The sequence below is a fragment of the Panthera pardus genome, unplaced genomic scaffold (genome assembly GCF_024362965.1).
Source record: "Panthera pardus isolate Hobbes unplaced genomic scaffold, ASM2436296v1 HiC_scaffold_27, whole genome shotgun sequence".
NCBI lineage: Eukaryota > Metazoa > Chordata > Mammalia > Carnivora > Felidae > Panthera > Panthera pardus.
In genome coordinates this window covers 75,545,249-75,617,337 of record NW_026526843.1, presented here as the reverse complement: position 1 = coordinate 75,617,337, position 72,089 = coordinate 75,545,249, and positions in this window count along the sequence as shown.

Here is a 72,089-nt window from a genome sequence, read left to right as displayed (position 1 = left end):
AAATCTACTTACATCAAAGTTACAGAGATTTAATCCTGTTTTTTCCTACAAGGTTTTTAGTTTTAGCAGTGCGATCCATTTTGAACCATTTGTTTATATAAATATGAATGAAAGTATGTAATATTTACATAAATATATCAGTTTTATCCATCACTATTTTCCATAAAACTGTTTTTTCCACTGAATTACCTTTGAACCTTTATAAAAATAAGTTGTCCCTCTAGGTGTGTGTTTATTTCTGGACTATGTCTTATTTTTCATGTATCTATTTATCTATTTATCTGTCTTTAGGCAAATACCACACTGTTTTGATTACTGCAGCTTTATAATATGTCTTGAGATTTGGTACAGTTAGCCTTCTAACTCTGTTCTTGAAAATTGATTTGGCTGTTCCAGATCTTTGCACTTCCATATGAAATATATAATGATATATTTATTAACTATATAATAATCTAGTCAATTTCTACAAAATAATGTACCGGGATTTTTTTAAACAGTATTGCACTAAATTTATACATAAATTTAAAGAGAAATGACAACATCACAATAATGAGTCTTCTGAGTAATGAATAAATCATATTAATTGATTTAGGTCTTATTACATTTCTTTTAGCAATGCTTTATAGTTTTTACTGTATATGTCTCCCACATCTTTTGTCTTGTGTATGCCTTAGTATTTTATATTTTTATGCTGTTATAAATGGTATTGTTTTTTTAATTTCCATTTTCCATTTTTCATTGCTAGTATACAGAAATAAAATGGAATATTTTATATTGATCTTATTCTTACAACCTTGCAAAATTCATATTAATACTAATACTAATGTATTAAGAATTTTTTGTACATTCCCTTAGATTTTCTAATTAGTTGATTATGTTGTCTGGAAAGAAATTCAATTTTTACTTCTTCTTTTCAAATCCAGGGGCTTTTTATTTATTTTTATTGTCATATTTCAATGGCTAGAAATGCCAATTTAATGCTGAATAGAAGTCAAAAGAGCTATCTTACTATATTGCTCCTGATCTTAGGAATGAACATTCAGTATTCCATGGTCAAATATAATGTTAACTACCTGTTTTTTGTAGAGCTGTTTATCGGGATGAAGAAGTTCCCTTATGTTGGTATTATGCTGAGAAGTTTCATGAAGAACACATGAAGGATTTTGCCATATTTTTTCCAGTAACTATTGATATGATCATATGATGTTCCTATTTAAGTTATTAATACTTTCATTGATTTAAATGTTAACACAACCCTGCATTTTGGAACAAATTCAACTTGATCATAATTTCTTATCTTTTTAAACATATTGTTAGGTTGAATTTATAAGATTCATTTTATAATTTTACAACTATTATAAAGTTGTATTTTTATAATACAAGTTGTATTATAAAAGTTGTATTTCTTTTCCTGTAATGTCTTTGCTTGGTTTTGTTATCAGGATAACACTGACTTCAGAGAATGATTAAAGAAGTGTTTACACTATTTCAGTTGTTAGGACATGTAGAGTAGAATTGGTGTTACATATTTGGTAAAATTTACTAATGAAATAATTTGGGCATATAATTTTGCTTGTGGGAATGTTTTTCATTACATTTTCTATATATTTAATTACTTTTAGGTTATTAATATCATGTATATTTTTTCTTGAATAAGTTTTGGTATTTTCTATCTTTCAGGGAATTTGTCCATTTTATTTAAGTTGTCAAATTTATTGGCATAAAGTTGTTCATAGTTTTCTCTTTTAATTCCAGTTGGTTAACATACAGTGTAATATTAGATTCTGGTGTACAATATAGTTATTCAACATTTCCATACAACACCTGGTGCTCATTACAACAAGTGCACTCCTTAATCTCCATCACCTATTAAAAACTTAAAATAAATAAATACACATACAAAAAAAAAACATTTCTGTTAGTATTCTCTTAATAATTTTCCCAAACTGGAACTCTGCACCCATTTAGCAATAACTCCCTATTTATCCCTCTCTACCAGCCCTTGGGAACTACCTTTCTACATTCTGGATCCATAAATTGGTTTACTCTAAGAGCATCATATAAGTGAAATGATACATTATTTGTACTTTTGTGTCTGGATTGTTTCACTTAACATGATGTTTTCAAGGTTCATTCATGTACAATGTATCAGAACTTTGTTCCTTTTTTAAGGTTGAATGACATTATATTGTATGTATATACCACACTTGTTTATCCATTCATCATTGCACATTTGAACTGTTGTCACTTTTTGCTTATTCTGAATACTGCTGCTTTCAACATTGCTTTATAAATAATTGCTCAGGTTTCCGCTTTCAATTATTTTGGGTATATACCAGAAATGAAAATGCTAGTTCATATGATAATTCTGTGGTTAAGTTTTTGAGGAGTCACTATTCTGTTTTCCACAGTGGCTGCACCATTTCAAATTCCAGCCAGCAAAACACATGCATTCCAATTTCTCAACATCATCGCCAAAATTTATTATATGATTTAAAAAAAAAGAAATTATAATGGCTAACTAGAATGAATTGATATCTCATTTTGATTTTGATTTGCATTTCCCTAATGATTTCTTATGTTAAGCATTTTTTCCTGTGTTTATTTTTAACCTATAAGTATTTTTGAGAACTGCCTATTACAGTTCTTCATACATTTATAATCTTGGTTGTTTGTTGTTAAGTTTTAAGGATTCTTTATATATTCTTGGTATTAGTCCTTTATCATATATATGATTTTCAAATATTTTCTCAACAATACTTACATTGTGTGGGATGCATTTCACTTTATTTATATTGTCTTTGATACATAATAGTTTTAAATATTTTTAATACAAAATTTATTGTCAGATTGGTTTCCATACAATACCCAGTGCTCTTCCCAACAGGTGCCCTCTTCAATGCACATGACCCACTTTCCACTCACTCCCACCCCCCATTAGCCCTCAGTTTATTCTCAGTTTTTAAGAGTCTCATGTCTTATGATTTGGCTCCCTCCCTCTCTCTTTTTTTTCCTTCCCCTCCCCAATGTTCTTCTGTTAAGTTTCTCAGGATCCACTTAAGAGTGAAAACATATGGTATCTGTCTTTCTTTGTATGACTTACTTCACTTAGCATAACACTCTCCAGTTCCATCCACGTTGCTACAAAAGGCCATACTTCATTCTTTCTCATTGCCACATAGTATTCCATTGTGTATATAAACCACAATTCATTATCCATTCATCGGTTGATGGACATTTAGGCTCTTTCCATAATTTGGATATTGTTGAAAGCACTGGAAAACCTGTAAGAAATGAACAAATTCCTAAGCACCCACACACTTCCAAAACTCAAACAGGAAGAAATAGAAAACTTGAACAAACCCATAACCAGCAAAGAAATTGAATCAGTTATCAAAAATCTCCCAATAAATAAGAGTCCAGGACCAGATGGCTTCCCTGGGGAATTCTACCAGACTTTTAAAGCAGAAATAATACCTATCCTTCTCAAGCTGTTCCAAAAAATAGAAAGGGAAGGACAACTTCCAGAATCATTCTATGAAGCCAGGATTCCTTTGATTCTAGACAGACCCAGCAAAAAAAGAGAACTACAGGCCAATCCTTGATGACTATGGATACAAAAATTCTCAATAAGATACTAGCAAATCGAATTCAACAGCATATAAAAAGAATTATTCACCATGATCAAGCGGGATTCATTCCTGTGATGCAGGGCTGGTTCAACATTCACAGATCAATAAATGTGATACATCACATTAATAAAAGAAAGTATAAGAACCATATGATCCTGTCAATCGATGCAGAAAAAGCATTTGACAAAATTCGGCATCCTTTCGTAATAAAAACCCTTGAAAAAGTTGGGATAGAAGGAACACACTTCAACATCATAAAAGCCATTTATGAAAAACCCACAACTAATTTCATCCTCAATGGGGAAAAACTGAGAGCTTTCCCCCTGACACCAGGAACACGACAGGGATGTCCACTCTCACCGCTGTTGTTTAACATAGTGTTGGAAGTGCTAGCATCAGCAATCAGACAACAAAAGGAAATCAAAGGCATCAAAATTGGCAAAAATGAAGTCAAGCTTTCACTTTTTGCACATGACATGATATTATACATGGAAAACCTGATAGACTCCACCAAAGTCTGCTAGAATTGATACATGAATTCAGCAAAGTCACAGGATACAAAATGAATGCACAGAAATCAGTTGTATTCTTACACACTAATAATGAAGCAACAGAAAGACAAATAAATAAGCTGATCCCATTCACAATTGCACCAAGAAGCATAAAAAAACTAGGAATCAAACTAACCAAAGATGTAAAAGATCTGTATGCTGAAAACTATAGAAAGCTTATTAAGGAAATTGAAGAAGATACAAAGAAATGGAAAAACATTCCATGCTCATGGACTGGAAGAATAAATATTGTTAAAATATCAATACTACCCAAAGATATCTACACATTCAATGCAATCCCAATCAAAATTGCACCAGCATTCTTCTCAAAGCTAGAACAAGCAATCCTAAAATTTGTATGGAACCACAAAAGACCCTGGATAGCCAAAGTTATATTGAAGAAGAAGACCAAAGTGGGAGGCAGTACAATCCCAGACTTTAGCCTGTAATACAAAGCTGTAATTATCAAGACAGCATGCTATTGGCATACAAACAAACACATAGACCAACGGAATAGAATAGAGACTCCAGAATTGGACCCACCAATTTATGGTCAACTAATCTTTGACAAAGCAGGAAAAAATAACCAATGGGTAAAAGACAGTCTCTTTAACAAATGGTGCTGGGAGAACTGGACAGCAACATGCAGAAGGTTGAAACTAGACCACTTTCTCACACCATTCACAAAAATAAACTCAAAATGGATAAAGGACCTGAAAGTGAGACAGGAAACCATGAAAACCCTAGAGGAGAAAGCAGGAAAAAATGTCAGCGGCAGCAATTTCTTACTTGACACATCTCCAAAGGCAAGGGAATTAAAAGCAAAAATGAAGTATTGGGACCTCATGAAGATAAAAAGCTTCTGCACTGCAAAGGAAATGATCACCAAAAAAGGCAACCAACGGAATGGGAAAAGGTGTTTGCAAATGACATATTGGACAAAGGGCTAGTATCCAAAATCTGTAAAGAACTCACCAAACTCCACACCTGAAAAACAGTGAGGAAATTGGCAGAAGACATGAATAGACACTTCTGTAAAGAAGACATCCAGATGGCCAGCAAGCATATGAAAAGATGCTCAATGTCACTCCTCATCAGGGAAATACAAATCAAAACCACACTGAGATATCACCTCACGCCAGTCAGAGTGGCTAAAATGAACAAATCAGGAGACTATAGATGCTGGAGAGGATGTGGAGAAATGAGAACCCTCTTGCACTGTTGGTGGGAATGCAACCTGGTGCAGCCACTCTGGCAAACAGTGTGGAGGTTCCTCAAAAAATGAAAAATAGATCTACCCTGTGACCCAGCAATAGAACTGCAAGGGATTTACCCAAGGGCTATAGGAGTGCTGATGCATAGGGGCACTTGTATCCCAATGTTTATAAGTTTTAAATTTTGATAAATTACAATATATCTGTTATTTTATTGCCTATGCTTTGGGTGTCATATCCAAGGAAGTATTTCCAATTCCAATGTCATAAATCCTCTGTGTTCCTCTAAGAGATTTATAGTTTTAGAACTTGCATTTAGGTTTTCTGATGCAATTTGAGTTAAATATGTTTGTGTAAGGTAAGGGTCTACATTCATTCTTTTGCATGTGTATATTCAGTTTTTCCAGTAATATTTATTGAAAATACTGTCCTCTGCCCATTTAATGGCCTTCACATACAAGTTGAAAATCATTTGATAATATAGGTGAGTGTTTATTTATAGGCTCTGTATTGTAATCCATTGGGTTTTATGTCTGTTTTTATGCCAGAAACACCATTTGAGGGGGTGGGTGGGTAGTGAGCTTCTGCTCGGTGGTAAGAAGGTAGTTTGAGGGCTCCCAAAGACTGGGCTTTGCCAAAATACTGTTTCCACTTCTTGAGCTGGGGCCAGCCTCCCAAGCCGCATAAGGACATTGATCCTTGAAAGGAGGACACATGGACTTCTAAGGACTGGCCAAGTGGAGTGGGGGGTCCCAGAGCTGCCTGCTTCAAAGTGAAACAGGGGCTCCAGGGCACTGATGGGCAACCCCTCCTACTCATGACCAGGCCACTGTCCCTGGATGCATGTGAGCCTTGGAGCCCAGTTATTCCTTTCTGTCCCTTTTACCCCCTCTCCTAAGACATCCTGGCCTCCTGGGGTTATAGCTAGTCTCTGGTCTCCCAGCTACCTCCTGAGCTATGTCACACCTTTCTGTGTTCCAAGCTGCCCTGAAGATGCATCTTCCATGAGAATGTTAAAAAGTCCCCCTTGAGCTGATCACATCCCATATTGTACTCCATGCAGCAGATGCTGCTACCACATCTACACAATACCCCCTGCTTCTCCCTACCCCATCTCAGCAAGTGGCACCATCCCCCAACCAGTGCCCACACCAGGAATCTGGGAGTCACCTCTGACCCTTCCTATCCTAAATTCACTGTATCTGCTCCCCACACCATTTTATGTACTGTAGCTTTGGTAACTTTTAAAATCAGAAAAGATGAGAACTCCAATTTTGTTCTTATTTTTCAAGATCATTTTGGCAATTCAGAAACTCTTGAGATTCCATATGAAATTTAAAATGGCTTTTACCATTTCTGCAAAAATGTCATTGATAATAATAAGGATAACATTGAAAATATAAATCAATTTGGGCAGTATTGGCATCTTAGCAATATTAAAATTTTCAGCCCAGGAACTCTGTAATTTATTCTACTTATTTATGTCTCTAATTTTTAAATTATTTTTTTTTAATTTCTTTATTAAGTTTGCTTGCTTATTTAATTAATTAATTTATTTATTTATTTATTTTGAGAAACAAAGACAGCACGAGTCGGGGAAGGGCAGAAAGAGAGGAAGAGAGAGAATACAGCAGGCTCTGAGCTGCCAGTGCAGAGCCTGACACGGGGCTTGAAGTCAAGAAACCATGAGACCATGACCTGAATTGAAACCAAGAGTCAGATGCTTACCTGACTGAGTCACCGGCATCCCTTTAAATTTATTTTTAAAGCATTTTTAGGTTTATAACAAAATTGAGAAAAAGGTACAAAGATTTCCCATATAATGCTTATCCTCACAAAATTATCAACATTACTCAGAAGAATGGTACTCCCCCCTCCCAAATTTATATATCCTAATCATCCAAAGTGCATAGTTTATATTATGATTCACTCTTGGTGTTGTACATTCTATGGGTTTGAACAAATGTATAATAACATACCAACCATTATAAATTCAGACAGTATTTTCAATGCTGTAAAAATCCTCTGTGCTCTGCCTATTTATCCCAACCACTCCCACAATCCCTGGAAACCACTGATATTTTTTATTGTCTCCATAGTTTTACCACTTCCAGAATGTCATATAATTGGGAGCATATATTGTGTAGCCTTTTCAGTTTGCCTTCTTTCACTTATTAATATGAACTTAAGACTCCCCCATGTCTTTTCATGGCTTGATAGTTCACTTCTTTTTGACACTGAATAATATTCCATTGTGTAAATGCACCAGTTTATTTATTCATTCACTTACCTAAGGAAATCTTGGTTAGTTTCAAGTTTTAACAATTATGAATAATGATGCTATAAAATCCTCTGTACATGTTTTTGTGTGGACATGCTTTCAACTCTCATGTAAATATCATGGAGAATGATTGCTGGATCATATGGGGGAGGATGTTTATTTTTGTAAGAAACTGACAAACTGTCTTCCTTTTGTGTGTGTATATATATATATATATATGTATAACTTATTGTCAAATTGTCTAACATACAGTATGTAAAGTGTGCATGGTTTTTGGGGTAGATTCCCATGGTTCATCACTTACATACAAAACCCAGTGTTCATCCCAACAAGTGCACTCCTCAAGGCCCATCACCCATTTTCCCTGCTCCCCCGCCCCCTAGCCAACTTTCAGTTTGTTCTCTGTATTTAAGAGTCTCTTATGGATTGCCTCCTTCCCTCTCTGTTTGTAACTATTTTCCCCTTCCCTCCCCCCCACGTTCTTCTGTTAAGTTTCTCAAGATCCACATGAGTGAAAACATATGATATCTGTTTTTCTCTGACTGACTTATTTCACTCAACATAATACATTCCAGTTCCACCCTAGTTGCTGCAAATGTCATGATTTCATTCTTTCTCATTGCCAAGTAGTATTCCATTGTATATATAAACCACATCATCTTTACCCATCCATCAGTTGATGGACATGTAGGCTATTTCCATAATTTGGCTATTGTTGAAAGTGCTGCTATAAACATTGGGGTACATGTGCCCTATGAATCATCACTCTTGTATCCTTTGGATAAATTCCTACTAGTGCTATTGCTGGGTCGTAAGGTAGTTCTATTTTTAATTTTTTGAGGAATCTCCATACTGTTTTCCAGAGCAGCTGCACCAGTTTGCATTCCTACAAACAGTGCAAGAGGGTTCCTGTTTCTCCACATCCTTACCAGCATCGGGTTTTTCCTGAGTTGTTATTATTAGCTACCCTGACCGGTGTGAGGTGGTATCTGAGTGTGGTTTTGATTTGTATTGCCCTGATGATGGGTGTTGTTGAGCATCTTTTCATGTGTCTGTTGGCCATCTGGATGTCTTCTTTGGAAAAGTGTATATTCATGTCTACTGCCCATTTCTTCACTGGATTGTTTTTTGGGTGTTCAGTTTGGTAAGTTCTTTATAGACTTTGGATACTAACCCTTTATCCAATATGTCATTTTCAAATATCTTTTCCCTTTCAGTCGGTTGACTTTTAGTTTTCTTGACTGTTTCCCTTGCTGTGGAGAAGCTTTTTATCTTGATGATGTCCCAATAGTTCATTTTTGCTTTTAATTCCCTTGCCTTTGGAGGTGTGTCAAGTAAGAAATTGCTGCAGCTGAGGTCAAAGAGGTTTTTTGCCTGCTTTCTCCTCTAGAGTTGTGATGGTTTCTTGTCTCACATTTAGGTCTTTCATCCATTTTGAGTTTATTTTTGTGAATGGTGTAAGAAAGTGGTCTAGTTTCATTCTTCTGCATGTTGCTGTCCAGTTCTCCCAGCACCATTTGTTAAAGAGAGTGTCTTTCTTTTTTTCCATTGGATGTTCTTTCCTGCTTTGTCAAAGATTAGTTGGCCATACATTTGTGGGTCCAATTCTGGGTTCTCTCTTCTATTCCATTGGCTGATGTGTCTGTTTTTGTGCCCAGTCCCATACTGGGCACTTTTGATGATTAAAGCTTTGTAGTAGATGCCAAAATCTGGGATTGTGATGCCTCCCACTTGGGTTTTCTTTTCAATGTTACTTTGATATTCTGGGTCTTTTGTGGTTCCATACAAATTTTAGGATTGTTTATTCTAGCTTTTAGAAGTATGCTAGTGCAATTTTTATTGGGATTGCATTGAATGCAAAGAATTCTTTGGGTAGTTTGATATTTTAACAATATTTATTCTTCCAGTCCATGAGCATGGAATGCTTTCCCATTTCTTTGTGTCTTTTTCAATAGCCTTCATACGTTATCTATAGTTTTCAATATATATATATATATCTTTTATGTCTTTTGTTAGGATAATTCCTAGGTATTTTATGGTTCTTGGTGCAATTGTAAATGGGATCAATTTCTTGATTTCTCTTTCTTTTGATTCATTATTGATGTATAGAAATGGAACCGATTTCTGTGCATTGATTTTGTACCCTGTGATTTGCTGAATTCATGTATCAGTTCTAGCAGTCTTTTGTTTGAGTCTTTCAAATTTTCCATGTAGGGTATCATGTCATTTGAGAAAAGTGAAACTTTGTCTTCTTTGCAAATTTTGATGCCTTTTACTTCATTTTGTTGTCTGATTGCTGGTGCTAGGACTTCAAACACTATGTTAAACAGCAGTGAGGAGAGTGGACATCCTTGTCGTGTTCTTGATCTCAGCAGAAAGATCTCAGTTTTTCCCCATTGAGGATGATATTAGCTGTAGGTTTTTCACATATGGCTTTTATGTTTAGACATGTTCCTTCTATCCCAACAGTCTTGAGGGGTTTTAATAAGAAAGGATGCTATATTTTGTCAAATGTTTTTCTGCATCTATTGACAGGATCTTATTGTTCTTATCCTTTATTTTATTAATGTACCACATTGATTGATTTGTGAATATGGAAGCAGCCCTGCAGCTCAGGAATGAAACTCACTTGATCATGGTGAATAATTTGTTTTTTATGATGTTGATTTTGATTTGCTAGTATCTTGTTGAGAATTTTTTATCCATGTTTATCATAGGTTTTGACATGTAATGGGGTCTCTGTCTGGTTTAGGAATCACAGTAATTCTGGCTTCATAGAATGAGTCCAGAGTTTTCCTTCCGGTTCTATTTTTTGGAACAGCCTGAGAAGGATTGGTATTAAGTCTGCTTTCAATGGCTGGTCGAATTCCCTTGAAAAGCCATCTGGTCCAGGACTCTTATTTGTTGGGAGATTCTTGATAACTACTTCAATTTCTTCACTAGTTATGGGTCTGTTAAAATTATGTATTTCTTCCCATTTGAGTTTTGGTAGTGTGTGCGTGTCTAGGAATTTGTCCATTTCTTCCAGGTTGTCTAGTTTGTTGGTGTATAAGTTTTCATAGTATTCTCTAAAAAATTGCTTGTATTTCTGAGGGATTGGTTGTGATAAATCCATTTTATCTATTTGGGTCCTCTCTTTTTTCTTTTTGAGACATATGGCTAGGAGTTTATCAATTTTTTTTTCAAAAAAACTTCTCTTAGTTACATTGATCTTTTCTAATGTTTTGAGGGATTCTATATTATTTGTTTCTGCTCTGGTCTTTATTATTTTTCTTCTTCTGCTGGCCACGTGGTTTCTCTGTTGTTCTGCTTCACGTTCCTGTAAGAGTGCTGTTATATTTTGTATTTGGGATTTTTATTGTTTCTTAAGATAAGCCTGGATTGCAAAGTAATTTCTTCTTATGACTTCCTTTGCTGTATCCCAAAGTTTTTGGACTGTTGTGCTTTTATTTTCATTTGTTTTCATATATATATATATATATATATATATATATATATATAATTTCTTCTTTAATTGCCTGGTTGACGCATTCATTCTTTAGTGTGATGTTCTTTAACCTCCATGCCTTTGTACGTTTTCCAAACTTTTTCCTGTGGTTGATTTCAAGTTTCATAGCACTGCGTTCTAAAAGTGTACATGGTATGGTGTCAGTTCTTTTATATTTATTGAGGGATGTTTTGTGACCCAGTATGTGATCTATATTGAAGAATGTTTCATGTGCACTTGAGAAGAATATGTATTCTGCTCCTTTAGGATGAAAAGTTATGAATGTATCTGTCAAGTCCATCTTGTCCAGTGTATCTTTCAGGGCCATTGTTTCTTTATTGATTTTCTGTCTGGATGATCTGTCCACTGCTGTATGTGGACTGTTAAAGTCCCCTGCAATTACAACATTCCTACCAATAAGATTGCTTATGTTTATGATTATTTGTCTTATATTCTCTAAAAAATTGCTTGTATTTCTGAGGGATTGGGTGCATCCAAATTCAGTGCATAAACATTTATAATTGTTAGCTCTTTTTGATGGATGGCCCCATAATTATGTTATAATGCTCTTCTTCATCTCTTGTTACAGCCTTTAGTTTAAAATGTAATTTGATATCAGTATAGCTACTCCAGCTTTCTTTTGATTTCCAGTAGCATGATAGATGGCTCTCCATCCCCTCACTTTCAATCTGAAGGTGTCCTCAGGTCTAAAATGGGTCTCTTGTAGACAGCAAATAGATCAGTTTTTTTTTTTTAACCCATTCTGATACCCTATGTCTTTTGATTGGGGCATTTAGTCCATTTACATTCAGTGTTGTTATTGAAAGATATGGGTTTAGAGTCATTGTGTTATCTGTAGGTTTCATGCTTGTTGTAATGTCTCTGGTCCTTTGTGGTCTTTGCAACATTCCACTCACAGAGTCCCCCTTAGGTTGTCTTGTAGGGCTGATTTATTAGTGATAAAGTCCTTCATTTTTATTTGTCTGGGGAAACATTTATCTCTCCTTCTATTCTGAATGACAGACTTGCTGGATAAAGGATTCTTGGCTGCATATTTTTCCTATTTAGCACATTTAAAATTTTCTGCCTCTCCTTTCTGGCCTGCCAAGTTTCAGTAGTTAGGCCTGCTAATATGTTTATGTGTCTACCTTTGTAGTTTAAGGCCCATCTGTCCCTAGGTGCTTTCAGAATTCTCTCTTTATCTTTGTATTTTGCCAGTTTCACTATGATATGTCATACAGAAGATTGATTCAAGTTACATCTGAAGAAAGTTCTCTGTGCTTCCTGGATTTCAAAGTTTGTTTCCTTCCCCAGATTGGGTAATTTGTCAGCTATGATTTGTTCAAGTACACCTTCAGCTCCTTTCTCTCTCTTCTTCTTCTTCCAGAACTCCTATGATATGGATATTGTTCTGTTTTGTTAAATCACTTAGTTCTCTAATTCTCTTAGGTCCAGAATTATTTTTTTTATCTCTCCTTTTCTCAGCTTCATCTATTTACAAAATTTTATTCTCTATTTCACCTATTCTCCCCTCTGCCTCTTCAATCCTTGCTGTGGCCACTTCTATTTTATTTTGCACCTCATTTATAGCATTTTTAATTCATCATGACTACTTTTGTTTCTTCATCTCTGCAGCAATAGATTCTCTGCTGTCTTCCATGGTTTTTTTTTTCAAGCCCAGTGATTAATCTTATGACTAATATTCTAAATTCTTTTTCAAATATACTTTTTATATCTGTCTTGATCAATTCTTTAGCTGTCATTTCTTCCTGGAATTTCTTTTGAGGAGAATTCTTCAGTTTCATCATTTTGGCTAGTTTTCTGTTCCTTATGTGTTTTAAAAGCTTGTTATGTGTCCTGTACCTGCAAATACTAATATATTAAATAAGGGTCATACACTGTCCAGATCTTGGCCCTTCAGGAGGTTTTTTTTTTTTTTTTGAGTGTGTTACTTGCTCTCTGTTGTTGTGATTCTGGTTTCTTTATCTCTTCACTCATAGTGATATTTTAGAACTTCCTCCAACTATGCTTTGATTTGTTCATTGAAGTAGCCCTGGGAAAGAAAACAAACAAACAAGCAAAAAAAATACCACCTACAGCAAGCAATTGGGTGGTGGTGTTGTTTATGGAAGAAGTCTTATTCCATTCAAAGAGAGATATGACAGGGGCTGGAGGGAAAGAACAGAAAAGAAAATTGACCAGGCAGAGAAACTTTATGATTTAAGCCAGAAAGAGAGAGAGGGGAAAATAAAGGAGATATAGAACAGGTATAAAAAGAATAGATTAAATATGTCTGCATAAACAAACCAACAACCAAAATAACCAGACTAGAGGAGGGAGAAAAGAAGGAGAATGGAAGAGAAAAAAAATGTATATGTATATACATATATGTATATGTATATACATATACATTTTTTCATATGTATACATTATGTATACATATGAATACATATGAAATACATATACATTCATTTTTTCATATACATACATATACATATGTATATATACATTTTTTACATATACATATGTATATATAATAAGAATTGTCCAAGAATTAAATTATAAAATGCAAAAACGTTGGGTGCCTTGGAACTGGTGTCAGTGCTGTTCTGGAAGAGGGGCTGTCTGGTTCTTCAGCTATAATTCCGCTCCAGTAGATCCGCAGTTACCAGGTACAGAGGGGTGAGGTTTAATGTAGGTGGGATCTGCCTCCACTGTGGGCCCACAGTCCACTCCCTGAAGCCCCATCTTGTTGGTGATGGGGGAAAAAAATGTCGACACCCCAGTCTCTCCTCCCTGGATTGGGTGTTCCAAACCACTCTGTTTAGGCCATCCTCACAGTGCCATGCAGGCATGAGAAGGCTTTTTTTTTCCTCTCCACAGTCTCTCATGCTTCCCTTGTGCTCCACTGGGATTCAAACCCTCATGTCTTAAAGGATCCTGTTCCATATGCTCCAGTTCCAAGGAAGAGCCACCCCACCCCACTTCACAGTGCTGCATGTGTGGTTTGTCCTGCTTTGCCGACTCTCATGCCTCCCTGGCGCTTGGCTGGGACTTAAACCCCAATGTCTTAAAAGGCACTGCTCCATGTACCCAGGTACCAGGGGAGTCCCACTCCATGCTGCCAATATATTCCCTCTGGCTGTCATGCGCAGGCAGTCTTTGTCCTTTGAAAGGTTATATACCTTCTTCCCACAGCACTCCAGGGAGGTGATTGCTCCCTCCCACTATGGACTGTGCTTCTGAAATAGTTACTGAGCCAGGGGCTGGCTCCCCTCCTCCCCAGGTGCGGGAACTGGGCAGCTAACTCCAGTCCAGAGGAAACCCTGTTATAGGGTCCCCTCCCTAAGGAAAGAAAAAAAAAACCTCAAGTCAACCTTGCTTTTCATGTACTTGACAACATCCCTTCAGACCTTGTAACATGAGACCCCATAATCAGACTACATGTTTGTATGTTACCATATATGGGAGACAAAGAAGTTAAAAAAAAAAAAAAGCTATGCCACGTCGCATTCAGCGCTCAGTTCCTTGGGTGTGAACTCAACTGAGCAGTGCCAGCAGGAATAAAGTTGCTTCTTGGAAAGAAAATCCTCAGTGTCACAACTCTCTATGGGAGAATCCTGCTACAACCCTGCAGTTAGAGTTTGGATCTTTTTCTGTCCCGGTCCACGGATTTTCTCTTGTCCAGATATAGTTCTATGCTTCCTCGGCCTCTTTCTCTTCCCTTTGTGTCTCCGCTGAAGGGGATCCCTCCTGTCTGCCTATGTGACCCATATTATCTCTCCCAGTTCGCAATCATGCACCTATGGCCAGCCAGGTTGTCCCCCTGGTTCCCTGGAGATGCCTTTGTCACTCTGCAGTTCAGATTTTTGGAATTCAAAGTCCTTTGACCTCAACACTTCTGTGTTTGTGAGACTAGAAAACTTCAGGTCCCCCTACTTCTCCACCATGTTGGATCTTCAGTTCTGACAAACTGTCTTCCAAAGTGTCTGTACCATTTTGCATTCCCACCATAATGTGTGAGAGCCCTTGTTGCTCCATATCCTCCCCAACACTGGTGTTATCAGTGTTTTGGATATTGACTATTATAACAGGTATTTAGTGGTATCTCATAGTTGTCTTAATTTGCATTTCCTTGGTGACATTTGTTGCAGAGCACTTTTTAATATGCTTACTTGCCATCCATATAGCTTCTCTGGAGAGATGTTTATTATGGTATTTTGCCCATTTTTTAAAAAAATAATCTTTGGGGCGCCTGGGTGGCTCAGTCGGTTGAGTGTCCGACTTCAGCTCAGGTCACGATCTCACGGTTCGTGAGTTCGAGCCCCGCGTCAGGCTCTGGGCTGATGGCTCAGAGCCTGGAGCCTGCTTCTGATTCTGTGTCTCCCTCTCTTTCTGCCCCTCCCCCATTCATGCTCTGTCTCTCTCTGTCTCAAAAATAAATAAACATTAAACAAAATAATCTTTATTTATTTTTGAGAGAGAGAGAGAGAGAGAGAGACAGAGTGCAAGTGGGGGAGGAACAGAGAGAGATGGGCAGACAGTATCCAAAGCAGGCTCCAGGCTCTGAAGTGTCAGCACAGAGCATATTTTCTCTTTCTACAACTTCCAATATTGTTTTGAATTGAAATGACAAAAGTAAGCATCCTTGCTTTGATCCTGATCCAAGAGGAAAGAATTTTACTCCTTCACCCTAGACTGATGTTAGCTATGGGTTTTTATATATAACTTTATCATGTTGACATAGTTTTCTTCTATTCCTAGATTGCTGAGTATTTTTATCATGAAATGGCATTGAATTTTATAAAGTGTTTTTCTGCATTGATTGAGATGATCTTGTGTTTCACCCCTTTTATTCTGTTCATTTGGTATATTAACTTATTTTTATATGTTGGGCTATCCTTGCATTACAGGAATAAATCCCAATTAGTAGTGGTGTATACTACTTTTAGTACATTGCTGAATTCTATTTGTTAGTATTTTGTTGAAGATTTATGCATCAATATCTATAAGGGATATTGGTCTGTAGTTTTTTTTCTTGAAGTATTTTTGTCTGGCTTTGATATCATGGCAATGGTGACCCCTAGAATGTGTACAATTGTTCATAGTATTACCTTATATTCATTTTTATTTCTGTAAAATTGTTATTAAAGTCCTCTATTTCATTTCTTATTCTAGCAATTTTACTCTTCTCTCTTTATTCTTACACCATCTGGATAAATGTCTATAAATTATCTCATCTTTACCAAGAGCCAAATTTTGGTTTCATTTTTACTGTTGTTTTTCTATTCTTTCTTTTGTTTCTATTCTAATCTTTATTTTTCCCTTTCTTTTAATAGTTTTATATATTTTTTTCTTATTCCTTGGTGTGCAAATTTGGCTTGTGGATTTGAAAGCATCTTTCATTTTTAAAAATGGATTTACAATTATGAATTTTCTGTCAGCAACCCTTTCAGTAAATCTCATTGGATTTGCTGTGCTTGCAGTTTTATTTGTCTCAAAATACTTTATATTTTCTCTTGTAATTTATTCTTTGGCATGCTGGTTATTTAAGGGTGTCTTTTTTTAATATCCACATATTTGTGACTTCCAGTTTTCTGTTTTTGATTTCCAGTTTCATTAATTTATAAACATAAACGATACTTTTTATAATTTCAATATTTTGAAATTCAATAAGACTTATTTTGTGGCCTAAAATATACTCTAGCCTGAAGAGTGCTCTATATGTATTTGAGAAAAACATGTTTTCTTCTGTTTTGGGTGGAGTATTCTGTGAATGATTTTAGGTTCAATTGGTTTACAATGTTGCTCAGGTCTTATATTTCTTTATAGATTGTCTTTCTGATTATTATATTTTTGCCTTTACCTTTACTGGAGATATATATTCATAATGCCTGAAGTTACTGCTGTGTAGTGCCTTTTCATTACAACCTGAAAACTTAACTCCCTCAAGTTTCATTTATTTTGAATGTTTTAATTTTCCCCATGTTTCTGAAGGACAGTTTGCAGGATATAGAATTTTCACTTCACAGTTTCTTTTGCTTTCTGCAGTTTAAAAATATATCATCCCACTGCCTTCTGGCCTGAAAGATTTATGTTGAGAAATCTGTTGATAATCATATTGAAAATTCTTTCTATATTTCAAGTTGCTTTTCTCTTGTTGCTTTCAAGATTCCCTATTTGTCTTTGTCTTTTGACAGTTTGATTATAATTTGTCTTGGTATGGATCTCTTTGTGTTTAGTTTACTTGGAGTCTGGCACTCCTCTTGGATTACTTAATTGTTTTCTTTTTTCAAATTCGGAAAGTTTTCAGCAATTATTTCTTCAAATAATTCCCCATTTTCTTTTTAGACTCCTATAACATGTTGATTGTTCTGCATGATGGTATCTCATAGATTCTTCAGATACTGTCTATTTTTCTTCTTTTATTTTGCTTTTTGCTCCCAAGAATGAATAATTTCAAATGTTTCCTCTTCAAAATTTACTAATTCCCTGTTCTGCTTTTCAAGTCTGCTGTTTTACTTCTCTGGTGAGTTTTTCATTTAGTTATGTTTTTCAGCTCCAGAGATTGTTTATATTATTTTTATTTCTTTGTTGATATTCTCATTTTACTCATGTATCATTTCATTAGCATCTTTAATCCTTTGTGTATGTTTTTCTTTGATATTATAAGCATATTTAATATTCTTTTAAAGTCCTTATGTGTTAAACCTGATATCTTGGTTTCTCAGGGAAAGTTTCTGCCACTTTACGATGAATGGATAAAGATGTAGAATATATATATATATATATATATGAATATTACTGAGCAATCAAAGATAATGAAATCTTGCCATTTGTAATGACATGTATGGAGCTAGAGGGTATTATGGTAAATGAAATAAATCCATCAGAAAAAAGACAAATACAATATTATTTCATTCATATGTGGAATTTAAGACATAAAACAGATCAACATAAAGGAAGGGGAAAAGAGAGAGGATGGCAAACCACAAGAGACTCTTAACTATAGATAACAAACTAAAGGTTGCTGGAGAGGAGGTGGGCAGGGGATGAAACAAATAGGTGAAGGGTATCAAGGAGGGCAAATGTTGTGATGAGCACTGGATGTTTATATGTAAGTGATGAATCACTGACTTCTACTCCTGTAACCAATATACCATATGTTGAATTTAAATAACTTTAAAAAATAAATAAATAAGTCATATTTTCCTGTTTCATTGTATGCACTATAAATTTTTTGTTAATTATTGAACATTTAAGGATCAACTATGTGCTGGGTAGTCCCTTACCTCTTAGCTAAGCATACTTTAAGACTTTGGATCAGCCAGAGTTGAAAGTTTAACTTATTCTTAGGTATTTTCTGGGTATTTGTCTTGCTTGCAGGCTGTATGGATTTTCCAACTCTCTTGTATTCATGCTTTTGAATTTCCAAAAGTTTACCACAGCTTCTTCTATGGATGTTAGATGTTCTATTGTAGGCCTGTACTTGTAACTGCAAATAAGGTCTGCTATGCTAACTCTAGTTCATGAGAAGGAAGTAGGAACTTGTTCATCGCCTCTTCCAAGACACAGGGAAGAAGTGAGGCAAAAACAACCCAAAATGTCATGAAATTTCCCACCATTTTAAATGTGACTTCTTGTTCAGCCATTTTCTTGATTGCTGTACACATTTAATTATTTTCTAGAGTTTCCACAGGGTTGCCTTTACTTTCTTTAAATGTCTCTATTGAGGAACAAATTAGAAAAAATAATATATTTACCTATGTCATTACCAATTCATGTCTTCTTCATTCCTTTGCGTAGATCCACAGTTCCATCTGGTATCATGTCCTTCTGCCTAAAAGACTTCCTTTAATGTTTATTGTATTGCAGGCCAGCTGGTAATGAATTATTTCTACTTTTATATGTCTGGAAAAGTTTGTATTTTCTCTTTAATTTTTGAAGATATTTTTGTTTAATAAAAAATTATTTGTTGACAAGTTTCTTGTTCAGTGGCCTAAAGATCTTACTCTGAAGTTTTATTTGTATTATTTTTAAGTTTTATTTGTATTATTTTTCACAAGAAATGTGACGTCCTTAATTCCTTGTTTCTAGGTATGCAACATACATATTTTCTGACTGTTTTTGAGATATCTCTATCACTGGTTTTGGATAATTTGATTATAATGTCCCTTGCTACAGTTCTCTTTAAATTTCTTCTGCTTGAAACTTACTGAGTTTCGTGAATCGGTGACTTTATAATTTTTATCTCGTTTGGAAATTTTCTATCCATTATTATTTCAAAGATTGTTTTCTGCCCCTTCTATCATCCTTTTGTCCTTTAAGGACTCCAATTATATGTATATAGTCTCAATATGTTTTCAAGTTCACCAGTTATTTTTTAATGAAGAATCTAATCAGCTGCTAATACAACCTAGTGTGCTTTTCATCTCGTGCATTTGTTGTTTTCTTCTCTAAAAGTTTGATTTAAGATTATTTTATAGCTTTCTTATCTCTATTTTACTTTTTTGAAAATATGGAATTTTGGTTTTTCTTTTAAGATTTTTACTGTTTATTATTTTTGGGAGAGAGACAGAGACAGAGACAGAGCATGAGGGGAGGAGAGGCAGAGACAGGGGGAAACATAGAATCCAAAGCAAGCTCAAGGCTCTGAGCTGCCAGCACAGAGCCCAATGTGGGACTTGAACTCACGAACTGTGAGATCAGGACCTTAGCCAAAGTCAGACACTTACCAGACTGAGCCACCCAGGTGCCCTGAAAGTATGGAATTTTGTTATAACTTTCAAAGTTCTCCACTTAAATTTGTAAAATATCTTTCTTGGTTTCAATTGAGAGTTCTTTTTATAAATTGTGTTTTTGAGCCTCTTTGACTGTTGGCTTTTATGATTTATTAGGTTCATTGGGAGAATGGCTAAATCTAAGCCTATTTATTCTCTGCCTAAAGGGAAATCTTCCTAAATATTCTACCAATTATTTCTTAAATTATTTGTTTATGCAGTTGGGCTGATGATAGCACAATTTGCAAACCTGTATGAGAAGCAGGAACTTCTCCTTAATTATTTTAAATAGGCCATTTCTTAGCTTTTGTAATTTCCTCACACTCACACACACACACACACACACACACACACACACATTGATTACTAATCTGCTACATTCTGTAAATATCAAGAGCTTTCTCTGTGTAGCTCTGTCTTTTTTCAGTTCCCTGTGTTGTGGATACTAGCCTCCTTGGTCTTTCGTCTTCTTCTTCTTCATCTTTCGACTTCATCTTGATTCAGGGACTAGATTAGGCTCTGCTTTGATTATTTTTTGTACCATGTCCTGAAAACGCTCTCAAAATCATAAACTTGAAAATAATTTGGCTCATCTTATTTGCTTCTCATCTCTCAGAGACAACCACCTTTTTTTTTGCCTCTGTGGTGTCTTAAAAGCCACATTTCATATATCTTAATTGTTTCAGCTGGGAGGATAAATCTAACCCTTATTTTCTCCACCTTGGCCAGAAACTAACATCTGAAGAACTGAATATTCTACAAACCAATAGGCTCCTAAGTTAGAAGTAGTTCAGTTTGGCTTCTTCTACATTATTTAAATAAGTGGGTAGAGAGATAGCTATTGCAACTTAAAATATGGTCAGGAACAATAAATAAAGTTTAATCTTTTTGTTTAATTACATATATTTGTGTGAATATGTATATATGTGTGTGCAGAAAAAGAGAAAAAAATCATTTAAAATTTTTACACTGAATACTATATATTTTTAAGATAAGCCCTTTATGAATTTGCAATATAATTTTCAATTAAAATAATTAAAAATTTACAAACCTTATCAAAATAACATCAGCATTGTTCATAGAGTTATAACAAACAATTCTAAAATTTGTAAGGAAACAGAAAAGACTCCAAATAGCCAAAGCAATCTTGAAAAAGAAAACCAAAACTGTAGGTATCACAATTCTGGACTTCAAACTGTATAATAAATCTGTAATCATCAAGACAGTATGGTACTGGTACAAGAACAGACACAGATCAATGGAACAGAATACAGAACCCAGAAATGGACCACAAATGTATGGCCAAAAAATCTTTGACAAAGCAGTGAAGTATCCAGTGGAAAAAGGACAGTCTGTTCAGCAAATGGTGCTGGGAAAACTCTATGGCAACATGCAGAAGAATGAACCTGGACCACTTTCTTACACCATACACAAAAATAAAGTCAAAATGGATGAAAGACCTAAACGTAAGATAGGAAGTCATCAAAATCCTAAAGGAAAAAACAGTCAACAACCACTTTGACATCAGCCACAGAAACTTCTTACTTGACATGTCTCCAGAGGCAAGGGAAACAAAAGCAAAAATGAATTATTGGGACCTCATCAAGATAAAAATATTCTGCACAGCCAAGGAAACAACCAGCAAAACTCAAACACAACCAACATAATGGGAGAAGATATTTGCAAATGATATATCAGATAAAAGGTTAGTATCCAAAATCTGTAAAAAACTTACCAAACTCAATACCCAAAAAACAAATAAACCAGTGAAGAAATGGGAAAAAGACATGAATAGGCACATTTCCAAAGAATATATCCAGATGGATAACAGACATTAAAAGATGCTCAACATCACTCATCATCAGGAAAATACAAATCAAAACCACAATGACATACCACCTCACACTGGTCAGAAGGGCTAAAATTAACAACACAGGAAGCAACAGATGTTGGTGAGGATGTGGAGGAAAGGGAACACTTTTGCACTGTTGGTGGGAATGCAGTTGTAGCCACTCCGGAAAACAGTATGGAGGTTCCTCAAAAATTAGAAGTAGAAATACCCTATGACTCAGCAATTGCATTACTAGGTATTTATCCAAATGATACAAAAATGCTGATTTGAAGGGGCACATTCACCCCAATGTTTATAGCAGCACTATCAACAATAACCAAAGTATGGAAAGAGCCCAAATGCCCATCAACTGATGAATGGATAAAGAAGGTGTGGTATGTGTATGTGTATATATATATGATATATATATATCATATAGATAGATAGATAGATATAGATATCTATATATCTATATAGATAGATATAGATATATACACACACACCACATATACTTATATATGGAATATTAATCAGTAATCAAAAAGAATGAAATTTTACCATTTGCAACAATGTGGATGGCACTAAAGTGTATTATGCTAAGTGAAATATGTCAGAGAAAGACAAATACATGAGTCCACTCATATGCGAATTTAAGAAACAAAATAGATGAACATAAGGGAAGGGAAGCAAAAATAAGATAAAAACAGAGGGAGACAAATCATAAGAGACTCTTAAATATAGAGAACAGACTGAGGGTTGCTGGTGGGGTGTTGGGTGGGGGTGATGGGCTAAATGGGCAATGCACATTAAAGAGGGAACTTGTTGGGGTGAGTGCTGGGTGTCATATCTAAGTGATGAATCACTAAATTCTATTCCTGATATCATTATTACACTATATGTTAACAAACTTGCTTTTAAACTAAAAAGGAAATATTAATATTAAAATATTAAAGCTTTAAATTAAAAAATTAAACTTTTAAATAAAGTGTGGAGGATAAGCTTATGAATACCCTGGGCTTACACCAATGGGTTAACAAGGCCTAAAGAAATAAAGTCATAAAATGCTCACACCTGAGTTCAGGTAAAACATATAATCACTCCAAGAATATGTGGGTGCAAAGACACCCCGAGAATAGGGAGGCACAAAGGTGCCAGGAATAGGAAGGTGAAAAACACCCCAAAATAGAGAAGGGGTGCAAAGCCCCCAAAATACAGAGGGGGAGTCAAAAGCCTGAAATAGAAATGGTGCAAAGGTGCCCAATACGTAGGAATAACAAGATATTCAGGGTGAAAGTGCCCCAAATTTAGTGCTGTAGCAGAAGAGCTTCTTTCACAGGAGAATAGAGTCAGGTTAGGTAAATTGGTGAATTGGACTATGGACCCACTGTGCTGCAGGCAGAGAAGTTCAGAGCAGAGATGGTTAACAAAGAAAAGGTGTCTTGTTAACCCTGAGGTTATTTCCCCTGTCTCATGCCCTAGGCTAGCAAAGATAAACAGGCCTCCTGTCTGCTATCAACAACCATCTACCCATCTGCACAGCACCAGGATTTTGTTTTATATTGACCCAGACCCCAAACACTGTATATCTTCAAAACCCCCTTTCCCCCCTCATGTCCCCAAGTTAACGTTCCTAGTTTCTATGTCTCTTTGTACACGCCCATCATGTTTGTAAGCCTTCTGATCTGAATAAATGCGGGGCAAGGACCCTTATTCAGGGCTCTTGTCTTTTTCCTAGACATTAGCCATCTCTCGTTTTAATCCTGTGTCCACTCTTTTGCTGCCCAAAAGAGAACATTAGACTTAGAGTCTATGACAATAAAATATTTCACTTTTTTAAACATATAAAATCTGGAATTTCATGTGCCATTTCAATAAGATCCAGTTTTTGGCCTTAAGTGTTTTCTGTGAATTTTGTGATCGGTGGAAGTCAATAGGCAATCACAAACAGGTTGAGTATACAGTGCTATGAGAGCACACAAGATAGACACAGTATTCCAAAGGATTAGAAAATGTTTTTCTTAGGAAATGATATCTAACAATGCAAAATAATGAAAAGTGGTGGGAGAATCTTGCAGGCAGAGAGAAACATCATGTTTCACAATCCCCAAGGCCCAAATGAGGTAAGACCATGGTGATTTCCAGAAATTGAAGCAGTTCAGGATGACTGAATAGCCAAGTCTGGGATGGGAGATCATGAGAAGTAAGACGAGAGAAGTACTCTTGGTCAGACAATAAAAGGTTTGGTTAGAATTTTAGGATTTGTATTTTATTTTGAAAAAGTGTTTTAGAAAATAACACAAGTGTTTATTGAGCACACACAAAGTGCCAGCTTTTAATAGGTGCTCTGTGAAAATAAAAAAGGTCCTTGTATCACCTAACTTAGACAGTAGTTGGGGAAACAAAAGAGACTCACATAAAAAGTAACATGTGGGTGTTTTGTGTTTTGTGTTTTACATTTTTTGTAGGTGTTTTGTGTTTACTTGTTACTTACAATGAAAAAGAGATTTCAGAAAAGAAAGATCACTGTAGCTGCCATTGGTTCAAATTTTATAATGGTCTTTTGATTCTAGCCTAGTAGACTATCTTGAGAAATCAATTTCCATAAGTTTAAGCTTACTAACTAGCAATCAACCACAGAGACTTTAGTGACTCCATGCATTATCCTATGTTGTGAATTTAAATCTTCTTAGTGCCTGGGGTTTCATTTTAAGGTCCTTTCCAAACAACTTCTGATCCCAATCATCTGTCAACATTTATAACTACTAGATGAGTTATTCATGCACATCTTGGTATTTTATCCTTGCACTAAATACAAAATTTTGAATTGACTTTAATTCCCTATAAGCAGCAATCAGTACCTTTTACTACACATCATATTATATTGAATTCATATTCTTGGGAGCCATATTTTCAATTTTGTTCTGCTGAAGTTCTGCAGAGCAAAACACCACAAAACCATGTACTTTAACAAAACAAATTTACTTCAATATATTTATAATGAAGTGAAAACCTTGCACATGTGCACAAAGAGACATGTTCAAGAATGTTCATTAGCTATGGTTTGTAGTAGAAAAAATAAAAAAATAGATATTGAATCAAAACACAATGGATCAAATATAATAGTTTCATACAACATAATACTTACAACACAGTTAAATCTTATGGAGTAGAGGTTCACTTATCAACAAATATAAATTTTACAAAGAGAATATTGAGTAAAAAAGACAGTTGCAAGATATGTACTAAATGATAGCACTTTAATAAATAATGAATACATGAAAAACAATATAAATGTTGTTTATATATACACATGTAGTAGAATAATTAAAATATATAGGATAAAAGTAGGCACAAAATTCAAATGTGATTATTTTTGTAGAAGAAGTGAGTGAAATTGGATAACACTTTAATACAAAGATTTCAATTTTATCTATAATGGTTTATTATTTTTTAAAAAGAAGCTAAGGCAAATATGAAAAATGTTAAATTTAAAAGAGGTAGATGGTGTGTATTTAGGAATTTATGTTAACTTTTGTAATTTTATGTACATTCAAATTATTTTATTGCAAATGTTAAAGGATATTTTGCAAAGAAAAAAGTGGCCATATTAATGATAAATAAATCAGTATACTAAAATGTTGGTATGGTAGAATGGTAGAATGGTAGAATGTCATAGACTCTGGGTCTAAACTTCTTTCTTGTCTAGCAAGAAAGCAGGATGCACGATGAAAAACGAGATGGCTAACATCCAGAAAAAGACAAGAGCCCCAAATAAGGGTCCTTGCCCCATCTTTATTAAGGTCAGAAGGATTACAAATGTGATGGGTGTGCACAAATAGACAAAGAAACTGGGAACATTAATTTGAGGATGTGAGGGCAAAAGGTTTTCAAAGATGTATGGTGTTTGGGGTTTGGGTAAATATAAAACAAAATCCCGGTGCCGGGCAGATGGGTAGATGGTTGTTAACGGCAGACAGGAGGTGCTGTGTCTATCTTAGCTAGCCTAGGGGATGAGACATATAGGGGAAATAATCTCAGGGTTACAAAGGCACCTTTTCTTTTGTTAACTATTTCTGCTCTGGGCTGCTTCACCTGCAGTGCAGAGGTCTATAATTCCAATTTACCTGTTTACCTAACTTGGTCCTTCCCTCCTGTGAAACCACCTTTCTGCTATAGTACTAAATTGGGGGGGGGGGGGCGCTTCCGCCCTGAATACATAATCTTGTCTATTTCATATACCTATGTATTGGGTGCCTTTGCACCCCTCTCTATTCTGGGGTGCCTTTGCACCTCCCAATTCTTGGGTGCTTATCTTGTTTACCCAAACTCAGGTGTGAGCATCCTATTGCTTGTTAATTCTTTATGCCTTGTTAACCCATTGGTGTAAGCCCAGGGGATTCCTAAGCTTATTCCTCACAGTAGAATGTAGGTTGTGCATGTCTGTAACAATTATCAGTACTTAACTTATTTTCAGGGCCAAATAATATTTCATTATTTGTATATACCACGTTTTATTTTTCCATTTTCAGTTGTTGGGGATTTGGAATGTTTCTATTTTTGGCTCTTATGAAAAATGCTACTATGAACATTTGTGTTCAAATGTTGTGTGGATAGATGTTTTCATTTCTCTTTGTTATGGACTTATAAGTGGAATTTCTAGGTCATATGCGAATTCTACATTAAGCTTTTAGAGAAACTGCTAAAGCATTTTCCACAGCCATCACATCTATCGTTTCACATTCCCATAAAGAATATGAGAGTCCAATTTCTCAAAATCTTCACCAATACTTTTTATTTCTTTTTTCTATTAGAGCCATCCTAGTGGATGAAAAGAATATCTTACTATGGCTTTGTTTCTTTTTTTTTTTATTTTTCTAATGATTAATTATGTTGAGCACCATTTTGTGTGCTCATTAACCAGGTATGTATCTCATTTGAAGGAACAGTCTACTCATATCCTTTGCTTATTTTTTTAAGTTATACATGTTATATATCAGGGGCACTAGACTCTATTCAGATATATGATTGGCAAATATTTTTTCCCACTCTCTAGGTTGTTATTTCACTTTTTTGATAGTGTCTTTTTCTTAATTATAACTTATTTTTTTATTTTTCATTTTGTTAAATTTACATCCAAATTAGCATGTAGTGCAACAATGATTTCAGGAGTAGATTCCTTAGTGTCTTTTGAAGTGCAAAATATTTACATTTTGGTGAAGTCTTACTGGTCTGTTTTTATTTTCTAGTTTCCTCTTTTTGTGTCACAGATAAAAAAAAAAACAACAAAAAAAACAAAAACACACAAATGTTCCCTATCCCAAAGTTACTAACATTTATACCAATGATTCCTTCAAAGAGTTTCATAGTTTCAACTTTTACCTTTAGGTATTTGATTGACTTTGAGTTAATTTTTGCATGTGCACAGTATTGATCCAAATCCATTAATCTGCATGAATGTACCCATTTGTTCCAGTGCAATTGTTGAAAAGACTATCTTTCCCTATGAAATGGTCTTGACACACATTTAGAAAAACAATTGACTGTAAATATATTGGTTAACTACTGGACACTGAACTCTATTTTATTCACCTATATATGTCTATCTTTATGCCATTACCACATTGTCCTGATTATTCTAATTTTGTAGTAATTTTCGAAAATGAAAAGTGTGGTTCTCCAAATTTCTTCTCTTTCAAGATAGTTTCAACAATACCGGGCTTCTTTCATTTCCAATTTTAAAATAGGCCTGTAAATTTCTTCAAAATAAGGCAGATGTAATTTTGATAAGAATTGTATTGAAACTGTCAATCAGTTTGGGGATTTTTGCCACATTAACAATATTAAGTATTTCAATCCATGAAAACATGGGGATACTGAATATATTTAGGTTTTATTTAATTACTTTAAAATATTTCTTAGTTTTGGGTGATTGGTGGCTCAGTCAGTTGAATGTCTGACTTCAGCTCAGGTCATGATCTCACAGTTTGTTGGTTGGAGCCCCATGTCAGGCTCTGTGCTAACAGCTTGCTAAGAGTCTGGAGCCTGCTTTGGATTCTGTGTCTCCTTCCCTCTCTGACCCTACCCCACTCGTGCTCTCTGTCTCTCAAAAATAAATAAATGTTAAAAAATTAAAAAATGAATAAATAAAATATTTCTTACTTTCTAGCGTTAAAGTAATGTACTTATTGTTTAATTAATTTCTAAAGCCTATCTTCTCTTTGATGCAATAATAAATGGAATTATTTTCTTAATCTTGCCTTCGATTATTCATTGATAGTGTATAAAAATACAGTTCACTTTCCTATATTGATCGTGTATTCTGCAACACCACTAAACTTGATTACTAGCTTTATTTTTTGTGTGTGGAGGTTTTAAAGTTTCCTATATATAAGATCATGTCATCTACAAACTAAGAAATTTACTTGTTTCTTTATAGTCTAGATTTAATTTTCTTGTTTATCTATTTTGCTAGAACCCCAATGTTTAATACATTAGGCAAAAGTTGACATCTTTCTAATATTCCTGATGGCTCATCATTATGCATCATGTTACGTATAATTTTTTGATAGATGTTCTTTATCAATTTGGGGAAATTGATTTATTTTTCTTTTAATTTTTAATGTTTATTTTATGTTTGAGTGTGAGAGGGAGAGAGGCAGAGAGAGAGAGAGAGAGACAGAGAGAGAAAGAATCTGAAGCAGGCTTCAGGCTCTGAGCTGGTGAGCACAGAGCCCAATGTGGGGATTGAACCCATGAACCATGAGATAATGACCTGAGCTGAAGTCAGGTGCTCAACCAACTGAACCATCTGGGCACCCCTGTGGAAATTCATTTCTATTTCCTGTTTTATTAGAATTTATATTGTGAAAGGATTTTGTATTTTTAAAAATGCTTTCTCTGGGGGTACCTGGGTAGCTCAGTCGGTTGTCTGACTTCGGCTTAAGTCATGATCTCACGGTCCATGAGTTCAAGCCCCACATTGGGCTCTGTGCTGACAGCTCAGAGCCTGGAGCCTGTTTCAGATTCTGTGTCTCCCTCTCTCTCTGACCCTCCCCCATTCATGCTCTGTCTCTCTCTGTCTCAAAAATAAATAAATATTTAAAAAATTAAAAAAAATAAAATTAAAAATAAAAATTAAAAAAAATGCTTTCTCTGCATGTATTAATATAGCCATGTGGATTTTATTTTCTTGCCCCATTAACAAAAGTTTGATTTTTCATATGTCAAACTAACATTTTATTCCATTTTAAATAAATTACAATTGGTCATGGTGTACAATTCTTTTTATAGGCTTGATTCAGTTTGCTAGTATTTTGTTGAGTACATTTGCATATATAATCATAATGGAGGATGGTCTATAGTTGTTTCTATTTTTTCCTTTTTATCTCTTCATTGTCTTTGGCATCAGGACAATACTGGTCCCATAGAATTAACTAAGAAGTGTCCCCTCTAACTTCATCTTTTAGAATAGTTTGTAGGGGTATTGCTGTGGATTCTACGTTAAACATTTGATAGTGAAGCCACCTAGTTTGTGCTTTTCTTTGTTAGAAGTTTTAAAATTAATTATTCAACACAGTGAAAGAAACAACAAAACTAAAAGGCAACCTACTGAATGGGGAAAGATATCTGCAAATTACATATCTAATAAATGGTTAGTATCCAAAACATATAAAGAAAGTGTAAAACTCACCACCCAAAAAACAAGTAATCCAATTAAAATATGAGTAGAAGACATGAATAGACATTTTCCAAAGAAGGAAACAGATGGCAAACAGACAACAGATGTTGGCAAGGATGTGGAGAAAGGGGAGCCCTCTTACATTGTTGGTGGGAATGCAAAGTGGTGTAGCCACTCTGGAAAACAGTAAGAAGGTTCATAAAATTGTTAAAAATAGAACTACCCTGTGATCCAGCAAATGCAACACTAGTCATTTACCCAAAGGATACAAAACACAGAATTGAAGAGATACATGCTCCCTGATATTTACTGCAGCGTTATCAACAATAGCCAAATTATGGAAAGAGCTCAAATATCCTTGAATCATGAATGGATAAAGAAGAGGTAGTATATATAAACAGTGGAATACTAAGCCATCAAAAAAAATGAAATCTTTTCATTTGCAATGATGTGGATAAAACTACAGAATATTATGCTAAGTGAAATAAATTAATTGGAGAAAGACAAATACCATATGATTTCATTCATATGGATAATTTAAGAAACAAAACAGATAAACATATGAAACCAAAGATATACGCAAACCAGGAAACAGACACTTAACTATAAAGAATACACTGAGGGTTACTGGAGGAGACGTGAGAGGGGAGCATGGGTAATGGGTTTAGGAGGGCACTAGAAGTGATGAGCACTTGGTGCTGAATTTAATTGATGAATCACTAAATTCTACAACTGAAACTAATATTACATGTATGTTAACAACCTGGAATTTAAATAAAAACTTGATAATGAAAAAAATAGATATAAGAGAAAATTACATGAAAAATTAAATTAATTATTCAATTTCTTACATCTTATAGGTCTATTCAGATATTCTATTTCTTTTCAACAAGTTTTGGTAGTTGTGTCATTCTAGAAATTTGTCTATTTCATCTATGTTATCTAAATTCTTGGCATACAACTGCTTATAGCATCCACTTATAAATATTTTATGCCTGCAAGGTTGGTAGTAATATACCTTCTTGCTGAGGAGCTCTGTATGCATGTGTAGCATGCCTTTCACTCTCAGACAGTTTATAACTCTGCCTTAACCTTTACTTCCTGGTTCCCTATGTCCCCAACGTCACCTACAGGTGAGGGTTTAGGGCCTACTTAGATCACCCCTTTGTCACCCCTTTGAATGCACACATCGCTATGCATGTGTGTAGCCTATTGGAAACTCCTCAAAATTGCCAAAACTTTAGAAGGTTCCAATGAATCTCTCACTCCTTTGATTTTCCTCCAAATTAATTGATATCTATCTATATTATATATAGATATATATTATATATATACATTATATATATATTATATATATATAATATTGTATATATATGTATATGTATGTATATATATGTATATGTATATTATATATATATACATATATATATATATAATATTGTCAAATTTGTTTCCATAAAACACCCAGCAATAGGTGCCCTCCTCAATGCCCATCACCCACTTTCCCCTCCCTGCCACCCCCATCAACTCTCAGTTTATTCTCAGCTTTTAAGAGTCTCTTATGGTTTGGCCTCCCTCCCTCTCTTTTTTTTCCTTCCTCTCCCCCATGGTCTGTTAAGTTTCTCAGGATCCACAAAGGAGTGAAAATATAAGGTATCTGTCATTCTCTGTATGACTTATTTCACTTAGCATAACATTCTCCAGTTCCATCCAGTTGCTACAAAAGGCCAGATTTCATTCTTTCTCATTGCCAAGTAGTATTCCATTATGTATATAAACCACAAATTCTTTATCCATTCATAAATTGATGGACATTAAGGCTCTTTCCATAATTTGGCTATTGTTGAGAGTGCTGCTATAAACATTGGGGTACAAGTGCCCCTATGCATCAGCACTCCTGTATCCCTTGGGTAAATTCCTAGCAGTGATATTGCTGGGTCATAGGGTACATCTATTTTTTTTAATTTTTTGAGAAACCTCCACAATGTTTTCCAGAGTGGCTGCACCAGTTTGCATTCCCACCAACAGTGCAAGAGGGTTCCCGTTTCTCCACATCCTCTCCAGCATCTATAGTCTCCTGATTTGCTCACTTTAGCCACTCTGACGGGCATGAGGTGATATCTCAGTGTGGTTTTGATTTGTATTTCCCTGATGAGGAGTCACGTGGGGCACCTTTTCATGTGTCTGTTGGCCATCTGGATGTCTTCTTTGGAGAAGTGTCTATTCATGTTTTCTGCCCATTTCTTCACTGGATTATTTCTTTTTCAGGTGTGGAGCTTGGTGGGTTCTTTATAGGTTTTGGATACTAGCCCTTTGTCTGATATGTCATTTGCAAGTATCTTTTCCCATTCCATTGGTTGCCTTTTAGTCTTGTTGATTGTTTCCTTTGCTGTACAGAAGCTTTTTATCTTCACGAGGTCTGAATATTCATTTTTGCCTTTAATTCCCTTGGCTTTGGAGATGTGTCAAGTAAGAAATTGCTGTGGCTGAGGTCAGAGAAGTTTTTCCCCTACTTTCTCCTCTAGGCTTTTGATGGTTTCCTGTCTCATATTCAGGTCCTTTATCCATTTTGAGTTTATTTTTGTGAGTGGTGTCAGAAAGTGGTCTAGTTTCATTCTACTGCATGTTGCTGTCCAGTTCTCCCAGCACCATTTGTTAACGAGACTGTCATTTTTCCATTGGCTATACTTTCCTGCTTTGTCAAAGATCAGTTGGCCATACATTTGTGGGTCCAATTCTGGAGTGTCTATTCTATTCTATTGATCTATATGTCTGTTTTTATATCACTGCCATACTGTCTTGATGATTACAACTTTGTAGTAGCGGCTAAAGTCTGGGATTGTGATGCCTCCTGCTTTGGTCTTCTTCTTCAACATTACTTTGGCTATTCAGGGTCTTTGATGGTTCCATACAAACGTTAGGATTGCTTTATCTAGCTTTGACAAGAATATGGGTGCAATTTTGATTGGGAATGCATTGAATGTGTAGATTGCTTTGGGTACTATTGACAATTTAACAATATTTATTCTTCCAGTATATGAGCTTGTAATGTTTTTCCATTTCTTTATATATTCTTCAATTTCCTTCATAAGCTTCCATAGTTTTCAGCATACAGATATTTTACATCTTTGGTTAGGTTAATTCCTAGGTATCTTATGATTTTTGGTGCAGTTGTGAATGGGATAAGTTTCTTTATTTGTCTTTCTGTTGCTTCATTATTTGTGTGTAAGAATGCAACTGAATTCTGTACACTGATTTTGTATCCTGAGATTTTGCTGAATTCGTGTATCAGTATAGTAGACTTTTGGTGGAGTCTATCGGGTTTTCCATGTATAATATCTTGTCATCTGCAAAAAGTGAAAGGTTGGCTTTATCTTTGCCAAGTTTGATGCCTTGGATTTCCTTTTATTGTCTGATTGCTGATGCTAGCACGTCCAACACTATATTAAAAAACAGCGGTGAGAGTGGACATCCCTGTCATCTTCCTGATCTCAGAGGGAAAGCTCTCAGTTTTTCCCCATTGAAGATTATATTAGTTGTTGGCTTTTCATAAATGGCTTTTATGATGTTTAAGTATGTTCCTTCTATTGCAATGTTCTCGAGAGTTTTAAGAAAGGATGATGAATTTTGTCAAATGCTTTTTCTGCATTGATTGACAGGATCATATGGTTCTTATCTTTTCTTTTATTAATGTGATGTATCACACTGATTGATTTGTGAATGTTGAACCAGCCCTGCAGCTCAGGAATGAATCCCGATTGATCATGGTGAATAATTCTTTTTATATGCTGTTGAATTCATTTTGCTAGTATCTTATTGAGAATTTTGCATCCATATTCATCAGGGATATTGGCCGGTATTTCCCTTTTTTTGCTGGGTGTCTGTCTGGTTTGGCAATCAAAGGAATGCTGACTTCATAGAATGACTCTGGAAGTTGTCCTTCCCTTTCTATTTTTTTGAACAGCTTGAGAAGGATAGGTATTATCTCTGCTTTAAATGTCTGGTGGAATTCCCCAGGGAAGTGATCTGGTCCTGGACTCTTATTTGTTGGGAGATTGTTGATAAGTGATTCAATTTCTCTGCTGGTTATGGGTCTGTTCAAGTTTTCTAGTTCTTCCTGTTTGAGTTTTGGGACTGTGTGGGTCCTTAGGAATTTGTCCATTTCTTCCAGGTTGTCCAGCTTGTTGGCATAAAAGTTTTTATAGTATTCCTTGATAATTTCTTGTATTTCTGAGAGATTGGTTGTAACAATTCCATTTTCATTCATGATTTTATCTATTTGGGTTCTCTCCCTTTACTTTTTGAGAAGCCTGGCTAGATGTGTATCAGTTTTGTTTATTTTTTTCAAAAAAACAACTCTTGGTTTCATTGATCTGTTGTACAGTTTTTTAGATTCTATATTGTTTATTTCTGCTCTGATCTTTATTATTTGTCTTCTTCTGCTCACTTTGGGGTGCCTTTGTTCTTCTGCTTTTATTTCCTTTAGGTGTGCTGTTAGATTTTGTATTTGGGTTTTTTCTTGCTTCTTGAGATAGGCCTGGATAGCAATGCATTTTCCTCTCAGGACTGCCTTCACTGCATCCAAGGCATTTGGATTGTTGTATTTTCATTTTCATTTTTTTCCATATATTTTTAATTTCTTCTCTAATTGCCTGGTTAACCCATTCATTTTAGTAGTGTGTTCTTTACCTCCATGCTTTTGGAGGTTTTCCAGACTTTTTCCTGTGGTTGGTGTCAAGTTTCATAGCATTGTTGTCTGAAAATGTGCATGGTATGATCTCAATTATTTTATACTTATGAAGGGCTGTTTTGTGACACAGTATGTGATCTATCTTGGAGAAAGTTCCACGTGCACTTGAGAAGATAGTATATTCTGTTGCTTTGGGATGCAGAGTTCTAAATATATCTGTCAAGCCCATCTGATCCAATGTTTCGTTCAGGGCCCTTGTTTATTGATCCTGTGTCAAGATGATCTATCCATTGTTGTAAGTGGAGTACTAAAATCCTTTGCAATTACCACATTCGTATCAATAAGGTTGCTTATGTTTGTGATTGTTTTATATATTTGGGGACTCCCGTATTCGATGCATAGACATTTATAATTGTTAGCTCTTCATGATGGATAGACCCTGTAATTATTATATAATGCCCTTCTTCATCTCTTGTTATGGACTTTAATTTAAAGTCTAGTTTGTCTAAGTACACGTACTCCAGCTTTCTTTTGACTTCTAGCATGATAGATAGTTCTTCATCTCCTCACTTTCAATCTGAAGGTGTCCTCAGGTCTAAAATGAGTCTCTTCTAGACAGCAAATAGATGGGTCTTGTTTTTTTTTTCCATTATGATACCCTATGTCTTTTGGTTGGAGTGTTTAGTCCATTTGCATTCAGTGTTATTGAAAGATTTGAGTGTAGAGTCCCTGTGATGTCTGTAGGTTTCATGTGTGTAGTGATGTCTCTGGTACTTTGTGGTCCTTGCAACATTTCACTCAAGAATTCCCCTTAGGATCTCTTGCAGGGCTGGTTTAGTGGCGATGAATTCCTTCAGTTTTTGTATGTTTGGGAAGACCTTTATCTCTCCTATTCTGAATGACAGACTTGCTGGATAAAGGATTCTCAGCTGCATATTTTTTTCTGTTCACCACATCGAAGATTTCCTGACATTCCTCTGGCCTGCCAAGTTTTAGTAGGTAGGTGCCACTACTCTTATGTCTCTACCTTTTTAAGTTATAGACTGTTTAGCCTTAGCTGCTTTCAGAATTCTCTCTTTATCCTTGTGTATTTTGCCAGTTTCACTATGATACTTCACGCAGAAGATTGATTCAAGCTACATCTGATGGGAGTTCTCTGTGCCTCTTGGATTTCAATACCTTTTTACTTCCCCAGATCAGGGAAGTTCTCAGCTATGATTTGTTCAAGTACACCTTCAACCCCTTTCTCTCTCTCTTGAACTTCTATAATTCCTATGATACGGATATTGTTCCATTTGGTTGCATCTCTTAGTTCTCTAATTCTCCCCCTCATACTCCTGAATTTTTTTATCTCTCTTTTTCTCAGCTTCCTCTTTTTCCATAATTTTATCTTCTAATTCACCTATTCTCTCCTCTGTCTCTTCAATCCGTGCTATGGCTGCCTCCATTTTACTTTGCACCTCATTTATAACATTTTTTTAGCTCCTCATCACTAAACCTTAGTCCCTTGATCTCTGTAGCAATAGATTTTCTGCTGTTCTCTATGATTTTCTCAAGCCCAGCAATTAATTTTATGAGTATTATTCTAAATTCTTGTTCCATTATGTTGCTTAAATTGTTTTTGATCAAATCGTTAGCTGCCGTTACTTCCTGGAGTTTCTTTTTAGGAGAATTCTTCCATTTTGTCATTTTGGCTTGTCCCTGCAGTAGCTCCCAACTGCAGGGCACTTCCCCTGTGCTGTCTGGAGTAACTTGTGTTGGTGGGCAGGGCTGCAGTCAGACCCAATATCTGCTCCAAGCCCACTATTGGGCCCATAGTCAGACTGGTGTGTACCTTATCTTCCCCTCTTCCAGGGGCAGGACTAACTGTGGAGTGATGTGGCTCCAGTCTTGGGTACTTGCACACTGGCTGGCTTGTGGTGTTGCTTCGATGGGATCTGCACAAGGGTGTATTAGTCGGGGTGGATCTGCAAGGTGCACAGGGAAGGGAGGGGCAGGCTTAGCTCACGTTGCCATCAGTGTTCCCCTTCCAGAGGGGCCCTGCAGCACTGGGAGGGAGGCAAGCCCATTACAGGGATGGATCCACAGAAGCACAGCATTGGGCATTTGCGTGGTGCAAGCAAGTTAGGTGACAGGCTGATTTTCTCCACAGTTATTTAGACAGTCTCTTATTTACCTCAACTCTTATCTCATGTAGCAGAAACTAAAATAGTTGCCTATAAATGCTTTTTGGGATTGTCCCCAGGACAAAGCTCTAGCACTGAGTTTCATGTCAGGCAAAATAAAGATAAGCCTTTGGAGTAGGATATTCCAGGGAACAAAAAACATATTAAATTGTAACTATTTGGGAATGAGACTTTGAAAGTACTGCACCAATCTTATGCTCCATCTGATATTAATACTGTGAGCTGTTATTTTTCAAGACCAACAAGATGGGAAATGGGATGGTACCTGTATACGTTAATATGCCACAACCTGTAATTTACTATTCTTACTAGATGCACCCATTGTTCTTGAATAAGCATTCCATAGTTCCTGTGGCACATGTTACATTAATTTCCAAAATTCCAAAAATGTTGAGTTTGACACTTTTTCCCAGTTTTTTTTTTCCTGGCTTTAATGTAGGGGTAGATATTTAGAATTCCCTACTCCATCATTTTAAATGACACGTAAAATATATTAAAATAATTTTTATCTTTGCCTACAAATATAGCTTCTCTTTTGCTCTCCTATTGACTTTACACAAATGTTTCTAAAGTCCTAATTTAAAACATTTTTTAATGTTTATTTATACAGAGAGAGAGACAGAGGGCAAGTGGGAAGGGACAGAGAGAGAGAGAGGAAGACACAGAATTTGAAGCAGGCTCCAGGATCCCAGCTGTCAGCACAGAACCCTATCAGGGCTTGAACTCATGGACTGTGAGATCATGACATAAGTGGAAGTTGGATACTTAACAGACTGAGCCACCCAGGTGCCCCATAAGGTTATAATTGTTTTTATTTTACACTAAAACATGATAGTAGATTTTTTTAAACCTTATCAGAACTCCTGAGAAAGATTTCTTACATTGTACATATTGTTTCAGACACTTTTATGTATGCATGTTATATTTTACAAATTTAAAAAAAAATAATGTTTTTATTTATTACTTTTTTGAAGGAAAGAGAGAGGCAGAGCATGAGCAGGAGAGGAGCAGAGAGAGAGGGAGACACAGAATTCGAAGCAGGCTCCAGGCTCTAAGCTGTCAGTACAGAGGCCGATGTAGGGCTCGAACCCATAAACTGTGAGATCATGACCTGAGTCAAAGCTGGATGCTCAACCAACTAAGCCATCCAGGCACCCCTATATTTTACAATTTTAAGCAACGTTGGAAAAAGTGAGAAACAAAAATCTGGGAGAGTTGAGTTTCTTTGATGAATTTCAATACAACAAAGAAACAAAATACAAGAAACAAAAAAAACTCCAGAAATAATTGTTAAATTATTACTTTCATAGAAGACTAAAATATGTAAAACTAAGAATTTCTGGAAAATATTAACATAAGAATGCCCTATTTTAAATATTTCCATTGTCTAAGTTTTCAGATTTTTTTCTTCGTTATTCTTATGTTCAGCTTCAAGAAATTAAATATACTTTAAACCTGTTTAAACACTCTAATGCAGACAAGATGACATGAATATTTTTCTCCTTGCTTTCCCCCCACAAAGTACAATGAGAAATCATGGAAATGTCACAAGAGATAGTAACAGCAAAATTTTGAAAGGTGGGAAGGAAGAAGTCTATTGGTTACTGACAGTACAAAAAGAATAACAACACAACAGCCAAGTGTTTTATGACCTCCAACAAAACAGAAAATGGTGAGCCAAGCCTAGCATTTCCTTACACTTAAATTAGCAATCTATGTTATCCCAAGAAAGCTTAAACCTTTCTTATAAAGAACTGGATACCAGCTGACAGTGTATATGAGACCAATAGCACTGGGATCCATAGGAGAATCAGTGAAAATAAATGGACAGTGAAGGTGTTCTTCTTCACCACTGGGACTGAGACTGCTTCTTTCACGGTGATTCACAAGCTATACAGGGAGTACCAATAAGGGGAACACTGTCACATAAAGTTACCTGGACTGGGAAGCCTCTTGTCTATAATGACCATAGTCTCCACTCTCACACAAAGAAAAATTAGGCAACCTGGATGCACTGGAATAAAGGAGGCTGAGTCAAAATCTGGCTTAATCTATTGAGTCTTTTTATCCTTGCAGACCACAGATTGTTTTTCTCCACCTAAAATAATAAGCAGCATGACCTCTGGAAACTCCTCAGGCACCATGTACTATAGTTAACAAAAGTAAGCCGAACCCTGTGTAGTAGAACTAAAAAGCATCACACCCTGCTAAAAGTAAAGATTTAAATGTGAGCTAAAGCCTTCAGATATAATAGCCAAAATGTCCAGCATACAATTGAAAATGACATATCATAGTAATATGAAAAACAAAATTTGAATAAGAAAATAAATTAACAGACCCCAACACTGAGAGAAATTTAATGTTGGAATTAAATAACAAGGACTTTAATGGAGTCATCAAAACTACTTTTTAAATGGCAATTACAGAGAAGGGTGGGAAGATAGTAGCAGAACAAGAGGACCCTAGCCTCATCTCGTCCCATGAATACTACCAGATAACTACAAAATCATCCTAATTGCCCTAGAAAATGACCTGAAACTGACAGAACAAATGACATGACTAAACATATAGAAGAAGTCACATCAAACAACGTAGGAAGTGCAGACACACAGATTAGGAGAGAAATGGATCCTGGCTACCATAGCCAGCTTCCTCCCAAAGCTGCAGTTGTAGAGAAAGACAAAAGACAGACCAATACACAAGGGACCTCACACAAGGAAGATGAATTCCCATAGCAATTGACCTGGAAAGGAAGAGGGTCTGAATTTTGTGAGTTCTTTCAATCAGCAGGGCTTAGATCCAGGAGTTTTAAAGATCAGTGGGCTTGGCCCAGGGAGAGCCCAGAGGGCATTAGGGCTACTCCTGGAAAGAGGCATGGAAAACAACCTGGGGACATACAGAGTGGAAATAGCATTCTCCAGTGCATGTGGCACACTGTGGGGACATTAATTCCTCATCTCAGAGCATATCCCAAAGAGGCAGCATTCACTGAGACACCCCTCCATGAACAAAAGAACTGGCAAATTCCATTTCCCTCTACCACCCCTCAGCATAAACACAGGGTTATGTGTAGAAAAAAGTACAGCTCCTACACTCACTACCAACTTGCTTTCACCAAGCCTCCTACTCTCCTCTCCCTGTGCTCTAGTGAAACCTCCATTCCCAATCAAACTTGCATCAGTCCCAGCATGTGGGTTGCCTCACCAAGAAGACAGGCCCAAACCTCAGCCAACACCATGTCTCTCAACCCAGGAGTTTTGCAAGGCCTCAGTTGCAGTGGTAGTGGCAACAGCCACTCTTTTTTCACAAGCACTAGAGAACACTTAGCAAAAACTCATCTCATTCAGTCCAGGGACCAAAGAATGAACAAAACAAGCAAAGAAAGCCAATGAAGATGACTGGCCTGAAGGATAAAGTGGCCAGGACATCACAGCCGAGCACAGTGAGCACACATTGGAGACAATATCTGAAGCACCAGGCTCTGGTGAACAGGAGACTCTACACAGCAGGGCACTACAGGATGTCTTCTTCATAAGGCCATCAATTTCAACAGCAAGAGACATAGAAGACTTTCCTAAAACAGAGAAACAGGCAGAGACTTCACAAAATGAGAAAACAGAGGAATTTGACCCAAATGAAAGAACAGGACAAGGCCACAGCCAGAGATCTAAGTAAAACAGGTAAAAGTAACATGACTGATAGGGAATTTAAATTAATTATCATAGACATACTAATTGAAGTTGAGAAAAAGGTGGAAGACTTCAATGAGACACTCAACAGAGATATAAGGAATAACATAGCTGAGATAAAGAGTTCAATAAACAAGATTAGAAAAAAAATGCTTGATAGAATAGATAGCAGGCAGAAAGAAGCAGAGAAATCAATTAATGACCTAGAAGACAGAGTAATGGAATAAAACTGAACAAAATGGAGAAGAAAGAATTATGCATAATGAGAACAGATATAAGGAACTCAGTGAATCCATCAAACATAATGGCATTTGCATTATAGGGATCCGAGAGGGATAAGAGAGAGAAAATGGGGTAAAAAGTTTATTTGAAGAAACAATAGTTGAAAACTTCCCTATTCTGTAAAAGGAATCAGATATCCAGATGCAAGAGGCACAGAGAACCCCCCCCCCAAAAAATCAACAAAAGCAGATACACACCAAGACACACAATAATTAAAGTGGCTAAATGTAGTGATAAAAAAAAAATTAAAGGAGGAAGATGGGGGAGCTCAGTCAGTTAAGTAGCAGACTCTGATCTGGGCTCAGGTTATTATCTCAGGGTCATGATATTGAGCCTTCCCCTGCTCGCTTGCTCTTTCTCTCAAAAAAAAAAAAAAAAAAAACAACAACAACAATAGAGCAAGACAAAAGAAGACAGTTACATATAAGGGAAACCTCATAAAACTGTCAGTGGGTTTTTCAGTAGACACTTTCCATACCAGAAGGGAGTGACATGATATGTTCAAAGTGATACATGGGGAAAATATGCAGCCAATAATACTCTATACAGCAAAAGTATCCTTCAGAATAGAATGAGAGATAAAAAGGTTTCCAGGGCAAAGAAAAACTAAAAAAATTCATAACCACTAAACCAACCCTGCAGGAAATATTAAAGGGGACAGTGAGTGGAAAGAAAAGTACAAAAATGACAGTATGGAAGTAGGTAATACAAAAGCATTTAAAATGAATAGTTCCATAAGAAAATCAGTCAAGGAACTAACCAAATTAAAAGATGTAAAATAGGATACCATATATCTAAAATGTGAGAAAGAGAAAGTAAACAATGGGATCAAACTTAAACAACCATCAACATAATATAGACTGCTATATGCAGAAGATGTTATACACAAACCTAACAGTAATCACATATCTAAACCAGTAACAGATATGCAAAGAATAGAGAGAATAAATCCAAATATATCTTTAAGAAATCTGGGAAAGAATGAAAGAGAAAGAAGGAAGGATAGGAGAAAAAGTTAAAAAAAATGACAAAACAAGTAATAAAATGGCAATAAATACATATCAACTAGGATTATTTTGAATGCAACAGACTAAATGCTCAAATCAAAAGATGTAGAGTGACAGAATGGATAAAAACAAACAAACAAACAAAGAAAAAAAAACAAGGCTCTTCTGTATGTTGCCCACAAGAGGCTCCTTTTAGACTTAAAGACACCTGCAGGTTGAAAGTGAGGGGATGGAGAAACGTCTATCATGCTAATGGATGTCAAAAAGAAACCTGAGCATCAATACTTACATCAAAAATAGATTTAAAAAAAAGAGTGTAATAAGAGAGAAAGGACTATATAATAATAAAGGGGACAATCAAACAAGAAGACAAAACAATTGTAAAAATTATGCACCCAATATGAAAGCACCCAAAAACATAAAAAAGTTCATAATATACATAAAGAAACTAACCAACAGTAATACAATAATAGAAAAGTACATTAACACCCCACTAACCTCAATGCACATATCATCTAAACGGAAAATCAGTAAGCAAACAATGACTTTGAATGACACATTGGGAAAGGGCATTTAACAAATATATTCTAAGTATATATTTAGAATATACAATCTTTAAAAAAATTTAACACTTATTTTTGAGAAACAGAGAAAGACAGAGCATGAGCATGGGAGGGGCAGAGAGAAGGGGAAACACAGAATCTGAAGCAGGCTGGAGACTCTGAGCTGTCTGCACAGAGCCCGACGTGGGGCTCGAACCCACAAACTGCGAGATCATGACCTGAGCTGAAGTTGTAAGCTTAACCAACTGAGCCACCCAGGCGCCCCAGAATATTCCATCTTAAAACAGCAAAATTCATTCTTTCCAAGTATATATGGAACATTATCCTGAATAGATCAAATATTAGTCGGGAAACACAAGTCTAAATAACTTCAAAAAATCAAAGTCTTACATGCATCTTTTCTGACAAGAGTGCTATGAAACTAGATATCAACTTCAAGAAAAAAATCTGGAAAGACCACAATTACATGAAAGTTAAACAACATGCTACTAAACAATATGCTACTAAGTCAAAGAAGAAATCCAAAAGTACCTAGAAACAAATGAAAATTAAAAAAAAAAAAAACAATCCACCATCTTTGGGATGCAGCAAAAGCAATTCTAAGAGAAAGTTTGTATCAGCACAAGCCTAATTCAAGAAGCAAGAAATATCTCAAATAAACAACCTTACCTTATATCTAAAGGAACTAGACAAATTATGGAAACAGCCCAAATGTCCATGAATTGATGAATGGTAAAGAAAAGTGGGTATAGACACACACACACACACACACACACACACACACACAATGGAATATTACTCAGCCATAAAAATGACTTAAATCTTGCCAATTACAATGACATGGATGGAGCTAGAGACCATTGTGCTAAGCGACATAAAATCATTCAGAGAAAGATAAATGTCATATGATTTCACTCATATGTGGAATTTAAGAAATAAAACAAATGAACATGGGTGAGGGGAGAAGAAAACGAAGAAAAACTAACTATAGAGAACAAATTTAGGTTGAGAGATCTCAAAGCTGAAAAGAAAATAACAACAAAAAAAACTTCAATAATATCCACAAAAAAAACACATGATAATGAAACTCTAGAACAATAAGATATTTATTGTCGGGGCTCCTGGGTGGCTCAGGCGGTTGAGCGTCCAACTTCAGCTCAGGTCATGATCTCACAGTCTGTGAGTTCGAGCCCCACGTCAGGCTCTGTGCTGATAGCTCAGAACCTGGAGCCTGCTTCAGATTCTGTGTCTCCCGCTCTCTCTCTCTCTCTGTCCCTCCCCTGCTCATGCTCTGTCTCTCTCTCTGTCTCAAAAATAAATAAAAACATTAAAAAATTTTTTAAAGATATTGTCAAGTCTCCTGGTAATCACAAAGAAAAAACCTGTAGTAGATACAAAAAGATAAAACAGAATGGAATCAAAGTACACCACTACAGAAAGTCATCAAAGCACAAAGGAAAACTGCAAAAAAGGAAGAAAGGGAAAAAAAAGAACTACTAAAGAGAGTGAAAACAACAAAAAGGCAAAAGCTATTTATTACATACTAATAGTAACTTTAAATATAAATGGACTACATTATCTAATAAAAAGATGCAGAGTGGCAGAATGGATTTAAAAAGAAAAGTAGATGCATAAATATGCTGCCTACAAAAGATTCATGTTAAGGCACACATAGATTGAAAGAAAGGGGATGGAAAAAGATATGCTTTCAAATGGTAGCAAAAAGAGAGCAGAGCTGGTTATACTAATACCAAACAAATAAAAAAGTTTAAAATGTCTGAAAAGATGAAGGAGGTCAATATATAAACATCCAGGGATCAATTCATCGTGACGATATAAAAATTGTGAATATATATGCAGCCAACATGGGAGTACTTGAAATATATAAAACAAATATTAACAGAACTTAAGGAAGAAATGGACAGCAATCCTAAAATTGAAGGAGAATACTCCACTATCAACAATTCATAGATCTTCAAGATAAAAAGAAAATGAATATAGAAACAGCAGACTTGGACAACTCTTTGTACCAAATGTATTGACAGATATATATATATATATATATATATATATATATATGTATATATATATATATATATAATACATGTATGTGGAATTTAAGAATATATATATATATATATATATATATATACACACACACACAGAGAAAGAGAGAGAGAGGGAACATTCCATCCAACAGCAGAATACACACTCTTCTGAACTGGAACATTCATTAAGAGAGATCATATGTTAGGTCACAAAAAAGTCAACAAATTTAAGAAAACTGAAATCCTATCTGGTATCTTTCCTGACCACAATGATATGAAACTGGAAATATATAGCAGAAGGAAAATCAGAAAATTCACAAATATGTGGAAATTAAACAACACAATCTTGAGCAATGCATGAAAGAAGTCAAAAGGAAATTTTAAAAATGCCTTAAAACAAATGATATTGGAAACACAACAGACCAAAACTTGTGGAATGAAACAAAAGCACTTCTAAGAGTATAGTTGATTGTGGTAAATGTTTATGTTAGAGAAAAGAAAGCTCTCAAACAACTTAACTTTACACTTCAAGTAACTACAAAAGAAAAAAAAACTTAAGTGCAAAGTTAGTAGAAGAAAGGAAATAGTAAAGGTAAAAAGATAAAATAGAGAAATATTGACTAGTAGTAAAGCAATAGAAGAAATAAAGGAAGAGGAAATAAAATATTCTCAGAAGGAAAACTAAAAGTACCTGTTACTAGAACATTTACTCTATAAAATGGCTAATGGAAGTTTTCCAAACAAAACTACAATGATTAAGGAATTTTGAAACATTAGGGGAAAAAAAGCATAACAGAAAGAGCAGAAATATAGGTAGATAAATATTTCTTATGAATTCTATAAATCATATTTGATGATTGAAAGAAAAAAATATATTGTCATTTGATATCCAAAACAATGATATTTAAAAGTAAGGGGAAAATTGAGGAAAAGAAAAATATCTGAATGAAAATAAGATTTTCACACTTCACCTGAAGTGGTAAATGTTGATACCAGTCAATTGTGACTTGTGATATATGCATATTGTAATACCAGAGTAACCACTAAGAAAACTATACAAAGAGATACACTCAGAAACAGAGTACATAAGTCAAGACAAAACCTTCAATTTTTCTAAATAGCCCACAGGAAAGCAAAAAATGAGAAACAGGGGAACTGGAAAAAGAAAACAAACAGAAAACAAATACTAAAATATCAGACTTAAGCCCTAACATACCAATAACTTCTTCACATGTAAAATGTCTATATGCATCAAATAAAATGGATTAGAATACTAGTTTTAAAAACTACATAATTCAGCTACACGTTCTTTACAAGAAAGTCACTTTGATTCATACATAGGTTGAAAGTTAAAGGATGCAAAAATATATACCATAGAAACATTAATAAAAAATGGAGGGATGCCTGTATTAATATTACATGAAGCAGACATCAGAATAAATACAGTTGCCAGAGACAAAGTGAGACAATACATAATAATAAAAGGATGGATACAACAAAAAAAATATAATGATCTTTTATATGTACACACCAAAAACAGTGCTTCAAAATGCATTCAGCACAAATGATAAAATTGAAATAAGAAATTATAGTTGGGGACTTCAACATTCTCTTTGAGAACTGATAGAACTACTAGACAGAAAGTCAGCAATGATGTAGAAAATCTGAATAAAATGGTCTGTTTTATGTTTATTTGGAATAGTCCTTCTTTCTAAAACATAAGTACACATTGACATTAAGTCAGAAACACCATGCAAAAAATCAGGAATAAAAATGCTATTCAAATTTTCAAAATCTCTGGATGATCTATCTTCAAATTTTATTCACGTTTTATTTCATAATGATTAAAAAATGCCTTGAGAGTTGGATCCGTAAATGTTTAGAATTTATGCAAATGTTTTTAAAAGATTGAAATGGTGATGAACTTGACTCTTATAGAGCAGCTATGGATTTTTTTTTTTTTTTGAGAGAGAGAGAGAGTGTGTGTATGGGAGAGGCACAGAGAGAGAGGGAGAGAGAGAATCCCAAGCAGGCTTTACAGGGTCAGCGTAGAGCCCAATGCAGGGCTTGATCTCATGAATATGAGATCATGACCTGAGCTGAAATCAAGATTCAGACGATTAACAGACTGAACCACCCACGTGCCCTGAACAGATATGGTTTTTGAATAAACATTTCATGTTTACTATGCTACAGTTATTTTCTTCACTCACCCTTTTCTTGGAACAAATAAGTTTATTCTGAATTTGGCAAAACATATCCATTATCTCTTTCCGGAATTAAATTAATATTATTTAATAAAATTGAATATATATTAATTAATAATTTGTGCATAGTCTTCAAAAGCTGTGTATCACAACACAGCAATATAGATATAAACATCACTTAAGGGTTTGTTTTGATCTCTGGTCAAATAGTTTTACTATAATGTATTTTGAATTTATTTAGTTATGTGCACATTCTTACTTGATTTCTAAGAAAAAGTTCTCAAGATTGCCATCTTGAATACTGCATTATGTTTTGACAATAATTTTTTGGTAATTAGTATACAGTTCTTAAATAGAAAGGCTTTATAAGTAGATCTTTTTTTTATCTCTCAGAGTTCCATTTCAATACTGGGCTTTTTACAGTGATGAGTTTTGCTGTCAATTTAACACTGTCATTTAAAAGTTATAATTGAAATAGAGGTCAGGAAAGAAATAACCTATCATAAATAATCAAATTAAGAATGGGGAGAATCAATAAAATTAGCATTCTGTTTACTATTTCAAAATCATACTTACTTGTAGGATGTAAAGAGGTATTTCCGTTACTGGACTCAGGTCTTTGGACCCAGCAACAATAGAAACAAGGCTGAAACCAGAAGTTAAAAAAACAGGCAAAGGCTTTATTGAGGCAAAAGCTGCAGCTGAAGGGACACAGTCACAGCAAAGGCATCAGACTGCTCTTTGAACAATAGCCAGGGAAAGTTTTAAAGGGGCTGAAGTGGGAAAGGAGTGATGCTTAAGCATTAGGGGCAGAAAATCCATAGACAGTGTTCACAAAGGTGCAGTTGACAGAACATGCTTCTTCTTACATCTTATATTTCATTTGCCTGTTAAGTCTCCACCTCTGGGTTATTTTTAGCATTAAAATAAGGAGGGAAAGTCAGTGAAAAGTCAAATTTGGTAGCCATTTGTATAGGTTTGTACTAATCTGGGCTTGCTCCTTGGTGCTCTTTTGGAAACAAACAAACAAAAAAAAAGGATAATAGCCAGCATGGAGTGCTCCAGGTATATAAAGGCTTGTTATGAAGGTCCCTGACTGTCTTATTTCAATATTCATCTCTTCCTTTCTTGAATAGGTGAATTGAGTTCAGAGGAAGACCAAATGTGCTGTTCCAATTATATGTTTCATAATAGAGTCATCTCTCTCAGTTTTTAATCTTATTTCCTCATCAAGTTACCAAAATATGCCTAATTTACCAAAAGGGATCACTGTGACCTATTCAATTTAAATTTCTAAAAATTTTTTATGTCTGTAGAGTTCTGTATTAAGGAAATAGTGATTTTACTGCTTTTCTTCTCTATTTTACTATTGTGTATAGAAGTTATTTAGTGTTAGAATGTATGCTTAATTAGTACTTCCAAAACAGATTTTCTGAGTTATGGTGGTTACTGAGTAATTTAATAAATTCTCACATTTTGTAGCTCATTTCATCAAATCTACTTGAGTGCCAGGTTTAACCTTAATTATATGAATTATACATTTTACTGGTTAAACGATCTCTCATTTTGGATAAATTTTCAGATTCCCATAAAATGCATGCGGGATTCTGTTATTTCTATAAAATTGATCCAAATACAGTGATTTGAATACCCTCTGGGATATGTAAATTGGTAATAGTAAGCAAGGCAAGAGTCTGTGAGATCCATATTTTAATTAGAAAAAAAGATTTAATAATTTGAATACATTTATATTTTTTAAAGCAAACATTTTACAGCAAATATAGACCTGGTTTTGTGTACAACAGCTATACCCAGAGCTTTTCATTGCAGGGTAACTTCTAAGAAACCCCAACATAGAAATTTATAGCTTTCTAGGAGAAAACAACCTTAAACTTTTAGTCATATGTTTTTATTTTCAAATATTTTAAAGTTTGTGTGCAAAAAGAGGTAAGGAAAAGTTTTACTCAGTCTCAGAGCATGGTTCAGCCAGAACTTTGGTTTTGAATTTGTAACCTCTAGAACCATGAAGTAATAAAATCTAGTGTGTTTCCCAATCCAGTTTGCAATACTTTGTTATGGCGATTGTAGGAAACTAATATAGTACCTAAAAGTAATTAAGGCATAATGGTATGGTAGTCATATGTTCTGAACTTCTTTAAAATAGCATTTTTAAAATTGATAGCATATTCTTTAAGATGGCCAATATTTAAATGTAATTCAGTAACAACAAAAGTTAACAATTACTTTAAAAATCCAATTTTGAAGGTCACAAATTCTGTATGTTCATAAAGAAGAGAAATAAAAAACAAGCAGAAAAGAGCTAATTAGACAACATAGTGTAAGGGTTAAATTTTAGTGTAGGGCTAACCTGTAGCCTTGAGAAATAACAGCTTTGTTTTGACACTGTAGGTTAAGAGATAACAGCCTTGTCCTATCAATCAAGGGAACAAAAGTTCAAAGAAAATCAACTGGATTAGTGTTTGATTGGACTGGGGCAAGGGCATGTCTGAACTGTTTCCATCCTCATCTGGAAACTATTTCTTTGTTCTGTTCCAGTGACGATAAGGCATGTGGTCGGCTATAAAAACTCTGTACCCAGACTGTTTGAGGCTGCACTCTGGTGAAGGGTGTTGGTCCTGATCAGTAGGCCTTTCCTCTCATTGCAATAAACTGTGTTGTGACTGTCACTGGTGCCTGTAGCATTCTGTTTCAGGAGTCTTGTGGATGCAACATTAGTGATGTGTATTCCTTACAACGTATTTTTCGGAAGAGGGGGGATACTTTTATTTCTGGAGATACATTTAGAGATGTTCCAAGCAAAAAGACCTGGATGAATGGTTGTTTTTAAATGACTAAAAATTAAAGGATCCAAGCTTCCATTTTCAACCATAAAAAATCAACTCTTATGGGAATCTTCCACAAGCTACAAACAAGACATTAGACAAATTATATGAAAAAAATTTTTCACATGTTGGACAACAGGCAGTGAATAACTATTATTCATGGAAAAAGAGAAACAAATGAGGAGAGTCACACAATTGCTCCGACTTGCTGCCCAGAGGCAGTTTCCAGGACACATCAAAGGATCCCAAAGAGAACCCAGCAATCTCAGTAAAATAAACAAATGAGATTAAAGTATGAGGATGTAAAAGAAGCTAGAATTTGCCAAAAAGAACTTTGGAAAGAAGAATTCTGCTCAAAGGTCACACTGAGGCTGGGAGGAAAACACTGAAAACCACTAGGCTGAACAATTCTCAAAGATCACATAGAACAAGGAATAGTTTGTGTTCTCATAGCCATATTTGAGAGACCTCATAATACAATGGATGTCAGGGTCACAATTTAACAATGGGTCTAAATTTATCTGAGAGTTAAAGATGCTCTGTATCTAGCATCACAACACGTTAACACAAAATTTAAACTGATTCCCAAAATAACTAATTGCCCAAAATGAAGCCAATATTCTTTTAAACTAATACAACAAGAGAGCTTGGGTAGTTCAGTCAGTTAAGTGTCTGACTCTTAATTTCAGCTTAGGTCATGATATCATTGTGAATTCGAGCCCCACATCAGACTTTGTGCTGACAGCACAGAACATGCTTGGGATTCTCTCTCACCCTCTATCTCTGCCCCTCCCTTGTTTGTGCATTCTCTCTCTCAAAATAAATAAATAAATAAATAAACATTAAAAATAAATAAAATAAAATAAAATGAAGTAAAATAAAATAATACAACAAAATATTGGAACTTGATAATGTAAAATTCACAATGTTTTGCATGCAAAGAAAAAATACCAGAGATGCAAAGAAGTAGGAAAATGTTACCCATAAACAGGATAAATTACAATCAATTTAAACAACGCAAAAATGACAATGATGAAGGAATTAGTGGGCCAAGAACGAGAAAAAAATGTGATGTAAATATAAATATACTCAAGGATGTGAAGGAAAATATGAACATAATAGGTAGAGAAATGAACGATATAAAACAAGAAAAAAACTAAAATTAGTAAATGTGAAAAACACTAAATGAGATTAACAGTGAGGTTAAATATAGAAAAAGAAAAATCAGTGAACTATGAACAAAATGTTATATTATTATTTGGATGAGATAAATTAAAAACGTGTATTGTAAAAGTTGAGCAACTACTAAAAATGTTATAGTTAATAAGATCAAAGTGAAAATAAAATGAAATATAATAAAATACTCAATACAAAAGAAGACAGAAAACAAGGGGAAAAGATCCAATAGCAGATGGGATAAACAGAAAAGTAGTAACAAGATGTGGATTTAAATCTAACCATATTAAAATATTGAAATAAATTTAATTACCTAAGTGTCAAATTTAAATCAGAATGTTTCAGATTAGATAAAAAGAAAACAAAAGATCAAATTAAGCATATAGTAAAGCAGTAGTAAGGAAATAATAGAGGTAATCAATTAAATAGAAAATGGACAAACCAGAACATCAGTTGACCAAAATTTGTTTTTCAAAACCTAGCCACACTGATTAGAAAAAAAGCATGGGGAAAAATATCAGTGAAATTGGAAAATCCTATAAAACATTACATATATAAAAAGGGAACATTTAAGTATTTTCTGCTGATAATTCTGGCAACTTAAATGCAATAAGAATGTATCAAAAGTTTATTAATGATGAAAACTCATAAAACTTACTCAAAAGGTAATTTTAATATGTATGTAACTGTTTACAAATTTGAATTAATGGTTTAAAAACCTTCCCACAAAGAAAAGAGTATGCCTATGTGGCTTCACTAGTGAATTTTACCAAATTTGAAATAAAGAAATGAAAATGACTCTGAACAAACCTTAGCAAAAATAGAAGATAAGTATACACCTCCAACCATTTTATGAGGCAAATAATGACAGACCATAATCACAAAAAGATATTACAAAAAAAAAAAAAAGACAAAACCTGCAGACCAAATCCTTCATAAATATGGACAAAAAAAAAAAATCCTTTAAAAGACATTTAAATACTCCCTACTGCCACCTTACAGAAACCAAGCAGCTGGGCCACTCAGGTAGGGATTGAATGAAAAATCTGTGGACAAAAATCCTGGAGTAGTGCATATTCCATGAAATTCATTTCCATCTTCATGGGCAAGCATGTCCATCCACCTAGAGACACAAACTGGTCCAACATTGGCAGGAACCTTCTGTTCCTATAGCTAACACCAGAAGGAATTATCAGGAAGCCAAGAACATTATACAAACAAAAGAGACCAACACAGTACAACAAAATGATGAAAAATCAGTTTTTAGAGGAGACATAGCTCACAAAAGTAGATCAGGACTTAAGGGATAAACAGTATAACTGTGTACTAAAATGGATTCAGAATAACCCAACATAACACCCCAAATGTTCAGGATATAAAATAAAGTGACTCATTATACCAAGAACCAGGAAATCCACAACCTGAATGGGAATAGACAATCAAGAGACCACAACACCAAGAAGAAACAAATGTTAAAAATATGTGATACAGCTTTTATACTTGAGAAATACACAATACAATAAAAATGCCTTACCAAGTAAAATATACTTGAAAAATAGAATATTTCAAAAAGGAAATAAAAGTTATAAGATATAAACTAAAGGAAATCATAAAAGTAAAAAAAAATATATAATAAATGAAATAAGAAACTCCGAGGTGATCCAATAACAGAACAAATGTAACATAGAATTTATAAACTTTTAAAGAAAAAATTTAGTAGGCTCTACACCCAAGGTGGGGCTTGAACTCACAACCCAAAGATCAAGAGTCACATGCTCTACCAACTGAGCCAGTAAGCTCCCCAGAATTTATGAACTTGATGGTAGAATAGCAGAAATTTAAAAATCTGAATAACAGACAAAACGTAATGAAAAAAATAGATTTCAAGTACTTGTAGAACAAAATAAAGGATTCAACATTCTGACATCAGAGTCTCAGAAGAAGAGGACAAGATTGAAATATATTTAAAGAATTGATGTCTAATAATACAATATGATAAAAGACAAAATACAGATTAAGGAAGCTTAGAGAACATTAAATAGGATAAATGCAAAGAAACTCTTTCTACAACATATAATTAAGCTTCTGAAAATTAAAGACAACAAAATCTTGAAAATAGCCGAGAGAAATAACATATTACTTATAAGGAAAAAGCAATTTCAATGACATTTCATATGAAAACATGGAGTTCCAAAGGAAGTGGTATAATACATTTCAGTCACTAAAGAAAAGGAACTGTATACCCCAAATGCTACATCTAGTGAAAATATCATTCAAGGATGAAAGAAAAATAAAGACATACTTATATAAGGAAGATAAAAAGAATTTGTCTTAAGACATTATGAGACATATAAGAATTATATGAGACATATAAGAATTATGTTTTAAGGCATAACCTTAAAGAATGACAAAGGAATTTGTTTGTCTATTTAGAGAGCACAAGTGGGGGAGGGAGAGAAAGGGAACGAAAGAGAGAAAATCCCAAGTAGGCTCTGCACTGCCAGTGCAGAACCTGACACGGGGCTTGAACTCACAGGCCTTGAGATCATGAACTGAGCCAAAGTTAGATGCTAAACAGACTGAGCCATTCACGTGCCTCCATATCTCCGAATTCTTGAGTTGACAAGTACCATAATCAAAAAGAAACTTCACCAGAGAGGCTCAGTGGCAGATATAAAATGGGAGTGAATGTGAAGATATATTGATAGAGATTATGAATCTGAAGAACATAGAGACCATTAAGCATATGAAAAAAATGCATATTATCAATACTAAAAACAGAGAGGAGAAGAGCACATTAAGTAGTTGAGGAAATAATGGTTGAAACTTCCCAAACTTGATGAAAACCTTGAATTCACTCACCCTGGAACTCAACAAAAGTGAAGTAGGTTAAATGCGAAAAGATCCACACCCAGAAACATGATGGTTAAAAATGCTAAAAACCAAAGACAGATAAAATATTGAAAGCAGCAAGAGAAAAAAATAGCTTAATATTCAAAATATAACTCTTTTTTTTTTTTTAATTTTTTTTTCAACGTTTTTTATTTATTTTTGGGACAGAGAGAGACAGAGCATGAAGGGGGGAGGGGCAGAGAGAGAGGGAGACACAGAATCGGAAACAGGCTCCAGGCTCCGAGCCATCAGCCCAGAGCCTGACGCGGGGCTCGAACTCACGGACCGCGAGATCGTGACCTGGCTGAAGTCGGACGCTTAACCGACTGCGCCACCCAGGCGCCCCTCAAAATATAACTCTTAAAAATATCTGCCTTCTCATCAGAAACAATAGAGGACAGAATAGAAAAAATTATCTGTTCAGCTTGGAGCTAAGATGATAGCATAGTAAGAGGATCCTAGGCTCATCTTGTCCTTTAAACACAAATAAATAACTATCAAATCATACTGAATACTCAAGACATCAACCTGAGGACTGACAGAACAAACTGCACAACTAGGAAGGCAGGAAGTGCAGAGAGAGTTTGGGGGAGAAACAGGATGCCAGGTTCTGTGGACAGGAGGGAGCTGTGGACAGAAGGGAGGCCCTCCCTTAGAAGCAGTGCTCATGTAGAGGCCTGGGGGGGCAAGCTGATGGATGTCATTTTCCTCCCCCATCCCTCAGCATGAGTGCACAGCCACCTGCCAAGGTCACCTCTGACCCAACACTGGCTGCCTAGCCTGCGTGCTCCAAGTCCCAAGATCTTGCACTTTAAGTGTGACTGCCCTTCTCATTCACACCTCCATCAGTAGAGTGCAGTGACATCCTCCCACAGAACACCAGTGGAGGCCCCAGCCCACACCCCTACCTGAAAGCCTGTAGTTTTAAAAATCAACAGACTTGGCTGGGATGGAGCCCAGAAGGTACTGTGCTGCTTCTGGAGAAAGGGCAGGGAAACCACCTGGAGGCAGACAGCATAAAAACAAACAGCAATCTGAAAAACACCTGAGACACACAAGGAGATTATTCACTCTTCTGGGAGCACTTCCTTGAGAGCAGCAAGCAGAGACACCACTCAAAGGACAAAGGAGCTGGCTGGCACCATTTCCCACCCCTGTCTCTCAGCATAAACACAGAACCAACTTTGGTAAAGGGCACAACACCCACACTGGCTGCCTAATTTGCTTACACCATGTCCCAGACCCCTGTACTCTGGCGATACTGCTCATTGCAGTCAAGTATGCTTTAGTCCCAGTGCTGCAGTTCCCTTCCCCAGAAGACCAGGAGAAATCCCTGCCTACACCATGTCTTCCAACCAGAGAGTTCTGCAAGGTTTCAGTTCTAGTGGATGTAAAATCAGGTCTCATTTAAAAAGCAGACAAGGGACACCTGGGTGTCTCAGTCAGATGAACATCCGACTCGGCTCAGGTCACGATCTTGCATTCTGAGTTTGAACCCCACTTCGGAATCTGTGCTGACAGCTTGAAGCCTGGAGCCTGCTTCAGATTCTGTGTCTCCCTCTCTCTGTGCCCCTCCTCAGCTCATGCTCTGTCTCTATCTCTCTCTTTCTCATAAATAAAAATAAACATTAAAAAAAATAATAATGAAAAATAAAAAGCAGACCAGAGCAAACCTAGTTAAAACTCGCCACAATCTGTTGGGGTGCCTGGGTGGTTCAGTTGGTTAAGAGTCTTACTTCGGCTCAGGTCATGATCTCATGGTTCATGAGTTTGACCCTATGTTGGGCTCTGTGCTGACAGCTCAGATCCTGAGCCTACTTTGGATTTCGTGTGTCTCTCTCTCTCTCTCTGTCCCTCCCCTGCTCACACTCTGTCTCTGTGTCTGTCTGTCAAAAATGAATAAACATAAAAAACAAAAAACTTGACATGCTCTGGCCAAAATACAAACACTGCCCACTGTGCAAGAAGAACCTCTGCAGATGCCCTGAAGGACAGAGTAGCCAAAATACAGCAGCAGAGTGCAAACACTAGAGACACTCCTTAAAGCATGGGGCCCTGGACACTATATTACTTCTTCTTTATAAAGGCATTACTCTCAAGAACAGGAAACAACAGGCTTTTCTAATACACAGAAAAAGACATACACTTAGAAAAAATGCTAAGACAGAAAAATGCAACCCAAATAAAGAACAAGATAAGATCATGGCCAGAGCTCTAATCATAACTGATTAAAAGTAATATGCTGGATGAAGATTTTAAAACAACAATCATAAGGATATCCTTTGGGCTTGAGAAGAGAATGGAAGACTTCAGGGATGCCCTTATTTCAGAGATAAAATAGTTTTTAAAACAATCAGTCACATCCTGACTAGTTTTTACTTCTTTTATCTCTGCAGAAAAGGATCCTAATCTATTTTCGACTCCAGCTAGTATTCTTATTACCATGATTCTAAACTCTGGTTCAGACATCTTGCTTGTATCTGTGTTGGTTAAATCCCTGCCTACCGTTTCTTCCTGCTCTTTATTTTGGGGTGAATTCTTTTGTTTCGTCATTTTGAAGACAGAAAATGAATTAATGGGGTAGAAAAAAATAAAATTAAAAAAATTAAAATTAAAAAATTTAAAACACACACACCAAAAATATCGAATAAATGATGCTAGATCCTAGATGTGTTTTGGTCTGGGTTTTCAAAGTGGTTTGATAGATTAGGGGAAAAAGGAGGGGAGAAAGGAAATCGTTTGAGAATTTGAAAAAAATAAATACACTGAAGAAGACTGAAATGAAATGAAGGAAGTAAAATTTGAAAAAATTTGAAAAATTTTGAAATTCTTTTTTCAAAAAATTTGAAAAAAATTACACAAAAGTAAAGAATATAGTAGAAAAAAACTAAAGAAAAATATTTTCAAGAAAAATTAAAAATAAAAATGATTTTTTTCTCTTTCTGCATTCAAGAAAAAGGAAGGAAATGAAAAAGGGAAAAAAGAAAAAAAGGAAATCATTTGAAAATTTAAAAAAGTGAATACACTGTAGTAGACTAAAATAAAATGATGGAAGTAAAATAGAATATTAAAAATTTAAAAATTTACATAAAAGTAAAAAATATGGTAAAAAATTAAAGGCAATATTTTTAATAAAAATTGAAAATAAAAAGTATTTTTTCTCTTTCTGTATTCAAGAAAAAGAACATAAACAAAAAATAGAAAAAAGAAAAAGAAAGAAAAAAAGGAAATCGTTTGAAAATTTGAAAAAGTGAATACATTGAAGTAGACTAAAATGATGTAAGTAAAATAGAATTTGAAAAAAAATTACACAAAAGCAAAAAATATAGTAAAAAATTTAAAGAAAAATATTTTTAATAAAAATTGAATGTAAAAATGAATTTTTCTCTTTCTCTATTTAAGAAAAAGAAAAGAAGTGAAAAAGAGAAAACTGAAATAAAGAAAATTGAATAGATGGACCTGCTAACAAATTGAAAAACGATTGAAATTACTTTCATTTCCCCCTAGAAGTCAGACTGTCAAGCACTGTATAGTCCATAAACTAAGCAGGTGGTGTGACTTGTGTTCTTGAAGAGTGAAGATGGTCCAGTTGGGCGGGGCTTAGTGTAATGGCTCCATTCTCTACTAGATGGTGCTGCTAGCCTAGTGGGGTGGAGTGTTGTGGTGCTTGTAGGCACGCCTGTGCATGCATGGGAGTGGTGAAAATGGTGTCACCCAGCTACCCAGTCTCTAGTATCAGAACTCTGTTCTCCCCAATTAGCAATTGCACACCCATCCTTTATCTTCACCTTACACCACTCCCCACTTTTACACTGTCTGTGACCAAGCCCCAGGTAATACCTCTCTCCTGTTTTATCTCAGATGTGGCTGTTTTCCCCAGCCCCTTACTTCTGAGGGACTGCAGCTATGACCCATTCTGTCCCTCTGCAGAGGGTCTCACCAAGCAATGGCCGAATGCTGGCTGCACCCAGGAAAGTTCGCAGGACCATGCTGCTGCCAAAGACCAGAGACTGCAGCTGGGTGCCAGCCTGCCCCAGAAAAAGTTCACAAGATAGTGTAGTAGCAGCCTTTCAGGGATTATGGAAAATCACAACACACATCTGGCACCAGACGTCACCCTTAGACCTTGTTCCAGCACCAGCAAATGTGGCCATTCTCTCAGAAAAATGTGGTCCCCTGCTGGGACCAGGTAGAATCAACAGTCTCTACCAAATGTCCTTCCAGCAGTGGAACTGCTTTTCCCTGTATGGCTCAAGAACCTCCTGGACCACACTCTGCTCCTGGGGATTCATCCTTCCCACCAGAGCACTACCAGGTATTGAGCTGCAGAGTTGCAGACTGCACTTCCCTTGCTACAGACTTAATGGTATTTAAACCCTCTCCTTTCTCCTTTATCCCTTTTTAGTTTAGTCCCTGCAGCTGTTTCCAATTTTCCACTTTCTATCCAGATGCTTTTGGGGAGGGGTGCTTTTCCCATATCACCCTGTGCCCCCGATCTCTGTCCTCTCTCTGCCGGCAAAAGTGGCTCCCTGCCTGCCACGGCTTCTCTCTTCCCAAGTTCACATCTTTGCACCATGTACCTGCTGAATTCTGTGGTTCAGGTTGTGCAGATTTTTTTGTTAATCCTCAGATCAGTTTTCTAGATGTGCAGGATGGTTTAGTGTTGGTCTGGCTGTATTTCATGGATGCAAGACACACAAAAAACTTCCATGCTGTTCCACCATCTTGGACCCCTCCTCCATAAAAAATGCTAAAACTGACCGGCAATCATGGATTGATGCCTCAGCAGCAAGGATGGATGATGCAGAACAGAGAATCAGTGATACAGAGGACAACTTATGGAGAATAATGAAGCAGAAAAAAAGAGGGAGATTAAAGCAAAAGAACACAATTTAATAATTAGACAAATCAGTGACTCATTACAAAGTAAAAACATCAGGGGCGCCGGGGTGGCTCAATTGGTTAAGCGTTTGACTTCAGTTTAGGTCATGATCTCACAGTTTGTGGGTTCAAGCCCCACGTTGGGCTCTGTGCTGACAGCTCAGAGCCTGGATCCTGCTTCAGATTCTGTGTCTCCCTCCCTCTCTTCCCCTCTCCCACTCACACTCTGTCTCTCTTTCCTTCAAAAATAAATAAACATTAAAAAAAAAAAGGAACATCAGAATTATAGGGGTCCCAGAAGAGGAAGAGAGGGAGATTGGGGTAGAAGAGTTATGTGAGAAAATAATAGTGGAAAATTTTCCTAACCTGGGGAAAGACACAGATTTCAAAGTCCAGGAAACACAGAGAACTCCCAGTAGATTCACCAAAAACCGACCATCAATAAGGCATATCATAGTCAAATTCACAAAATACTCAGGTAAGGAGAGAATCATGAAAGCAGCAAGGGAAAAAAAGTCCTTAACCTACAATGGAACACATATCAGGTTTGCAGCGGACCTATCCACAGAAACTTGGCAGGCCAGAAAAGAGTGGCAGAATATATTCAATGTACTAAATCAGAAAAACATGCAGCCAAGAATTCTTTATCCAGCAAGGCTGTCATTCAAAATAGAAGGAGAAATAAAAAGTTTCCCAGACACACAAAAATTAAAGGAGTTTGTGACTACTAAACCAGCCCTGCAAGAAATTTTAAGGGCGACTATCTGAGGGGAGAACAGAAAAACAACAACAAAAAAAGACCAAAAGCAACAAAGACTAGAAGGGAAAAGAGAACACCAGCAGAAACTCCATCTCTACAGGCAACATAATGGCAATAAATTCATATCTTTCAGTACTCAGTCTAAATATCAATGGACTCAATGTTCCAATCAAAAAACATAGGGTAACAGAATGGATAAGAAAACAAGATCCATCTGGGGTACCTGGGTGGCTCAGTTAAATGGCCAACTTCAGGGGCGCCTGGGTGGCGCAGTCGGTTAAGCGTCCGACTTCAGCCAGGTCACGATCTCGCGGCCCGTGAGTTCGAGCCCCGCGTCAGGCTCTGGGCTGATGGCTCGGAGCCTGGAGCCTGTTTCCGATTCTGTGTCTCCCTCTCTCTCTGCCCCTCCCCCGTTCATGCTCTGTCTCTCTCTGTCCCAAAAATAAATTAAAAAAAAAAAAAAAAAACGTTGAAAAAAAAAATAAATAAATAAATGGCCAACTTCAGCTCAGGTCATGATCTCGTGGTGTGTGTTTGAGCCCTGTGTCAGGCTCTGTGCTGACAGCTAGGACCCTGGAGCCTGCTTCAGATTCTGTGTCTCCCTCTCTCTCTGCCCCTTGCCTGCTCACACTCTGTCTCTTACTCACAAAAATAAACATTTAAACATTAAAAAAAAAAAAGAAACAAAACAAGATTCCATCTATATGCTGTTTACAAGAGTACCACTTTAGACCTAAAGACCCCTCCATATTGAAAATAAAGCGATGGAGAACCATCTATCATGCTAATGGTCAACAAAAGAAAGATGGAGTAGCCATACTTATATGAGACAATCCAGACTTTAAAATAAAGACTATATAATGAGATGTAGAAGGGAATTATATCATACTTAAGGGGTCTATTCACCACGAAGACCTAACAATTGTAAACATTTATGCACCAAATGTGAGAAGACCCAAATATATAAATCAATTAATCACAAACATAAAGAAATTCATCCATAGTAATACCATAATACCCCACTCACAACAATGGACAGATCATCTAATCAAAAAATCAACAAAGAAACAATGGTTTTGAATGACACATTGGACCAGATGGACTTAACAGATATATTCAGAACAATTCATCCTAAAGCAACAGAATATACATTCTTCTCCAGTGCACATGGAACATTCTCCATAATAGACCATATACTGGGACATAAATCAGCCCTAAGTAAGTACAAAAAGATCAAGATCATACCGTGCATATTTTCAGACCACAATGCTATGAAACTCTAAATAAACAACAAGAAAAAATTTGGAAAGTTAACAAATACTTGGAGATGGAAAAACATCTTACTAAAGAATGAATGGGATAACCAAGAGGTTAAAGAAGAAATTAAAAAGTATATGGAAGTCAATGAAAATGATAGTACCACAGCCCAAAACCTCTGGGATGCAGCAAAGGCGGTCATAAGAGGAAAGTATATAGCAATCCAGGCTTTCCTAAAGAAGGAAGAAAGATCTCAGATACACAACCTAACCTTACACCTTAAGGAACTGGAAAAAGAACAGCAAATAAAACCCCAGACGAGCAGAAGACAGGACATAATAAAGATTAGAGCAGAAATTAATGTTATGGAAACCAAAAAAAAAAAAAAAAAAACAAACAAACAACAGTAGAACAAATCAATGAAACGAAAAGCTGGTTCTTTGAAAGAATTAACAAAATTGATAAACCACTAGCCAGTTTGATCAAAAAGAAATAGGAAAGGACCCAAATAAATAAAATCAAGAATGAAAGAGGAGAGATCATAACCAACACAGCAGAAATAAAAACAATAATAAGAGAATATTGTGAGAAATTATATGCCAACAAAATGGGCAATATGAAGAAATGGACAAATTCCTATAAACATATACACTACCAAAACTGAAACAGGAAGAAATAGAAAATGAATTCGTAATCAAGAATCTGCCAAAAAAAACACAAGAGTCCAGATCCAGATGGCTTTCCAGGGGAATTCTACCAAACATTTAAGGAAGAGTTGACACCTATTCTCTAGAAGCTGTTCCAAAAAAATAGAAATGGGAGGAAAACTTCCAAACTCTTTCTGTGAAGCCAGCATTACCTTGACTCCAAAACCAGAGACCCCACTAAAAAGGAGAACTATAGACCAATTTCCATGATGAACATGGATGCAAAAATCCTCAACAAGATATTAGCCAACAAGATCCAACAATAAATTTAAAAAAATTATTCACCACCACCAAGTGGGATTTATACCTGGGATGCAAGGCTGGTTCAATATCCGCAAAACAAATAATGTGATTCATCACATCAATAAAAGAAAGGACAAGAACCATATGATCCTCTCAATAGATGCAGAGAAAGCATTTGATAAAATACAGCATCCTTTCTTGATAAAAACCCTCAAGAAAGTAGGGATAGAAGGAGAATACCTTGAGATCATAAAAGCCATATATGAACGACCCAACGCTAATATCATCCTCAATGGGTAAAAACTGAGAGCTTTCCCCTTAAGGTCAGGAACAAGACAGGGATGTCCACTCTTGCCACTGTTATTCAACACAATATTGGAAATCTTAGCCTCTTCAATCAGACAACACAAAGGAATAAAAGGCATCCAAATCGGCCAGGAGGAGGTCAAGTTTTCACTCTTCCCAGATGACGTGATACTCTATATGGAAAACGCAAAAGATTCCACCAAAAGACTGCAAGAATTGATTAATGAATTCAGCAAAGCTGCAGGATATAAATTCAATGCACAGAAATTGGTTGCATTCTTATACACCAACAATAAAGTGACAGAAAGAGAAATCAAAAAAAGATCCCATACAGTTGCACACAAAAAAAGTAAAATACCTAGGAATAAATCTAGACAAAGAGGTGAAATATCTATACACTGAACTATAGAAAGCTTATGAAAGAACTTGAAGAAGACACAAAAAAATGGAAAAAGATTCCATGCTCCAGGATAGGAAGAACAAATATTGTTAAAATATCAATACTAATACTACCCAAAGCAATCTATATATTCAATGCAATCTCTATCAAAGTAACACCAGCATTCTTCACAGAGCTAGAACAAATCATCCTAAAATTTATATGGAACCAAAAAAGACCCCGAATAGCCAAAGCAATCTTGAAAAAGAAAACCAAAGCAGGAGGCATCACGATCCCAGACTTCAAGGTATACTACAAAGCTGTAATCATCCAGACAGTATGGTACTGGCACAAGAACAGACACTCAGATCAATGGAATAGAATAGAGAACCTAGAAATGGACCCACAAACCTATGTGCAACTAATCTTTGACAAAGCAGGAAAGAATATCCAATAGAATAAACAGTCTCTTCAGCAAGTGGTGATGGGAAAACTGGACAGCGACATGCAGAAGAATCAACCTGGACCACTTTCTTACACCATACATAAAAATAAACTGAAAATCGTTGAAAGAACTAAATGTAAGACAGGAAGCCATCAAGATCCTCGAGGAGAAAGCAGGAAAAAACCTCTTTGATTCTGGCCGCAGCAACTTCTTACTCAACACGTCTCCAGAGGCAAGGGAAACCAAAGCAAAAATCAACTACTGGGATCTCATCAAAATTAAAAAAGCTTCTGCACAGTGAAGGAAACAATCAGCAAAACTAAAAGGCAACGACAGAATGGGAGAAGATATTTGTAAATGATATATCAGATAAAGGGTTAGTATCCAAAATCTATAAAGAACTTGTCAAACTCAACACCCAAAAAGCAAATAATCCAGTGAAGAAATGGGCAAAAGACATGATAGACATTTCTCCAAAAAGACATCCAGATGGCCAACTGACACATAAAAAAAAAAATGCTCAACTTCACTCATCATCAGGGAAATACAAATCAAAACCACAATGAAATACCACCTTACACCTGTCAGAATTGCTAACATTAACAATTCAGGCAACAACAGATGCTGGCAAGGATTCAGAGAAAGAAGATCTCTTTTGCATTGTTGGTGGGAATGCAAGCTGGTGCAGCCACTGTGGAAAACAGTATGGAGGTTCCTCAGAAAACTGCAAATAGAACTACCAAGTGACCCTGCAATTGCACTACTATGCATTTATCCATGGGAACAGGTATGCTGTTTCAAAGGGACACATGCACCCCAATGTTTATAGCAGCACTATCAACAATAACCAAAGTATGGAATGAGTCCAAATGTCCATCAATGGATGAATGGATAAAGAAGATGTGATATATATATATATATATATATATATATATATATACACACGTATATATATACATATATATATGTGTGTACATATATATATATATATATATATATATATATACACACATACAGTGGAGTATTACTCAGCAATCAAAAGGAATGAAATCTTGCCATTTGCAACTAACTACGTGGATGGAACTGGAGGGTGTTATGCTAAGTGAAATTCATCAGAGAATGACCAATATCATATGACTTCACTCATATGAGGACTTTAAGAGACAAAACAGATGAACATAAGGGAAGGGAAACAAAAATAAAATAAAAAGAGGGAGGGGGACAAAATATAAGAGACTCATAAATATGGAGAACAAACAGAGGGTTACAGCAGGGTGTGTGGGAGGGGGATGGGCTAAATGGGTAAGGGGCACTAAGGAATTTACTCCTGAAATAATTGTTGCACTGTATGATAACTAATTTGGATGTAAATTAAAAAAAATAAACTTAAAAATTAAAAAAAAATCAGTCACAAAGGAAAAATGCAATATCTGAGATGGATAAAGACTAGATGCGGGGCGCCTGGGTGGCTCAGTAGGTTAAGCGTCTGACTTCAGCTCAGGTCACGATCTCGGGGTCCGTGAGTTCGAGCCCCGCATCGGGCTCTGGGCTGATGGCTCAGAGCCTGGAGCCTGCTTCTGATTCTGTGTCTTCCTCTCTCCCTGCCCCTCCCCCATTCATGCTCTGTCTCAGTCTCAAAAATAAATAAACTTAAAAAAAAAAAGACTAGATGCAATGGACACAAGGATGGAAGATGCAAAGAACTGAAGATGTGATATAGAAAATATAGAACAGAATGGATAAGAACCATATTATCCTCTCAATAGATGTAGAAAAATCATTTCACAAATTAGAGTATCCATGCATGATCAAAACCCTCACAAAGTATATTTAGAGGGAACATACCTCAACATAAAGGCCATATACAAAATACCCACAGCTAATATCATCCTCAATGGGGAAAAACTGAGAACTTGTTCAGGAAAAACAAAGGAATGTACACTCACCACTGTTATTTAACATAGTACTGGAAATCCTAGACTCAGCAATCAGATAAAAAAAGAAATAAAGGGCATCCAAATTGGCAAGGAAGTAGTCAAAATTTCGCTATTCACAGACAACATGATACTCTGTAGAAAACCCAAAGATCCCACCAAAAAATTGCTAGAACTGATACATGAATTAAGTAAATTGGTAGGATACAAAATCAATGGACAGAAATCTGCTGCATTTCTATAAACCATTTGGATGAAAAATGTTGAAATGTTTGTACTACCCAAAGGAATCTACACATTTAATGCAATCCCTATGAAAATAACACCAGAATTTTTCACAGATCTAGAAAAAATAATCCTAAAATTTACATGGAATCACAAAAGACACCCAATAGCTGAAGTAATCTTGAAAAACAAAAACAAAGCTGGAGGCATCATAATTCTTGACTTCAAGCTATATTACAAAGCTGTAGTCACCATGACAGTATGGTACTGGTACAAAAACAGACACATAGATCAATGGAACAGAATAGAAAACACAGAAATGGACCCACCACTATGTGGTCAAGTAATCTTTGACAAAGCAGGAAAGAATACCCAATGGAAAATAAATAGTTTCTTCAACAAATGTTGTCGGGAAAATTAGAGAGCAATATGCAGAAAAATGAACTTGGGCTACTTTCTTACACCATACACAAAAAGAAATTCAAAATGGTTGAAAGACCTGAATGTGAGGCAGGAAATTATCAAAATCCACAGAAAAACAGAAGCAGAAACCTCTTTGACAATAGCAATAACAACTTCTTACTAGACATGTCTCTGGAGGCAAGGAAAACAAAAGCAAAAATGAACTCTTGGGACTTCATCAAGATAAAAAGCTTCTGCACAGTGAAAGAAACAATCAGTAAAACTAAAAGGCAAGGTACTGAATAGGAGATGATATTTGCAAATGACATATCTGATAAAGGGTTAGTATCCAAAATGCATAAAGAACTTACCAAAATCAACACCCAAAAATCAAATAATCAAGTTAAGAAGTGGACAGAAGACATGAATAGACATTTTTTTTCTTTTTTTTAAAATTTTTAATGTTTATTTATGTTGAAAGAGAGAAAGAGAGTGAGTGGGGAAGTGGCAGAGAGAGAAGGAGAAAGAGAATCCCAAGAAGACACTGCACTAACAGTGCAAAGCCAGACATGGAGCTCAGAGTCACAAATGAGATCATGACCTGAGCCAAAACCAAGAGGCAGATGCTCAACCAACTGAGCCACCAAGGTGTCCCATGAATAGACATTTTTCTAAAGAAGTTGTACAAATGGCTAACAGACACATGAAAAGATGTTCAACATCACTTATCATCAGGGAAATGCAGATGAAACCCACTATGAGATACCACCTCAAACCTGACAGAATGGCTAAAATTAACAAGACTAGGAACAGATGTTTTTGAGGGTGCAGAGAAAGGGTTACACTATTACAGTGTTAATGGGAATGCAAACTGGTGCAGCCACTCTGGATAAGTGCATGGAGGTTCCTCAGGGTCCCTGGGTGGCTAAGTTGGTTAAGCTCCTGACTGGCTCAGGACATGATCTTATGGTTTGTGGGCTTGAGCCCCATGTCAGACTCTGTGCTGACAGCTCAGAACCTGGAGCCTGCTTAGGATTCTGTGTCTCCCCCTCACTCTGCCCCTCCCCTGCTCGTGCTCTGTCTCTCTATCTTAAAAATGAATAAATGTTAAAAAAAATTATGGAGTTTCCTCAAAAAGTTAAAAATAGAGCTACCCTATGACCCAGCAATTGCAGTACTAGGCATTTACCCAAATGATAAAAAATACTTATTTGGAGGGGCACATGCACCTTGATGTTTATAGCAGCATTATCAACAAATTAGGGAAAGAGCCCAAATGTCCATCATCTGATGAATTTATGAAGATGTGATATGTCTATTCAGTGGAATATTTCTTAGCCATCACAAAGAAGTGGTCATCTTGCTATTTGCAATGACATGGATGGAACTAGATTTTATTATGCTAAGCAAAATAAGTCAGTCACAGAAAGATAAATATCAGAGGATTTCACTAATTTGAAGAATTTAACAAACAAAACAGATGAACACAGGAAAAGGAAGAAAAAAAAAAGAAGAGAGACAGGCAAATTATAAGAGACTATTAACTATAGAGAACAAACTGAGGGTTGCTATAGGGGAGGTGGGCAGGGATGGACTAAAAGGTTTATGGGTGTTATGGAGGTCACTTGTTGTGATGAGTACTCAGCGTTATATATAAGTGATGGATCACTAAATTCTACCCCTGAAACCAATATTACAAAAGATGTTAACTACCTAGAATTTAAATAAAAACTTGAAAGAAAAGAAGGAATGAGTATAACAACTAGGTAGACGAGTAAAGAAGAAATGGAAGACTTGAATAACACAATAAACAAACTATACCTAACCTTAGATCACTCCAGCAAACAACATTACAATACACATAGTTTTCTGCATTCAAGGAACATTCCTCATGATTGACCAAGAGTATTATTTATTAGAGCTGTGATAACAAAATACTACAAACTGGGTGGCTTAAACAACAGAAATTCATTTTTTCACATTTTTGTAGTCTAGAAATCCAAGGTGAAGTTTCACCAGGTTTATTGTCCTTTGAGCCTTCTCTTGGTGGCTTGTACATGAGCATTTTTCATACTATGTCCTCATTGCCTTTCCTCTGTACATATGTATCCTTGTTGTCTTGTCCTCTTCTTAGTAGGACACAAGCAATATTGGATTAGGGCCAATCCATATAATCTCGTTTAATCTTAATTACCTTTTTAATGCTTTGTCTTCAAATATAGTCACATTGTAATATTTGGGGGATTAAGAATTTAACAAATGAATTGGGGGCATAATATGCTAGATTATAAAAGAAGCCACAATAAAAAAAAATTTGAAACGTTTATTTTGAGACAGTGAGAGCACAGCAGGGGAGGGGAAGAGAGAAGGGGATAGAGAATCCTAAGTGAGATCCATGCTGACAACAGCAAGCCCAATGTGGGGCTTGAAGTCACAAACTGCAAGATTATGACCTGACCCAAAGTCAGATGCTCAACTGAACCACCTAGGCCCCGCCATAATAAATTTGTTTTAAAAATGAAACCATACAACAGGGCGCCTGGGTGGCTCAGTCGGTTAAGCATCCGACTTCAGCTCAGGTCACGATCTCGCGGTCCGTGAGTTCGAGCCCCGCATCAGGCTCTGGGCTGATGGCTCAGAGCCTGGAGCCTGCTTTGGATTCTGTGTCTCCCTCTCTCTCTGCCCCTCCCCCATTCATGCTTTGTGTCTCTCTGTCTCAAAAATAAATAAACGTTAAAAAAAAATTAAAAAAAAAAATGAAACCATACTAAGTACAAAGTTAATACAAACATAATGTAATGAAATTAGAAATAAATAACAGAAGGAAATTCGGATCATAAATAAATATATATATATGTATATATATATATATGTATACACATATACATGTGTATATGTGTATACATATATATATATATATATATATATACATATGACAACATACTCCTCCAAAAATAATTGATCAAAAAAGAATTTACACAGAAAACTATATAAAAATACTTTAATATAAAGACAAATTATGACACAACAAACAAATCTTAGAAGATGTAGCCTAAACAATACTAAGATGGAAATTTAAAGCTGGAAATATCTACGTTAAAACAAACAAAAAGACAAGATCTGTCCACCTGTAATAACATGGATTAGAGCTAGACGGTATAATGCTACATGAAATAATTTAAACACAGGAAGACAAATATTATATTATTTCCCTCATGTGTGAAATTTAAGAAGCAAAGGGAAAAAAGGCAAAACAAAACAAAACCAAAACAGACTCATAAATACAGAGAAGGAAGTTGCCAAAGGGGAGGTAGGGGGATGGGTGAAGTAGATAAAGGAGATTAAGAGGTACAAACTTACAGTTATAAAATAAATAAGTTATGGAGATGGTAAGTACAGCATAGGGAATACAATCAATAATTTCATAATAATGTTGTTTGGTGACAGATGGTGACTACACTTACTGTGATGAGCAGTGAGTAATATATAAAATTGTTGAATCATTATGCTGCATTCCTGAAACTAATATAAAATATACGTTAATTATTACGTAATGAAAAATAAAAATTCTTTTTAGAAAATCTACAGCATTTTTATTTTTTTTAAATTTTTTTTTAAACGTTTATTTATTTTTGAGACAGAGAGAGACACAGCATGAGCAGGGGAGGGGCAGAGAGAGAGGGAGACACAGACTCGGAAGCAGGCTCCAGGCTCTGAGCCATCAGCCCAGAGCCCGACACGGGCTCGAACTCACGGACCGCGAGATCATCGTGACCTGAGCCGAAGTCGGCTGCTTAACCGACTGAGCCACCCAGGCGCCCCAAATCTACAGCAATTTTAACATCTTTCCTCTTTATTCCCATTATATTTTTCTCTTTCTCTATCACAGTATCTTACATAAATAAATCAATAGTCAACACAATGATGTTTTTAATTTTTTTTTCTTTTAACTTGGTTCCATTCTATAAGACAAGTCAGAGATAAAGAGTAGGAACCTTCAAATTAGATAATGGTATTTACATAATTTAGGTTTATGTACATTTTATTACATAAAACCTGTTATACTTGGATTTTTTAAACATTTCACAATGTGGTAAAAAGATGTGAAAATATTCAGAAAAAGAATCCTTGTTTCTAAAGTGATTATACAACTATAAAAAAGGAATATAGTTACAGCCTTTTTGAAGAATTGTGTTTTGATTTGTGAAAGATTTTAATGGCATGTTTTAAGTAGATAATATATTTTTATAAGACAGTCATGACCAAAGAATATCTCAGAGACCATAAGGTAATTTCACTAATAATTAAAAAGGGTTTATGTATTAGTCTCCTATGGTTCCTCTAACAAATCACCAAAATTTAGTGGCTTAAAACATCACATTTATTCTCTTATAGTTCTGCAGGTCAGAATTCTGAAATCAGCTTCACTGATCTGAAATCAAGATATAGACAGGGCTGCATTCAGCCTGGAGGCTTTAGAGAAGAATCCATTTAAATTTCTTTTCCAACTTCTAGGGCTGCATTCCTTACATTCCTTGGCTTGTTACTCCTTCTGTCTTCAAAGCCAGCAGCATAATGTCTCCCTTCAGTGGTCACATTGTTCTCTGTGTCATATCTCCCTCAGCTTCTCTCTTATAAGAATACTTGTAATTGCATGTAATGCCCACTTAATTAATCCATTATATTCTTCCCATCTCAAGATCCTTTACTTAATGACATTTGCTATGTCTTAAATGCCAATATTCCCAATTACCAGGGATTAGGATTTGCATACCATTGGACAACATTATTCAGCCTACCTCAAGCTATGAAATTATTTCTGATCCTCATACAAAAAATTTTAAGGGCATCCTGCATCTCTGTACGTAAATAAACTTTAGTCATAAATTTTTAAAACCTGATAACTGCAATCTGCCTATTATTTTGTGGAGAAATATTTTCTCCTGCAATCTGCACTTGGAAAATACTTTTATATGTGTTGAAATATGTAGCTAAGTCTCTCATTTATATTTAACATTGCATTTTGATTACAATTTTAAAAGAACAACAAAATGGGAAAAGCAGAAATTAGATATCACATATAAGAAATGATTTCTTACTCTCACAGCCCTTCTCCAACAAATGTCACTACTTTAGTTTCCACCTTCTGTCTTCCCTTTGACTATTTTATCTTATCTCTTACTATTTAAACTTTCTCAAGGATGACTTCATTCACATGCTCTTTTTCCTGTGGTGTTTGTCCTCTTTCTCTACATCATTACTTCCTCTTAATTTCCTCATCTTCTGTTTTACTCTTGGAAAGAAACATGTAAATAATTTCAACAAATGCTGATAAAGGCCCTGACTTTATGTAAGTGACTGTCTTAGGGACTTCTGAAGACACATTAAGAAATAAGAAAATATCCTTCAAAAGAACACATATTATCTTAGGGAGTAAGACAGATGGAGTGAAAGATTGTAGCAAGCTCTATTGTAATACAGGAAAACTCTGGAATATGTGTGTTTCAATTGGGAAAATATGTTCAAGTTTGATACTCACAATAGAAAGAGTTGGCCTGAAAATAGGCATTGAGAAAAAAACACATACACACTAACACCAGATAAATACTCTTTGCATGACCCCTGCTCACTAGCTGCTTATCAATTTGCTTCTGCCTACAAAGGTTTCTGAGACATGGAAACACTGTCTCCTAGAATCTTATACATCCGGATTGTTGATTTTTCATTTCTCTTTCTTTCAGGAATAGTTTTCATAAGAAATAATCGCAAGTTTCACTAAAGATAAAGCTCTCCCTTGAGACCACAAAATGGTAACCAGCAACATCTGGCAGTTTCAGCTACATTTCAACAAGCTTTGCTTTGGTTTGGTCTCAAGGCAAAACAAACAGAAAGCATCACACAGACAACTGCATGAAGTCAGTGCATTCCAAGTGATAGGGGAAGCCACAGATCTGGTCGCTGTGGAGTTAGGTCTGATGAAAAGGGATGAGTGATGTGCGTGGGCACAAGGTGTACTGTCAACATAAAGGCTTAGACATAACATCAAAGGGCACCAAAGCTTCCTTCAAGGAAATCATCTTTATTGCCTCTATAGACCTCCATACAAACATGAGTGTTTATTTTTATCATCTGCAGCAAAATTTCTTTCCCCCAACACAGTAATTCCATGTCTTTAGCCCTGAACTTGATTTCCCCTTCTTCTTCAATCCTCATATTCAGCAAGGTATATAGGGAATCCGTGATTTAAAATATCTTGGGACACCTGGGTGTCTCAGTCGGTTAAGTGTCCGACTTTGGCTCAGGTCATGATCTCTCAGTTCGTGAGTTGAAGCCCTACGTCAGGCTCTGTGCTGACAGCTCAGAGACAGGAGACTGCTTCAGATTCTGTGTCTCCCTGTCTCTCTGTTCCTCCCCTGTTGGCACTCTGTCTCTCTCTCTCTGTCAAAAATAAATAAAGCTTAAAAAAATTTAAGTGTCTGACTCTTTTGATTTCAGCTCAGGTGATGATCTCATGTTTTCTGAATTCAAGCTCTGCATCAGGCTGTGTGCTTACAGTACCAAGCCTCGTTGGGACTCTCATTCTCCCTCTCTGTCTGCCTTTCCCCCACTCATGCTCATTCCCTCTCTAAATAAATAAATAAATAAATAAATAAATAAATAAAATAATAATAAATGAAATATCTTTACTTGTGGTCACTTACTTGTGACCAAAGTTTCTATTAGACTGCTTAAGAACTGTGTTGATGATAACACTGAAGCCCAAATTCCTCTTCATTGTATCAGTTGCCATTACTGACAAGCCTGTCTAGAACTGAAGTGACTCAGCTACTCTTATTGAAAAGACAAAGCAATAGATCAGGAGAGAAGGCATTGCTTGGAAACTGCCTCTTTCCAAATGTGTGGCCCTAAAATTCCTTCAGAAATATGCATGCATATAAAATTAGAAGACAAATTTTCAAGATAGAAAACCCTAATTTTGAATTTGGTTCAAAGATTCTTGGAACAATGATGAATTGCTTCAGAGATATTTACCAGACAAAAAATGAAGGCATACTTAGTTCCAATTTCTTTGGCCTCATATTTAAGAATCCTAAGTCAGGGGTCCTGGGTGGCATAGTTGGTTATGGGTCGATATTTGACTCAGGTCATGATCTCACCATTTGTGAGTTTGAGCTCTGCATCAGGCTCTCTGCTGTCAGTGCAGAGCTCGCTTCAGATCCTCTGTCCCCCTCTGTCTCTGCCTCTCCACTGCTTGCACTCTCTCTCTCTCTCAGAAATAAATAAACATTAAAAAAAAAAATCCTAAGTCAATCCACCTTTGCAGTACATTTCCTTAAAAGGAACATTTATATTTAGCTATTCTACTTTAATTAATCTTATATATTTAATAATAGTTTTAAAGTGAATATAGTTTTTTTAACTTTTCATTTATTTTTATGATTGATTTTGTTATTTTAAATTATTAATGCGTTTTCAAGAATGTGATGTGAAAATATTACTTAAATATCTGGGA